Genomic DNA, 72,089 nt, shown 5'->3' with positions numbered 1-72,089 from the left:
ACCTCTGTTTTAATTTTCTCAATCAGGTTGTGCGTTACCATGGTGAGTACCATTGTGCAAGCATCCTTGGTATTCTCTGATGGCTCATTCTCTGATTTTCGAGATAGAGCATCGGCTACTTTGTTCACAGCTCCAGGGTAGTATTCTATGGTGTAGTCAAACCCAAGTAATTTGACTAAAAAGCATTGTTGTTCAGGGGTTTGGATAACCTGCCCCATCATATCCCTGAGACTCTTCTAATCAGTTTTAATAGTGAAAGGTCCCCCTAGTAGATACTGTCTCCACTTAGCAACCCCTTCGGTGATCGCGAACATCTCCCTCACGTAGGTAGAGGCCTGTTGCATCTTCGGATTGAGCTTCTTGCTGAAATAGGCTATAGTTCGGTTATCCTGACTTAACACTGCTCCTACTCCAATTCCTGAAGCATCTATAGTCAACACAAATCTTTTAGTGAAATCTGGTAGTGCTAAAATAGGTGGATTAGACAGTGCTATCTTTAGCTCTAACATAGGTTGTTTAGCTTTATCATTCCAGATAAAGGCATCCTTGTGCAGCAAAGCAGTTAAGGGGGCTGCAATTTGAGAAAATCTGCGAACAAACTTGCGGTAATACCCTGCCAATCCAAGAAACCCACGTAGCTGTTTCAAATTGGAAGGTTTATTCCAATCCTGTATTGCCTGAATTTTACTCACATCAGGTCTTGCCCCCTTTGCATCTACTATGTGGCCTAAGTACTCTACCTCCCCTTGGCCAAACGCACACTTTGATCTTTTGGCATACAATTGATTCTGTCTAAGATACTCCATAACCTTCCGTAGGTGATCCACATGTTCTAATAATGACTTACTATATACCAGTATGTCATCAAAGAACACTATGACAAATTTGCGCAGGAACTCCTTCAGAATTGAGTTTATAATACCTTGAAAGGTTGCTGGGGCATTGGTGAGCCCAAAGAGCATCACTACAAACTCATAGTGCCCTTGGTGAGTCCTAAAGGCTGTTTTATAGACATCCTCAGGAGCCATTCTGATTTGATGGTACCCTGAGCGTAAATCCATCTTGAAAAAAATAACTGATCCAGTTAATTCGTCTAACATCTCATCTACTGTAGGAATTGGAAACCGGTTTGGTATGGTGACTTGGTTTAGAGCTCTATAATCTACACAGACCCTCCAAGTCCCATCTTTCTTCTTGACCAACAGAGCTGGTGATGAGAAAGGGCTCAAGCTAGGCCTAATGACACCAGTATCTAGCATTTCCTTCACCATCTTTTCAATTTCAGACTTTTGAAAGTATGGATATATGTATGGTCTAACTTTTACTGCTTTGGTTTCAGGTTCAAGGTGAATTCGATGGTCCTCTAATCGTCTGGGTGGTAGCTGAATGGGAGTTGCAAAAGATGTCCTCATATTCCTGTAACACGGGTTGTATCAATGAATGACAACCTTCCTCCTTAAGTGGTTCCTTTGAATAATGGTGATCAATAGTTTGCATTTGGAAATAGGTAGCTACAACATCAGAATTGGTGAGTCTCTGAAGCCGATGTAGTTATATGGGTTCTACTTGCATCTGGCTCTCCCCTTGCAGCTCAACCATCTTCCTTTCCCTTTCAAACTTCAATATCAGTTGTTTGTAATTAGTAGTAACATCCCCAAACTCAGATAACCATTTCCCTCCTAGTACCACCTCGGCCCCTTGGATAGGAAGGACAAATAGATCCGTAAGGAACTTGTTCCATGTAAGTCCAGCCCTACCCTCTGACAAACTCCCTTACACCCCAAATTGACCCCATTTCCTACTAATACCTTGAACTGATTAATGGGTTTCACCTCCAACCCGAGAAACTTAACCACCCTTTCTTGCACAAAATTATGAGTGGACCCTCCATCCACCAGCACTTGAACTAGTTTCTTGTTGATGAACCCTTTCAACCGCAGTGTGCTAGAAGAGTATTGTCCATCCATAGCATGCAAGCTAACACCAGGTATTTCCTCCTCACCTCCAATCTTCTCATTTGTTACTTCGAATTCTTCATACTTCTCCTCCTCTTCACCTTCTTGAATTAGCATTAAAAACATCTTTCCTTTACATACATGATTCTTATTAAATTTTTTATCACAATAATAACAAAGGCCTTTCTCTCTTTTCTCCATCATTTCTGCAGCTAACAAGCGCTTAATTGATACGATTTCTTTTGAGGTTCCAGCATTGCTGACCACCCCTTTGGTTGGAGTTGGTAATAAGCCTGGCTGTTGTCTAACCGTATGGTTGTTGGTAAAATTCTTTTGGTATCCCAATCGTGCAGGGGCTCTATCATTCAATCTATCCTCCACCACCTTAGCCAATTCAATGACATTCTGCAATGACTCAGGGAGGTGCATTCGAACCTCTTTCCGGATTTCAGATCTGAGCCCATTCCCGAAGTAACTTTGCAAGGTAATGTCATCAATCCCTATGATTTGGTTGGACAATTGTTCAAACTCTTTCTGATAATCTGCTACTCTTGTATTCTGTGCCAACCTTCCCAATTCTCCCCTGAGATCTCTATATTTGGAAGGACCAAACCGTGAGCGTAATGCTACTACAAATGCATCCCAAGTTGTCAATCGCTGGCTTCTTTCCATCCAATGAAACCAGTCTTCAGCCGCTCCATCCATTTGGAAGGACGTCAGTGTAAGCTTGTCCCCATCGTTTAAGTTGTGAAACCCATAGAATTGTTGAATCTTGTGGATCCACGGTTCCGGGTTTCCTCCTGCAAATCTAGGCACTGAGAACTTCACTGATTTGTACGCATTGTTTCCAAAAAAGGTGTTCAATCCAGATTCACTGTTACTTCCCACTTTAACTTCTGATTTATTTTTTGATTCTGATCCAACTTGGCTTCCATTAATGTCAATTTCAGGTTCATACTCTGGAGTAGTTCTCCAAAGGCACCAAACTGCTCTTCGTGACGTGCAATCTTGGCAATACATTCTTCCATCATATTAGTCTTCACTGTGTAGTGAGTTCCTTCCGCCATTCCTTGAGGAAGTTTCTCTCAATGAAAAGAGCACCAAATGATAGGATTAATTATCTGAACAAAAGTCATTGAAGAAAAACGCAGTGAATTTGATATTATCAACGGCAGATTCGAGGTTGCCGGCAATCCATGAGGTTTTAGCAAGAGAGAAGAAGAAGTTTGTTATAACAAATTTGGCTAAACCCTTCCTTGGGGTCCCTACCATACTATATAGCAACAGAATACCAATTCAAAGGAAATTATACGATTGGGCCTAACAACATCCTAAGCCCTTTTATTATAAACCAAGAAATGCTGACTATTATCTAATGGGGCATTTCTCAGCCCAATAACCCTTGTCATCTGATTATTGCTCAGCCACTTGTCAACATCACAAAGTCCTTAAGCCATTGAGGTGTCTTCTTCTCTCTCTTCTCCTTCCATCGTAAGCCACGTCCGCCCTTATCCCCTTCAGGCTGTCTTCCTTGGTTCGCCTGATCCTCCATAACTATGGGCTATGTGGGTGGGTGCCTATCACGTTAGATCTTGTAAACTAAGGACAGACAATGAACCTAATCTCAACCAAAACTACCTTAATATCAGTATTTTATTGAGTCCTAAGTCATAACTCATAACCACACGTGGGAGTGGGACCAAACCGATATTTCAATATTTCCAAAGATATAAGGATTGATTGAGGAGGATTAGAATACCACGATACCAATTTTGACAGTTTCAGTTTCACGTGAAGTAACAGCTGTGTCGCCGTTTTGATGGCCGTGCCTTTTACCCTTTTTCATGGTTTTACGGGATTTGATTCTACTTTCTTCTTTCAAACCCTCAAACTCCAAATTCATGTGATTTTCAACCAAAAATTACATTACAGATTAAGGCCATTTGCCAAAAAAACCAATACGCACGCCCTTCATTGAAGAAAATTATGGATAAAAGTTAACTACACAATATACAAGTCAAATGGTCAAAAGGTCAGACATTTGAATTTTTTGTCAAAATAAGAAGATTATGGGGCATGCCAATACACAAATTGCATAGACAAAGAAAAACGTTTAATTCCCACAAATAATAAGGATTTTGTGTCTTTTAATTAGAGGTCTTGAATTTGAGTCTTCTGAATGAAAAAAAATGGCATTGAAAGAGTTATTCCCGCTTTAGAATTTGATACTTAAACCGGACTAATCCAAATGATGAAACCGATTAATAGAAATACTAAAAAAAAAAAAAAACGTTCTGAGAAGTTGAATTCCTTTTCTTTTCGGTTTCAAAGCCGTGGTCTTTGGACTTTGTTTACTTTGCATGAGATGGAGAGGCATCCTCCTTATTCATTATTAATTATCTTATGTCTCACTGTTTTATTTGCGTTGCGTTGTGTCACTTGGCTCTATTCTAGGCACTAATTAATTCCCATTTCTTAGAAACATTTATGGATTGATACTGGATATGGTTTTTGCAAGTAGGGGTGTTAATAGGTCGAGTCGAGTCGAGCTTTGGTCTTAAAAAGCTAAGCATGTGTTTAAATGTGTCAGTCTGACCAAGCCTATTACCTGTGATGAATATAATTACCGGCAGGTGGCCTGACTTATTTACAAAAAATAAAAGTCTAATTTAGTCCGTTGGTCTGTTTAAAAAAAACAATTTTTTTTTATCCAATCAGAATATATAATCAACAGCACTAGTAATTTCATAAGTATTCATAAATTCAATGTACATCTAAATAGCATAATATAGAATAAAATCATTCAAAAAGTCTGTTTAATCAATAAAATGGGGTGAAATGGATTGAGAAGAGAGAGGGCTACTAAAAATAGTATAAAAAATATAAAATATAAAATAAAAATAAAAATTAATATACTAGGTCAGCCTGAGAGGCTCTAAGGCCGAGCTTTTGAATTGGAGCCTGAAACTTTTTTATTAAACGAGTTTTTATACAAGTTCAAGCCTGATTCTAATAACAAATTTTAGACATGTAAGCTCAGACCTTCACGAGCCGAGCCAAAGGCCCCTGGTTCGTTTACCACCCTTATTTATAAGTTTTCAAAAGGTAAGTGAGATATTGTTTTGGGTATTGTTGAGGACAATATTCCGCTTTAATGTTGCTTTATTTATTAAATTTAGAGTAAATACTCTTTTTGGTTCTCAGCAAATTTCACGATGCCCGCTTTAGTTACTAGCAAATAAAAAGGTCTATCATGGTCCCTAAGAAATTCAAAATGGACCTATTTAGTTGAAATCGTGGTCCCTCACAAATTCAAAAAAGACCTATATTAGTCCTTACAAGGACTAAAATGGGTCCATTCTGAATTTCTTAGGGACCACGATGGACCTTTTTATTTGCTAGGGACTAAAGCGGGCATCGTAAGATTTACTGAGGACCAAAAAGAGTATTTACTCTTAAATTTATTATCTAACTAATCAATCATATTATAATTCCTATTTTAATTAAAGTTCGGGGTAACATGAATATTAACCTAAAAATGAAGTTTTTTCATTAAGATTATTTTCTTTTGAAAAGTGGTTATTCAAATAATACTTTTAAAAAGATAGTTAACACCTGAAATCATATGTCAAATTAAAATACATATCCTTTATTTTTATTATTATTATCTATTGAGTCCTTTACTATATTCTGATGCAATATAGTTGGAACTATAAATTAGTTGGTAAAGTTAATTGTACACGCAGCGCACTTAGAAAATTTGCCAAGATATCAATGGCTTAATTTTTTTTTTTTTTTTGATAACAATGGCTTAATTTTTTATTTATGAATGAAATGATAAATTAATTAAATATATATATATATATATATATATATATATATATATATGTGTGTATGTACGTGTATATGTGTATGTATTAATACTTTTTGTTATATATTTAATATTTTTTTTACTTATATGAATTTATCTTTTTTATATTATTAATTTTTTCTAATTATAATACATAGAATTAAATAAAAACCATTAAATATAAGATTTCAACCAACTCATCAAGTTAAAGCAATTTATGAATTCAAGGAAAGGTTGGAGAAAGATTATTTTAGAAAGTGATTCAACTTCTATTATTATCTTGCTCATTAAGGCTGGTGATGTATTCTGTGAGTCTCACATTGTGACTCAGATATGAAAATGGCTCTCAAAGAACTCAATTGTTTGATTGACTCACACTTATAAAGAGGGAAATATTTGCTTGCTAATTTGTACATACTAATTTACTGATCTCCATCTGGAAAATTTAGAATAGGAGGATTTTACTTTATTTCAGTCTCATTTCATAAGATTAAATGGTTTTACTTTTCTGATTTTAGCTTTGTGCATATAGCTAAATTCTCTCTCACATAGTTTCTTTTCTTGTTTGCTTGGAGTTTGGCCCCTCGCCAACAAAAAATAAAAACAATTCATGAATTATAATTGAATAATAACACAAAAAACATGTTAGTCTAAAGTAGTGAAATCAGGATGGGTTAGGCGCGTACGACCACGCGCGCGAAAAATATTCTCTCTGATAGGGTTTTGATTATTTTTGCGGGGTTTTCTGGATTTCGATGGATGAGATGTTGGATGCAAGTGATGAGGCTATTCTTATGGCAAGGAAGAGTATGAAGAGAACTAAGAGCGGCGAGGAGATTCCAATGGAGGCGCAGTTGAGGGAAACTGTTAGGGAATTCCGATCTGGGTCAGGCTTGACAGTGAAGCAACGATCGTTTGCGGATGTGACGGGAGCTGAGAACGGAGTAGCAGGGGAGACTTTCCCTTGGCTCGTTGAGGAAGAAGACCCTGATATGGAACCTCTGGACCCAAGCTTGGGCGAGATTTCAGAGTGGGGATTCCAAACTATTTACAGAGAGGATGGGCTGGTAGAAATCAGGAGCAATAGGGAGGCTAGGGCAAGGATGAGGCAGCGATGGAGGAATGCACTTATTGTTAAGTTGCTGGGTAAAAGGATTGGGGTGGGCTTCATGAAGAAAAAACTGGATTCATTATGGGCCAAAGCTGGAAGCATCACCGTGGCGGATCTAGGCAACGATTTCTTTTCGGTGAGGTTCAACTCTTTGGAGGATCTTAATCTGGCAATCACAGGAGGACCCTGGATCATCCTAGGTCAATACCTTGCAGCAAGGAAATGGGAATCGTGCTTCGATCCGGACAATGCAAACATCCACAAGGTGGCAGCCTGGGTTCGATTACCTGGGATCCCTCAGGAATACTGTGAGTTTCCCCTTCTTAACCAGCTGGGAACCATAGTTGGCAAAGTGTTGAAAGTGGACAGAACCACTTCGACAGGTGACAGGGCTCGTTTTGCTAGAGTATGCATTGAGGTAGACTTATCTCAGCCTCTGAGAGGAGAGTACATTCTTGATGGCTGTAGGAAAAAGGGTGGAGTATGAAGGCTTATTCCTGATATGCCTCAAGTGTGGAAGATATGGGCACAATTCAGAGTCTTGCCCAGACTTTGCTAGACCTGCTCCTACAGAAAAAGAGGCTCTTGCCCCTGTCCAGCCAGTGGGGGACCAATGCATGCAAGGAGTAGGTCCTTGGATGGTGGTTCAGCGCAGGAAGAGGGTCCAACAACAATACCAAGAGAAGGACATCTCTGGTGGAAGAAAATTTGGGGAAGATATATCCAACAAGAAAAATATGAAGGAGATGGAGACCAATTATAGGCAAACTAAGACTACCAGTGATTCGGTTAAGGAGTCTAAGGAAAATGAGGGAGGAAAGAGGACAGATAATTCCACTTCAAGTGGAATGAATTTCTCTGCTGAAGCAGTTAGTCATCCTAGGAAAAATACAGGACAAAACCCCCCTATGTCGTCAGTGAGAAAACAAGTAGCAAAAAAGCATAATGGTAAAGGCAAGGGAGTGGAGCAACACAACTCAATAGGAGCTGCCTCAACCAGTATCCTGGTTGAGCAGATAAGCAGTAGTGTGGAAGGCCTGTCAAAGGGTGGAAACTACAAAGGTGAACATTGGGGGGATCTGATGATGGCTGTTGAAGCCTCTATGGAGGAGAGTAGCCCTGTTTCTTCTACGGGACACACAGCTGCTGGATTGATGTCCAATGGGAGTGGAGTGGAAGAACCGGATCCACCTGATAAAGCCTTAATGCAGGAATCTATGAAAGGTGAGGGCCAGTCAGGTATGGAGGTTGATCTGTCTTTAGGAGATGCTTTAATTAATCCTATGAATGTTGATTGTAATACTGTTTGCAATACAGAATGTGATGTAGCTAGGGAGTCTGGTTCTGATATTCAGGTTCTAAGCAGCAAGTGCTTTGTTAACTTGCATCTAAATCAAAATTCATGATGAATATACTTACTTGGAATTGTAGGGGGGCTGCTAAAAAGCAGTTTAGAAGTACTTTTACTAGATTTTGTAAAAAACATAATGTAGGTTTGGCTGCCATTCTTGAACCTAGAGTGAGTGGGTCTAAAGCTAGTAGAATAATTCGTAATTTGGGGTTTACTAATCATTTTGCTGTTGATGCTCATGGTTTTTCTGGTGGAATTTGGATAGTTTGGAACAATAAGGATGTGGTAATTACTATTATCTCTCAACATGATCAGTTTGTTCATTGTTGGGTGGAATTCCCTGCTTCGAAAGGTTTCTACTGGACAGCCATCTATGCTAGCCCTCATGTAAATAATAGACAAGGGCTATGGGAGGAGTTAAAACATATTGGAAGGATTATAGATGAGTCCTGGTTACTAACTGGGGACTTCAATGAGATAGCTTTGGCTTCAGAGAAGAGAGGAGGAGGTCCAGTGGATGTCAACAGGTGCAATATGTTTGCTAATGTACTCAATGCGTGTGGGGTGATGGATTTAGGGGGTGGAGGAAACAGATTCACCTGGAAAGGCCCTAAGTTCCTCAATTTGGATAGGGTTTATAAGAGACTTGATAGAGCAGTGGGAAATGAGGGGTGGAGAACTGCTTTTGAGGATGCTGATGTCCTAGTTTTGCCTAGGTTGTTTTCTGACCACAGTCCAATTCTGGTTAGATTGAGAAAAGAAGACTCTTGTTGGAGGGATAGGCCTTTTAGATATTTGGCAGCTTGGCAGAATGATGACAGGTTCACTCCTTTTCTGCAAGCTAATTGGAAATCTGATGTTGGTTTGGTGGACAGTTTAAACTCTCTGGTGCCTCTTTTAAAGGAATGGAACAAAAATATTTTTGGATTCATTCAGATTAGGAAAAACAGGATCACAGCTAGAATATAGGGCATTCAAAGGCAGCTAAGTTCTTTTAACAGTCATAGACTTGAGAAGCTTGAGGCTAATTTGAAGAAAGAGTTGAACACCATACTTGATCAAGAGGAGCAGCTATGGTACCAAAAGTCCAGAGGGGTTTGGATTAGGGATGGAGACAGGAACACTAGCTTCTATCATGCTAGTACTGTTATTCGCAGGAAGCATAATAAAATCTTGAAGCTTCAGGATGATAGAGGTCATTGGGTGGCAAATGAGGAGGAGCTTATAAATTTAGCTAGGGGTTTCTTCATAAATTTGTTCAAGGATAACTATGAAGATCCTCACTGGTTTCGTACTAGTAATTCCTGCCCGAATATAAGGGAGGACCAAGTTAATAGTCTGGGTTTGGATTTGTCTTTTGAGGAAGTTAAGAGGGCATTTTTTCAAATGCCTCCTTTGAAGGCTCCTGGGGTAGATGGATACCCTGTTTGCTTCTATCAAGGAAATTGGGAGATGCTCAAATCCCAAATTTTTACTAGCATGCAGCATTATATGAAGAATCCAAGTCAGATAGGTGAGATTAATCATACTCTGATAGTGCTAATACCCAAAATTGATAGACCATGCTTGATGAAACAATTTCGTCCGATTGCTTTATGCAACTCTATCTATAAGGGTTTCAGCAAGATTCTGGTCAATAGAGTGAAACCTCTCCTGGAGGATTTGATATCTCCAAATCAATCCAGTTTTGTGCCTAGGAGACACATCCAAGACAACATAATTATTGTTCAGGAGCTTGTTCATTCTATACATAGGATGAATGGTAAAAAAGGTTTCTTCTCAATTAAGATTGATCTTGAAAAGGCCTATGACAAGTTGAGCTAGAAGTTTATCAGTTCTGTTTTGGAGGAGTTGAAGTTTCCTGGATCTTTGGTGGAAGCTATCATGGGATGTGTGTCTAGTCCTAACTTGGAGGTGCTCTGGAATGGGGTTAGAACTGGAAGCTTTCATTCCCAAAGGGGTATAAGACAAGGGGACCCCTTGTCCCCTTATATATTTGTCCTTTGTTTGGAGAAATCGACTCATTTGATCGTGGATGAAGTGGGAAGTAAATCATGGGTTCCCTTGAGAGTAGGCAGATCTGGCCCTTCTATATCCCATATTATGTTTGCTGACGATATCATCTTATTTGGGGAAGCATCCTTGGGCCAACTCAGCTGCATTACTTCTGTTTTGGACAGGTTCTCCAAGATGTCTGGGCAATGTGTGAGCTTTGAAAAGTCTTGCATTTTCTTCTCCAAAAATGTCAAACAGGAAGATGTGCAAACCATTACTGATGTCAGTGGATTCAAAAGGGTCAAGAATTTTGGTAGATACTTAGGATCTATGATGAGACATGGCAGGATTAGAAGGGACCATTATGCTGAGGTTATTTCTAGAGTTCAAGCTAGACTACAAGGGTGGAAAACTAAGTGCCTTTCTATGGCAGGCAGAATAACACTAGCAAAAAGTGTAATTTCTGCTATCCCTTGCTTCCATATGCAAAATAATATGCTGCCTGTGCATGTTTGCAATGACATTGAAAAGTTGCAAAGAAATTTTATATGGGGAGATGAGGAATTTAAAAGAAAGGCCCATTATATAGCCTGGGAGCAGTTGTGTCAACCAAAGGAGTGTGGAGGGCTTGGCATCATCAACTTAAGGTTGCAGAATGAAGCCTTTATGCAAAAGCTGGCTTGGCAAATTATAGAAAATCAAGACAGCTTGTGGGTGCAAGTCTTATTAGGGAAGTATGGGAGAAGAGCTGATCCTAATCGAAGCTTAATAGCAAAAAAGAGTGACTCAATTCTTTGGAAGAGTATTTGCTCAGCTAGAGGTAAGATCACTCAGCACCTGGAGTGGACTATTGGGAATGGCAATTCTGTTTGTTTCTGGACTGACATGTGGGGAGGGTGGTAGAAAACTTTGTTGGAGCTGGCTATAATCAAGCCTCCTATGGCTGACCTGAATCTCAAGATTAGTGCAGTAGGTGTTCCTATTTCAGGAGAGTGGAACTGGTGTTACTTGAATGAGTATTTAGATTCGGATATTTGCAGAAAGCTTAGTAAGATTTCTCCTCCTAAGCCCTCCAACTTGGAAGATAGATTATATTGGAAGAAGATAAGCTCTGGTAAATCTGTAGTGAGGAATGCATATGTCTCTCTTTTAAAACCCATTCGAGAAAAGGATAAAGTGTGGGAAGCTGTGTGGAAATGGAGGGGCCCATATCGAATAGCTGTTTTCCTATGGCTTGCTTGTCTTGATAAACTTCCTGTCAGGAGCATCACTTGCCTCTGGAGTGGAGGGGAAGTGGCTTGTCCTACTTGCCTAAGTGGTCATGAAGATTTGATGCATGTCCTTAGAGACTGCAAAATTGCTAGGAGCATTTGGGAGGCTTGGTTTGATGGTAAGGTTTCGGCCATGTTTTTTATTGTTGATGGCTTGGAGTGGTTTAGAATTAATCTGTATATGCCTATCTTTTCTCGTTTCTGGGAATCGTGGAAAGAAATATTTTTTGTAACTTGCTGGTTCTTGTGGAAGTGGAGGAATGCAACCATACATGAAGAAGCTTTCTCTAGACCTCTTGATCCTCTGCATATGATCCTTTGTTTTCTGAAGGACATGAAGAGAAGTTGCAATTCTGCACCCTTTTCTGTTGAACATAATCCTTCTGCTGTGTTTGGTGATCCAGGTCAAGTTAGTGGCCAGGAAGGGGTGAAGATTTTCGTAGATGGAGCAGTAAGTTTAGCTACTGGTGTTGGTGTTTGTGGTGGAGTTGTCTGCTCTTGTAAAGGGGAGTGGATAAGTGGGTTCTCATACAAAATAGGACCTTGTTCCCCATTGGAGGCTGAACTTTTTGGCATTCTCTATGGACTCAAGACAGCTATGCAACTCAACCTTGCTGATGTTTGGGTGGTTTGTGACAGTAAAGAAGCTATTGCTTGCTTGGAGTCACAGTCAGAAGCATACAAGTTCTCTGGTTTAGTTGATAATATAAGAAAGCTTGTTTTTGCTTGTGATCATTTTCACTTGGATTTTATACCCAGGGAGGCCAATACTGCTGCTGATTCCATGGCTAAGCTTGGGTTAGAGTACAAGGGGGAAGAGTTGAGGTTGTTTTCCTCTCCCCCTGAAAGAGTAGTCATTACTTGGTTGTCTTTTAAGCATAAACTGTTGTTGGAGCATGTGAATTTGAACATGCAGCAGCTGTTCCTGTAGTTTTTCTGGGCTAGGCCCTCCATATATATCAAAAAAAAAAACATGTTAGTCTAGTGGATGGAAACGTGAGTTCGACGTAACGAACTTCCACCCCTAAAAATGGAGTAGAATTGGTTGAATTGGTTCTTTACATGGTATCAGAGTTTCGTGTTCAGGGTTTGATCCTTGCCATCCCCCACTTTCTTTCAAGTGGAATTTTTTTGTTCGCATGGGTAGATGGGCATGTGCATTGTCCACCCTTCAAGCCCACTGAGCTCTCGTGTGAGGGGGCGTGTTGAGATATATAAAACTATTAATCATGTTGCCTCACCCAACAGCTTAAGCTTTTGGGTTGAATTGGTTATTTACAGGACTACTTTTGATTTGGTGGGGCAGAGGAGAAAGAAAGAAAGAAAATACTGGGGAGAGAGAAGAGAAAAATAAAAATTTAATACAAGTGTCATATTCTTATGGAGGACCACAAATCCCGGGACTATATTAAATTTTTGGAAAAAGTGTGTATCATTTCAAATGATGTAAAGTTGTATCATTTTAAGTGAGAGAAAAAGATAGATAAAGAAAGAAAAAGAGTGAACAAAAAATATAAAAGTATAAGTCTCAACTTTTTATGAGAGTAAAAAAATTTAAATTGTATCATTTAAAAAGATAAACATTTTTCTCTAAAAATGGAATGGAAAGGAGTAGGAGTAGGAGTAATAATTGCTTCAAAGAACATGATCCTTCAACACAAACGACAGAGATACGCTGAGATTTGCCTATAGGCCCCACCAACCAGTGCCCTGCACCCAATGGGTTTTCATTTTTTTTAAAGTAAATACTTTTTTTTTTGTAAATTGTAAATACTTTTTTTTGATCCTCAGGAAATTTCACGATACCCACCTTAGTTCCTAGCAAATAAAAAGGCTCATCGTGGTCCCTAAGAAATTCAAAATAGATCCATTTTAGTCCTTTTAGGGACTAATATGGGTCTTTTTTAAATTTGTAAGGGACCACAATTTCAACTAAATGGGTCCATTTTGAATTTTTTAGGAATCACGATGGGCCTTTTTATTTGCTAGGGACTAAAACGGGCAACGTGAAATTTGTTGATGACCAAAAAGGATATTTACTCTTTTTTTTATTTGTTTTTTCTCATACAAAACCAAACCCGGAAAAGAAAAATAAGATTGAGAAATTAATTCCATGATACAGCTGTACGGCTAGTATATATATAGGGCTTAACATTTCTGCATCAGCCGTAGATAGTGTTATCTACAACTGACACAGAAAAGTGAGCCCCACGGCTTCTTAAAAAAAAAAAAAAACTCAGGATCCGTTGTCGTATCCTAGGATTCGGACGTGTATCCTTACTTGCTGTAGGTACAGCAGCTGCAGAAATTATTTTGCCATATATATATATATATATATATATAATGGTAAAATTATTTTTGCAGGTAAAATTATTTCTGCAGCAGTTTTACGTACAGTAACAACAGGTGTACGGTTATGATTCCTCACATTTAATGATTTCATCCTTTGTATGGTTACGATTTCCTGCATTTAATGCTTTCAAATATATATATATGGCAAGTATTTGATTGTTGCACGTACAACAGCTACAGAAATGTAAATCTCATATATATATGGGGCATGATCATCTTACACCGGTGTAAGAATAATAAATCTTACACCAAATTTTAACCATTATTTTTCTGCATCTAACGGTTAAGATTTATTAGGTCTCACTCATTAATTAATTTTTAATTCCCAATAAATCTCAGCCGTTAGATACACGGAAATCAACGGTTAAGATTTGGTGTAAGATTTATTATTCTTACACCGGTGTAAGATGATCCTGCCCCTATATATATATATATATATATATATATATATATATATATATATATATATAAATGTTTTTTCCGTATAGGGGTAAATAATGTCTACAGCCACTTTAGATAAGTTTATCTACAGCTACCCAAAAACTATTTTGTTTTGATTAATGAAGGTTGATTCTGTAATTTTAGGTGAATTAATGAAGAGTGTTTCAGTAAAATGTATATGATAAAAAAATAGATAAAATTACAGAAACATCCTTCTTTAATTCACCTAAAATTACATAAACACCTTTCATTAATCAAAACGACATAGTTTTTTAGGGAGCTGTAGGTAACCTTATCTAAAGTGGCTGTAGAAATGTTTTTTTCCATATATATATATATAGGGAAAAACATTTCTGAAGCAGCTTGAGATAAGTTATCTTCGGCCACCCCAAAACTACGTCGTTTTATTTATTTATTTCCTTATATTAATTGATTCACCTTTGAATGGTTATCATTCCCTTTTTTTCTCTCTTCCTTTATCACCATTGATCCATCTTTGTACGGTTATGATTTAGTAGCCGAAGATAAAATTATCTCAAACAGCTTGAGAAATGATAAGCCTATATATATATGGGATAGGTTATTGTGCCTACTCTTATTTTACCTACCTTTGCCTACCCCTTCAATACCGTTAGATTACAACCTCATCCAACGGTAGATATTTATGAAATAAAATAAACATTTTTTTTCCTTTTCTTTCTCTTCACTTTCTCACGCATCCTTTCTCTCTTCTGCACTTTCTCTCTTCCTCATTATCGATGAAAAAATTACATCATCAATACAACATCAAAACAAAATACAAATAAACACAAAACATAATACAACAATCGAAAGATTCAAATAAACGAAACGACAAATAAACGAATCAGATCCCAACACATCCTTAATCAGTTCCTGTATGCTCAGTGAAATTAAGACCCGCTCTATGAACCCTAAGGAATAAGCACCTTTTGGAGATTTTTGTTTAGGGATACGCAATGAATATTGATTTTGGTTACCGGAGGTGTTTTTAAATCTATATTTTTATATTCTAATTAATTACATATATGTGTTTATCTTCCGCAAACAGCATCACGGTTTGCTTGCTGCTGGGAATGGTGCTGAGATTTTTCTGCTCAACAACATCATGTTTATGCTAAAACTCTTGTCTGCACTACAAATAAGCCCCTTCTCTGAAATCGTTTGTGTTTTTTGTTATGTGGATTTATGATTTTTTGAAACAATTACCATAAGGATGAAATCGTCGTTTTTGATCCACGCCCTGGATTTTGAAACAATTACTTTGGATCCACACCCTTTATGCTTTTTGAAACAATTTCTTTTGATCCACACCCTTAATGGTTTTTGAAATCGTCTTTATTCAACCTTTAGTAATTGTTATAAGGATGTTTCAATCGAAATCGTTTCTATTTTATTGTTGATGATTGGTTATTCATTATTTTGTTTTGTTTTATTTTTCAAAATATTGAAACGATGATTGAAAAATCACAAAAAATGTAAATCACGATCCATATTAGCGATGTTGGCATTCTCTGGAACCATCATACGATGATTTCAAATGCTGTGGTAATTGATTTCAAATGCTTCCGCGCCGTTCATCTGGGCAAAGATTAACGATAAAGGAAAAAAGAAGAAGGTATATGGCAGCAGAAGAGAGAAAGGGGAGGAAAAAGTAAGGGTACGGAAGAAAGTGAGAAGAAAGAGAGAGAGAAAAAGATTTATTTTATATCACAAATATGGATCGTTGGATGAGATGATAATCGAACGGTAACAAAAGGGGTAGGCAAAAGTAGGTAAAATGGGAGTAGGCACAATAACCTATCCCTATATATATATATAAAAGTATTTCTACAGCCACTTTAGATAAGGTTATCTACGGCTAACATTTTTAACTAAATATGACCGGTCATACTTAATTATAACAATAAAGCTCTTCTTTTTTACTCTTTTCTCATACACTGTCGGCTGACATGGCGGGGAGATAAAATACAATTTTAATGTATGACTGGTCATACTTAATTAGTTAAAAAGGATAGCTTTAGACAACCTTATCTAAAGTGGCTGTAGAAATATTTTTCTCGTATATATATATATATATATATATATATATATATATATATATATATATATATATATATATATATAAGAGAGGGTTATATTTACAAATTTTTTGTTTACAAACTATACTATGTTCTCCCGATAGTACATAGTGTAATTTGTAAAAAAAAATTGTAAACGGATCTTTCCCCATATATATATATATATATATATATATATATATATATATATTGGTAGAAATTCAACATATAATCTAATAAAAACTACCCAAATTCATGGTCCTTGCTATACAGCTACGTGGAAAAGTGTCCTTCGTATTCATAATGAAAGTTGAAATCACCACCTCGTCTTCCATCTTGCGAGAAGCTACAATGCTTTTCAATTGAAACTTTTCTTTCAACTTTCTTCTTTTTCTTTTCATTTGAAAATTTTTCCCTAAATTATTTTCTCAGTGTCCCATTATCTTTGATCTAACAAATTTACCATTAATGATGTTATGAATCTAAGATTGATTCATTGAAAGTAAGAAGGCTGTTTTAAAAGATAACATCAATTATGTATGTTTCATTACTAAATGAATTTATAACGAAAAAATATTTTCAAAGAATTTTTTTAGCAATTTGTCGTTTGTGGACAATTTTTTTTCTCTATAATCATCAGTTACTTTTTATACTAGAGAGCCATTATAATTAAATTTAATTGTCATTCTATCATAATAGACTTATGACAAGAATGAAATTCTTTTAATAAATTTTTTTTCTAGGTTTGAATTTTGATTCTAAACTTTGAGCATTGACTAAAGTGATAATATAAGTCCTAGGGACGACAACACTATAAAAAGGGGAGAGAATAGATTGAGGATAAATCTAAATAATTGTCATGACGTACAATTCGGATTAGTCTTTATATGTACGGGTTTCTTTTCCTGTCCGATTTATAAGATATTCATGTGACCAAATTCGCCAACAAAAAATAATTAGGGTCATCAAATTGAGGAAATAAAAATTTCATTCTCTAACGTGACTCCACTAGACTCATTCTTTGGTGGTGTGATAATTGTCTTCCGTAACAAAAATATTTCGTGGACGATATATGTTTGAGATGAAAGTAAAGAATTTCAACGCAATCCAGACACTATAATTCTTGGAGACATGTATCGTACTGCCGTTTTTTCAGAATAATATACCTGAAATTCATGGAATATAATTTTTTGAGATACTGTTGTAAATATTTGTTATTTTATTATTATTAGTATTTGTTGTATTGGGCCAAGCCTATTAGATCAAGTATTAGGGTTTTCATTCTCTATAAATAGAGACCTCTTTGTACAGATTATTTACACAATTTAATAATATTTCAAATACCTTTTTCTTTCAAGTTGATATCAGAGCTCTCGATCCTAAGGGCTCTGCTTCCGCAATTATCGCTTCTCCTTTCCTCCTCTCGCCGCCAATCAGCCGCCACTGGAAATTTTTTCCGGAGACCTTTTTTGGACCGAGAGGACCTGTTTTCAAACCTTTTTTCTCTGATCTATCAGTCTGTGGACCTTTTACAATCAATTGACGGCCGGATCTCTTAAGAACGACTCAAACCCACTACTGTTCATCACTGGAATAGTACTTTCTGGTGACCTTTTGGACTCCGCTCAGCCACAGAAGGGACCGCCACCTCCGGACGACCTCACGGTGAAAATCCCAGCTCCGGCGGCCTCCGCACGCGCTCCCACGCGCTGCCACACTCCCGGCGAGTGAGGCCCACTCGCAGACACCTCCACCGGCGCGTGACTGCTTCTTTCCAGCTCCGGTCAACAGCGTTCAGATCGTCTCTTCATCCCTTTTCTGGATCTGTGATTTTTTCTCAGATCGGACATCGTTTGGTATTTTTTTCTTATTTTTTGGATACTTGGTGCTATTCTTTGACAAGTTTTGTGCAGTGTGACCTCTTCTCAAAGGAGTTCCTTTACCAAGTTTTCTGATGGTGCATCTTCTAGAAGAGATGATCGATGGTGTTCTTATTGTAAAAGAATAGGTCATATCAAAGATCTATGCTTTCGCTTCCATGGAAAGCAAACTGTCTTAGAAAAGATGGCAAGGTTGCGTGGTCAAACGCATTTTACTTCCTCTGAAATAACTTCTGCACCTAATAAGACCCAACCTGCATTTCGTTCAGATGAGTTGGAACGGCTCCGAACCATTCTTGATTCTATGAGTAAACCATCTGATACTAGTGCTTTGACTATGACTGGTATGAGCTCCAAAACTTATTCTTTCCTTTCTTCATGTAATGATTTTAAACATTCTTGGATTGTTGATTCTGGTGCTACTGATCATATGGCTTGTTGTGCTGACTCCTTTACTTCTTATCATCCTACCATTGGAACTCATACAATAGCCGTAGCTGATGGCTCTCATACATCAGTTGCGGGTTCTGGTGACATAAACTTACAGCAGTCCTTACATCTTAAGGATGTTCTTCATGTTCCTAAACTCTCCACGAATCTTCTTTCTATTCATAAAATTACAAAAGATTTGAATTGTACTGTAACCTTCTATCCTACCCATTGTGTTTTTCAGAATCTCGCCACGGGGAAGACGATTGGAAGTGCTAAAGAGCAAGGTGGGCTGTACTATCTGGTGTCACAATCTCCTGCAAATAAAGTAACAGATCACATCTTGATGTCTCATGGTCAATCAACTGTTGATTCTTTGATTTGGCTTCATCATAAGCGCTTAGGTCATCCTCCATTTAGTTTACTCAAATCTTTATTTCCGTCATTGTTTTTGTATAAGTCTGTTGAGTCTTTTCATTGTGATGTTTGTGAATTTGCTAAGCATCATCGTGTGTCTTTTCCTTCTAGTATTACTAAGAGTGTTGAACCTTTTGATCTTATTCATTCTGATGTTTGGGGTCCCTCTAAAGTCCCTCATGCTTCTGGAAATAGATGATTTGTTTCTTTTATTGATGATTGCACTCGTGTAACTTGGGTGTATTTAATGCGTGAAAAGTCTGAGGTACCACAACTGTTCTTTCAATTTTATAAAATGGTTGAGACCCAGTTTGGTAAAAAAATCAAGAGACTAAGAACAGATAATGGTACTGAATATGTTAATCATAGTTTTTTCCAATTTATAAGAAATAACGGTATGATTCATGAACTTACTTGTGTTTACACCCCCCAACAGAATGGGGTTGCTGAAAGAAAAAATCGTCACCTTCTTGAAGTGGCTCGTGCATTAATGTTTCAGACACATGTACCCAAATACTATTGGGGAGATGTTATTCTTACTGCAGCATTCTTGATCAACCGTTTACCCACTCGGGTACTTAACCATGTAAGTCCTATTCACTCTATGACTTCTTTTTTCCCTTCTATTCCAACTATGAGTCTTCCTCCACGAGTGTTTGGGTGTGTTGCTTTTGTTCATGTTCATAAACATCATCGCAGTAAGTTGGACCCTAGGGCTATTAAATGTGTTTTTCTTGGTTATGTTCCTGATAAGAAGGGCTACAAGTGCTATCACCCTAGTAGTAGGAAATTTTTTGTTTCTATGGATGTTACATTTCAGGAATCTGAGTCCTTTTTCCAAGGTCCTCATCTTCAGGGGGAGAATCCTTCGCCAGAAATCTCATCACCTCCCTTCTTTGAGTTTGAATCTTCAGTGTCTACTCCTTTACTTGTGTCAGTGTATCCTCCTCTTGTTCCTGTTCCTCCTGTGTCTGTTCCTCCTGTGTCTGTTCCTCCTGTGTGTGATCTTCCTGTGAGTAATCCTCCTGTGACTGATTCTCCTGTGATTGATACATTAAGTACACCAGAGATACGGAAGATTATGACACCTGAAAGAAGGAAACAACCCACATTGTCTCAGCAGCAACCTCAATCGTCTGAACCACTGGTAAGTCCTGAATCTCATATTTTTTATCATGATACTTCTGATGACTTACCCATTACTACTGATTCTGATGATTTACCCATTGCTCTTAGAAAAGGAAAAAGAGTTTGTCCCAAGAAATGTCCCTCATGTCCCTCTTGTACTCAATACCCTATCTCCTATTTTGTTTCCTCTGCTAATCTTTCTGTGCAGCACAAAAGCTTTGTTTCAGCACTAGACTCTATTGCAATCCCAAAATCAGTACATGAAGCCTTGAAAGATAGGAATTGGGCTCAAGCCATGCAAGAGGAAATGAATGCGTTGGAGAAAAATAAAACATGGGAGGTTATTGATAGACCTAATGAAAAGAAAGCAGTAGGGTGTAGATGAGTTTATGCCCTGAAATATAATTCTGATGGAACTCTTGAGAGATACAAGGCTCGATTAGTTACCAAAGGTTACACTCAAACCTATGGCATTGATTATGAAGACACATTTGCTCCAGTTGCAAAGATGAATACGGTGACAGTCTTGTTATCCCTTGCTGCCTATTACAATTGGGATATAAATCAATTTGATGTGAAAAATGCTTTCCTCAATGGTGAGTTAGAAGAAGAAGTCTACATGGAAATCCCACCTGGTTTTGATTCTGTGAAGGGAGAAAATAAAGTTTGTAGATTAAAAAAGGCCTTGTATGGATTGAAGCAGTCACCTCGTGCCTGGTTAGGAAGGTTTACTAAGGTTATGATGACCTTAAGATACAGACAGAGTCAAGGAGATCACACTCTTTTCTTCAAGCACTCCCATAATGGGAAGCTTACTGTGCTCCTTGTATATGTTGATGATATTATTATCACAGGCGATGATTTTGTGGAGAAACAGATTCTGCAAACACGGCTTGCCTCTGAGTTTGAAGTCAGAGACCTTGGGAAACTGAGATATTTCCTAGGGATAGAAGTAGCTCATTCAAGGAAAGTAATTTCTATTAGCCAGAAGAAATATGTTTTTGATCTTCTCAAAGAAGGAGGAAAGCTCGGGTGTAAACCCTCTAATACTCCTATTGAGCAGAATCACAAGATAGGCTATGAAGAAGAGAGTCCTCCAGTTGATAAAGGACAATATCAACGGCTAGTTGGGAAATTGATATATCTGGCTCATACTAGACCAGACCTAGCTTATGTTGTTAGTGTTGTCAGTCAGTTTATGCACGATCCAAAGGAGAAACACATGCAGGCAGTAGAGAGAATTCTGCAGTATCTTAAAGCTACTCCTGGTAAAGGATTGTTATTCCGACGTGATGGCAATCTCTCTTTAGAAGTTTACACTGATGCTGATTATGCTGGATCCGTGACTGACCGTCGTTCTACCACTGGTTACTGCATGTTTCTTTGCGGTAACTTGGTGACATGGAGAAGTAAGAAACAAGATGTGGTCGCCAGATCAAGTGCAGAAGCTGAATTTCGAGCTATGGCTCAAGGCATTTGTGAGTTACTGTGGCTGAAAATTATACTTGATGATCTCAAAATAAAATGTGAGGGACCTATGAAACTGCTATGTGACAATAAGTCCGCTATTTGTATAGCTCATAATCCGGTTCAACATGATTGGACTAAACATATTGAGGTCGACCGCCATTTCATCAAAGAGAAACTTGATAGCGGGTTGATTACCACTCCATACATTCCCACTGGGCGTCAATTAGCTGATCTATTGACAAAGGGACTTCCTTCAGACAGATTTCAAGAACTTACTAGCAAGCCGGGAATGATAAATATATATTCCTCAGCTTGAGGGGAGTGTTGTAAATATTTGTTATTTTATTATTATTAGTATTTGTTGTATTGGGCCAAGCTCATTAGGTCAAGTATTAGGGTTTTCATTCTCTATAAATAGAGACCTCTTTGTACAGATTATTTACACAATTCAATAATATTTCAAATACCATTTTCTTTCAAGTGATACTGAGCTACTATGAATGGGACACGTGTCATTTTTCTAGTGGCTGGAAAAGCCTTGCAGCTAGAGGTGGCAAAGTGGGCGGCTCGGCCCACCCCGGCTGGACACGTGTCATTTTTGAAAGTGGGCTGAAAAACTCAGCCTGCCCTGCCCCGTTTGGCGGATTGGCCCGCCAGTCCGAGCCTATTTTACACTGACCCGCTTCGACCCGCCTATGCCCGCCATCAATCCGCCAAAAAATGAGACTGCCCCGCCCCGCTTTTGAGATGGGTTGAAAAACTCAGCTCGCCCCGTCCCGTTTGACGGAATGGGCGGGTTGACCCGCCAAACTGAGCCCGTTTTGCCGGCTCTACTTGCAGCCTTGTTAGTGTTGATTGCCCACGTGTCAATGAAATGGGCATAGTGGCATATGTTCCAGCGACTAAGGACACCAAAGTAGCTTCTCTCTTCAACGACTATACCCTAGTAAAGTTGTTGCTCCCTAGCTTGGTACAAAGAGGTTCTGAACGGCGCAGAGTGATAGGAAATAGTAGCTAGCAACTTAAGTTGCATCTTCCCCACCTCCCTCCACGCGTGCAGACAGCCATTCTTAACAGTCTCCTTCATCCACAGTCTTCTTACTCCATGCAGCTACCTTCCTCAACGGTGTACTTCCTCCACCACAACCAGGGATCGAGCTTGAAGCTGCCAAAGTCAAAGCTTTTGTCCCTTGGAAAGTTCAAGTTCACAGCTCGATCGCAGGTAAGTAAAAAAAAGCTCCTTTCATTCTTTCACTCTATTCTGTTATAAAGATGATGTAGTTATAGATATAAGTGCAAGTTTTTAGGAAAATACATGTGCTGTTAGAGGTTGTTTTCATTGTTGAAAACTAGATTTGGCTTGGCACCATCCCTTTCATGCATTTGTTGTTTTTGACAAAATGTCCTATAGAAATGCGTGTGTTTGTTGAGCTGAGAGGTTTCTTCAAAGTGAATTGTTGGTTGTTGTGTGTACTGTTGGGCTTCATCCTTCAATACTAAGCCCAAGCCCATTTGAGGGGTTTCCTAAAAACTCTAACCTTAATTTCCGCCTCCTCTATATATACTCATTAGTTGTGGGTGGAGGCTAGGTCAGATTTGAGAGAACAAATTTGAGAGAAAAATTGTTTGATTGTTTGAGTAAAGCTTTATGCTTTGCATTTGAGAGATCTCTAGAGAGAGTTTGAGTGAAACACCTCTAGGGTAGTTTGATCATCACCATTGTTGGAGAGGTTGAGTTAACCACCACATTGGTGTATTTGATTATTTGTAACCATTATTTTCATAGTGGATTTTTTTGATCTGGACTAGGTCCCGTGGGTTTTTACTTCTTCATTGGAGAAGGTTTTCCCACGTTAAATCTGGTTGTATTCTTCTTCTCTCTCTCTCCTGTTTTCGTTTTGATTTTCCGCTGCGCTACCCGACCTGGTGAAGTTCAGGCTGAGGTATTGCCGAGATCCGAGATCAGGATCTTTTTGATTGACTTCCGTACAAAGGCCCCTAAGCCGAGCTTGAGGGAACCGAGTTTTCCCAATAGTGGTATCAGAGCCCGAGTTCGACGAGTTCTGAGGGAGACGAGATGGAGACCAGTGGCGTAACTCATGATGGAGATATGCTCAAATTGACCGCAGACAACTTCACTTATTGGAGACCGATGATGGAAGATCATCTCTACTACAAAGATTTGCATGAGCCCATTATCCTTGATGAGAGACCAGCAGGAAAGACAGATAAGGAGTGGGAGATCCTGAGTCGGAAGGCGGTAGCCACGATCAGGAAATATATTGATAAAAGCCTCTTTGAGCACGTGTCCGAATTCACGAACGCGTATGAGTTGTGGACGAAATTAGAGTCCATGATTCAGAAGAAGACTCCCAGGAACAAAGCACACCTGGTTCGCCGACTTGTTAAGCTTGAATACAAGGACGACATGAGCATGATTGAACACCTGAACACCTACAAAGGTATTGTGAATCAGCTGTCAAAGGCTGCTATGAAAATTGATGAAGAGTTGCAGGCATTGCTGCTATTGAGCTCGCTGCCAGAAAGCTGGGATACTCTGGTGGTGACCCTGAATAACTCGACTCCAGATGGAAAATTGAAGATGGATGTCGTGACAGACAGCCTCCTGGGCGAAGAATCCAGGAGAAAAGAACGAGGTACTTCGAGTACGTCTGAGGCCAATGTTGCTGAGAACAAAGGGAAATCTGACTCCCGTGGTAGAAGTAAGAGCCGCGGTAGAGGTCGTGACAGACGAGACAAGTCCAGAGGTCGGTCAAAGTCGAAATATGAGTTGAAGTGCTTTTACTGTGGAAAGACAGGCCATAAGAAGCCAGACTGCTGGACCCTACAGAATGATGAGAAGAACGGCTCTGTGAAGCCGGATCAGATTATTCCCAAGAAGAGGGAAGACAATAGCACCACTGCGGTGGCTGCAAACCCTGATGCCGAGATATTCCTCCTTGGTGAGGATAATTATTTGAATGTTGCATATGATGACTGCACCTGGATTGTTGACTCCGGTGCCTCCTTCCACGTTACTCCACACAAAAGTTTTTTCTCCTCTTATCGAGGTGGTGATTTTGGAGTGGTGAAGATGGGAAATCAAGTGACCAGCAAGATTGTTGGTGTCGGTGATGTAACTCTGACCACAGATGTCGGATGCCGACTTGTGTTGAAAGATGTGAGGCATGTTCCTGACATGCGTTTGAACCTAATCTCGGTAGGCAAACTTGATGATGCCGGGTTATTGAACTACTTCGGTAGTGTGAGATGGAAGCCGGCCAAGGGAAACTTGGTCGTGGCCCGAGGTAAGAAAGAAAGCTCCTTGTACGTGATGCAAGGAAAGATCAATGGAGGAGAAGCCAACTCTGTCCGAGATGAACCTAGCTTGGAGCTATGGCACAAGCGGCTCGGCCACATGAGCGAGAAAGGGCTACAGATCCTGAACAAGAAAGGATTACTGACTGGGTTGAAAGGCCAAGCGTTAGAGAGTTGCACATATTTCCTAGCTGGAAAGCAGCACCAGATTTCTTTTGTGAGACCGGATCAACCTAGACGACGCAGGTATATTCTTGACCTCGTCCATACTGATGTCTGCTCCATGTCAGAAAGATCCCTTGGAGGAGCTCAGTACTTTGTTTCATTTATTGATGACCATTCCCGCAAAGTGTGGGTATATTTGTTGAAGACTAAAGACTAGGTACTCCAATCCTTTAAAGAATTCCATGCAATGGTTGAAAGGGAGACTGGCAAGAAATTGAAGGTGGTCCGATCTGATAATGGTGGTGAGTACTGCGGCCCATTTGATGCATATTGCAGAGCGGCCGGGATCCGACTTGAGAAGACGCCCCCCAAGACACCTCAGCTGAATGGACTGGCTGAGCGGATGAACAGAACAATTGAAGAGAAGGTACGAAGCATGTTATCCAATGCCGGGTTACCGAAATCATTCTGGGGAGAAGCCGTCAAAACTGTTGTTGACTTGATCAACCTCTCACCATCACGGCCACTTGAAGGAGAAATTCCAGAAGAAGTCTGGACAGGTCGGAAAGCGGCCTACAATCAATTAAAGGTGTTTGGATGCCGAGCTTTCGTGCATATCCCTAAAGATGAAAGGGCTAAACTTGATGCAAAGACCAAAGAATGCATTTATCTTGGTTCGCCAAGATATGAGTTCGGGTTCCAACTTTGGGATCCAATCAATAAGAAGATCGTGAGAAGCCGAGATGTTATCTTTCATGAGCATGAGAACATTCATGACATCTCGAAGCCTAAAGTTACTGTCAGACGTGAAGAACCCATCCCTCCTGTCCGAACTAAAGCAGGGGGAGAAAATCAAGAAAATGAAGAAGATGATTATCAGCAACAAGCTGAAGATGACCAAGACATTGAGGTCCGAGTTGATGATGAGATCCGGGATGAGAATGATGAACCGGGTTCTCAAGCTGAAGAACAGTCGAGATATCCAACTCGAGAAAGAAGACCCTCTACGAGATACCCATCTGATGAATACACCGTTGTTGCTGACGACGGTGAGCCTCAGAGTTATGATGAGGCTGTGATGAGCTCAGAGAAAGAAGAATGAGAAAAGGCAATGTGAGATGAGATGAAGTCTCTGCACGAGAATCAGACTTATGAGCTGACTGAGTTGCCAAAAGGAAGACGAGCTCTGAAAAATAAATGGGTCTACAAGATTAAGAATGAAGAGAACGGGCAAAAGCCGAGATACAAAGCCCGGATTGTAGTGAAAGGCTGCAATCAGAAGAAAGGAGTAGACTTTGAGGAGATTTTTTCTCCTGTTGTGAAAATGACCTCGGTCCGAACCGTGTTAGCCATGGCGGCTTCGATGGACCTCGAGGTAGAACAAATGGACGTGAAGACGGCATTTCTTCACGGTGATTTAGAAGAAGAAATATATATGGAGCAACCTGAAGGGTTCCAAGCTCCATACCAAGAAGACTTGGTGTGTCGGTTGAAGAAGAGCCTCTATGGCTTGAAGCAAGCACCTCGGCAGTGGTACAAGAAGTTTGAATCATTCATGACTGATCATAAGTTTGAGAAGACTGAAGCCGACCACTGCGTATTTATGAAGAGGTATGAGGTCATAGATTTTTTGATTTTGTTGTTATATGTTGACGACATGCTTATTATAGGGAAAGACAAATCGAGGATAGCCGCCCTGAAAAAGGCGTTGAGCTCGTCCTTCGCAATGAAGGACCTCAGCCCTGCAAAGCAGATTCTCGGAATCAAAATCATCCGAGATAGACAGAAGAAGCTACTGTGGCTGAGTCAAGAGAAATATATTGAGAAGATACTGAAGAGATTCAGCATGGACAAAGCCAAAACAGTGAGCACCCCCCTTGCCGGACACATAAAGCTGAACCAGAAGCAATGTCCGAGATCTGATGAAGATAAAGATGAGATGATGAAGGTCCCTTACCAATCCGCCGTCGGAAGCTTGATGTATGCAATGGTTTGCACCAGACCCGACTTGGCGTATGCTGTTGGAATGGTAAGCCGGTATTTTTCAAACCCCGGCAAAGAGCACTGGGAAGCAGTGAAGTGGATCTTCAAGTACCTCCGAGGTACGACCGACTTATGTCTCCGTTTTGGAGAAGGCAAAGCCGAGTTGCAAGGCTACTCGGATTCTGATTTAGGGGGAGACACCGACTCGAGAAAGTCGACTACAGGATATTTGATGAGATTTGCCGGAGGAGCTGTCTCTTGGCAATCAAGACTTCAGAAATGTGTTGCACTATCTACAACTGAGGCTGAGTACATTGCCGCTACTGAGGCAAGCAAAGAGATGTTGTGGATGAAGAAGTTCCTCATGGAACTCGGCCATGATCAAGACAAGTACGAGCTGGGTTGTGACAATCAAAGCGCAATCCATCTTGCGAAGAATTCAACCTATCACTCCCGCACTAAACATATTGATGTGAGGTATCACTGGATCCGGGATGTGGTGGAAGGTGGTGAGCTCGAACTCGTCAAGGTGCACACTGACCAAAATTGGTCCGACATGATGACGAAGCCAGTTCCAACAAGAAAATTTGAAGACTGCTGTGAAGGAGCCGGGTTGATGATGAAGCCGACGCATTGAAGTCGGAGGGGGAGATTTGTTGGGCTTCCTCCTTCAATACTAAGCCCAAGCCCATTTGAGGGGTTTCCTAAAAACCCTAACCCTAATTTCCACCTCCTCTATATATACTCATTAGTTGTGGGTGGAGGCTAGGTCAGATTTGAGAGAACAAATTTGAGAGAAAAATTGTTTGATTGTTTGAGTAAAGCTTTATGCTTTGCATTTGAGAGGTCTCTAGAGAGAGTTTGAGTGAAACACCTCTAGGGTAGTTTGATTATCACCATTGTTGGAGAGGTTGAGTTAACCACCACATTGGTGTATTTGATTATTTGTAACCATTATTTTCATAGTGGATTTTTTTGATCTGGACTAGGTCCCGTGGGTTTTTACTTCTTCATTGGAGAAGGTTTTCTCACGTTAAATCTGGTTGTATTCTTCTTCTCTCTCTCCTGTTTTCGTTTTGATTTTCCGCTGCGCTACCTGACCTGGTGAAGTTCAGGCTGAGGTATTGCCGAGATCCGAGATCAGGATCTTGTTGATTGACTTCCGCACAAAGGCCCCTAAGCCGAGCTTGAGGGAACCGAGTTTTCCCAACATGTACGTGGATATGGATATGGATAATGAATAGTGGGTTTTGATGTTTTGTGATGCGCATCATGTTATTTGGATTTATTGATAAAGTTAGACATATGTTATACTTGAGAAAATATACAATAAAAATATTAGTGTTATATATATTTAATTAATTCTAATTTATTTGGGGAATTGAAATATTAGAATAAAATGATATTTAAATTTTGGTTTATAAAAAAAATGATATTTTTCTTTTAGTATAGGATTAAACAATAGGTTAATTGATATGAATTATTTTTCTTAAATGAATTAGTTTAGGTAAAGTATAGGATACTTAATATTATATTTTTAATTTCAAATTATAATTATAAATGAATTTTATATTGCATTTATAATTATTTTTGGGGACTTGAAATATTAGGATAAATGATATGTAAATTTTTTATCTTTTAATTCTTTTTCTCTTAATATAGGATTATAATTATAAATGGATTATAATTACACTATGACTCTACTGGAAATTTTAATAACCAGAAAGAAGTTAAAATTTTCCACTTCAATTGAAGATACCGAAAATAAAAAATATTCTGATCAGAGAAGAAAATAACATCGAGAATAGTAACAAATTAGCTATCTATGTCATTACCGAAAATGGAAAGACTTTTTACGGACGAAAATAATACAGGTAGCACTGAACACTTTTGGTATGTTTGTAAGTCGCTTTATAATATCATAAGTGAGCCAAAGTCGCTACCTATGTTAGCTACTTTGGTCTTGTAAAATTTCTGTAAAACCTGCAACATGGACCAAATTCGTTGCCATTCCCAGCGACTTTGATCCCATAGGTCTGCCAATTTAAAAAAAGTAGTCCATAGTCACTGCACAACACGACTACTTTGGACAAATGAGTGACATGCATCACATTCAAACCAAAGTAGCTACTTTGGTGCAACCTGCCTTTTTCAGCCAGTGGGAGAACAACACATGTCCCATCCATAATAACTAAGTACCCTAACAAATATAGTGTCGTGGCAGTTTTGAAAAAATATTTGCACTCTATTTCAGTATATTATTCTAGAAAAAGGAAAGAGTACGTTCAATGTCCCTAATTCTTGCGCCTTGCAAATTGAATTTCTCCACGTTTGCAGTCTGACCAGTTAAAAAAGAATTAGTGATTGATCATTAAAGAAACCGATTCTTACCAATACGGATTGCAAGAAGAAAAGGGGGAAAGTATTTACAGATTTCTCGTATAAGGAATACAAGTCGTTGATATATATCCTTAAAAAGAGAATAAATTAAATTTAGATTGCGAAGTTTAAGTGTCATAAAGTTTAGTGCCAAAGAAAATGCCTTAATTCGATAAAAGAAGGGGTATTTGCCTTACAAAAAAAATATTGTGATATATTATAATTTTTTTTCTCATACTACAATTATATAAAATGTAAATGCACGTTTGTTTCTCAATAAATTTTTATTATGGGTATGTAATATTTACAACTTACATGTGTATATATTATATCCACCAATCAATTAGTATTTGTTTTGCACTAATAATTTGTATATACATAACTTATTACCATTTTTCGCGATTTGAGATTTTGATTCTCTCCACTATTATTAAAGGAGGATTAGATTAATTTAAAATTTATTAGTATTTTTTTTATGTAAAAAACAAGTATCATGTTGGAGGACAATCATCTTGTTATGCTATAGAGACAACCAATGTGAGGTCTATTATTTTTAAAAGAAAAAAGAAAATACAACATAAATATCGAGATATATATATAGAGAGAGAGGAAACTCAACTTTTATCACGCGACATGACAAATGCAAAACCTTTTTTTATACAAAAATAAACTTATTATTACTCATTTTCGCTGAATATAGGTTTTAATAAGTTATTTTCAATCACTATCCTAAGTGGATTTTTATTTTCACTGATTTATTTTTAAATGGCATTAATATATTGTATAATTATTTAATTTTTTAATGCAAATCAAATATACTTTTATTAATTTCATTTTTTTTTAATTTTTAGCAACTAAATTATGTATTTTTTTACAAAATTATATATTTTAATTATAAGAGACCTTATACGTACTTGGCTAATACAAAAGAAAATTAGTATATTAAGAATGAAAGAAGAATATGCTATGCGTGAAATATAGAACCTTTTTTTTTGGTAAACGAAATATAGAACCTTTAATATTATTATTACTTTAAAATATTATTTATTATTAATTGAGCTACCAGCTTTTATTATTCTTTTTCTTTCTCAAAAGTTGTGGTGATTTATTTATATTAGCCATCATTTTTTTGGTAAGTTAGCTATGGTTTTTAACGTGGCTAAAAATTATTTTGTTACCGTGGCTTGGTCAAACTTTGGTCAAACAAAAACATATTGATGAATAGTTTAAGAAGAGTGACATTGTCACATTGGTATATAATTTAAGAAAAGAAAAAAAATAATAAATTAATTTTGAAAGAGGGATAAAATGGTCAATCAAGAACAGGTTTGTAGTGCATGCCATATTAATAATGCAGACAAAGATGTAACAGGTGACGCCAGAAGTGATGGGAATTTGTTAGGTCAGAGAATAATATAAATCATTAAGAAGATCATTACCTAATAATTTAAGTTTTTAGTTTGAATTGATTCTTTATGTGGTATCAAAGTTTGAGTGACCACAAGGTCACAAATTCAATTCTCACAACCCCTCATTCTCTGGTGGAATTAAATAAGCGTAAGGTAAATTAAAATTTAGGTCTATACAATATTATGCTTCAAGCCTAAAAGGCTCTTGGGTGAGGGGATATGTTAGAGAATAATATAAGGGAAATGATATTGTGACAACCAAGTTGTGTTACTACTAAGTGACTACCAATCAATCTTATCGTTAGATCGATTATATTGATCAAACGGTTATATTTATTTTCATCTTTGTATGGTCATGATTCCCCAAATTTAATACTTTATATTTATTTTCACCTTTGTATGATTATGATTTCCTATATTTAATGCTTTTACTTTAAATATGGGGAATCATGACCATACAAAGATGGAAATAAATATAACCGTTGGATCAATATAATCGATCTAACGGTGAGATTGATTGGTAGTCACTTGGTTGTCACAATCTCCTTCCCCATAATATAAACCCTTAAAAAGAAGGTAATCACTCAATAGTTTACGCTTTTAAATTGAATTAATTTTTTACATATTAGGCAACACGACAGAGTAAGGCAACCTTAATTTTCAAAATCTTGACTATTGTTCCTAGAAATGTTCTATTGGATAGAACTGTTGATCGTGGTAAGGAATTCATTGGATAATTACAATTGATAACGATTTTCATAGAAATTTTACCACCGACAATAACTAAACCCCATACTTTGGCCTATCATTCAATCTCCAAATAGGAAGAAGAGGTATTGGATAGTTCTTACTAGCATATGAGTGCTCATCATAAGACAATTTTAGTTTAGTTATCTTACTTCTCCTCAGAACCCGTCATTTTATGGCATAGGCAACTAATTAAGAGAAGAAAATTTCCTCCCCTCTTATAAAGAATGACTAAGTCCTCACCTATGATAATTAATTCTGTGTTCTAAATAACATTATATATATTTGGATTACTATCTTTATATGCATAATCTTTTATCTATTTGCAATTACCACAATTCACAACTATTTCATACTTATATAATGTTGTAATACATATTTAAGATTGATGTGAAATATTAATATGAGACTCATATTGAAAGCCTTCACTATGAAGAAAAGACTCAAGTCAACAAAGGCTGCTACATCTCAGCAAGTCACTTTCCTCAAACTTCTTTCCATACTTCACCGCAAAAAAATTAGCATCTAAGCACAAGCTTATCTCAAAGTCACCCACAAGAACCAATAAAAAGAGATTGTTGCCTTCATAAAGAAAAGCATCTCCCAAGCTTATCATCTCTCCACTACAAATACATGCGTTAACCGAAGGTATACATCTTCTCCTAGATGAATGAACCTGCTTGAAACTTGAACTGACTTAAGCTTCAGAGTGTCTTACTGGTACATTCCACATCTTGTTCTAGTAAATACTCATGGATTAAAGTTGCATCAAATCAACAGACATAATTTCTTAATAGAGTACATCTTAAATAATTAATACACATCAGCCTAAGAACCGTTAGAACGTGCATAATTTCATTCTTTTATTTTTGGTCAAATTCATAAAATTTGATTGAGTGTTAGTTTAAAATCTTATTTTTGTTGTATTACCTTTCAACACATATTTTGTACGTGTATCCTTGATGAACCATCTGAGTTAAAAAATAAATAAATAAATAAATAATGCTGATACAAAGAAAATATAATTAAAATTTAAGTAATTAAATTGAATTTTCAAGTTAGAAAGGTGAAGAGCAACGCATAACATTAGAGGTGTGCATGGAACGGTTTATAACCGGTTTTGAAAAAAATCAAACCGAACTGATTTTAAACGGTTTGGTTTTCAAACCGAACCGGTTTTCTTTGTTTAAAATCAGTTTTTAATTTTCCAAACCGGTTTGAAACCAGTTTCAAAACCGGTTTGCAACCAGTTCCAAAACCGGTTTATGGTTCATAACCGGTTTTGATTTAAAACCGGTTTTAAACTGGTTTTAATTCAAAACCGGTTTTAAATCAAAACCGGTTATGAATCATAAACCGGTTATCAAGTTAAAAACCGATTTTATAACAAATTCAAAATCAATTTTTCATAAATTGTACTATTTTTATAAGTAGTTGTTTCTCCCGATTTGAGCCATTGAAGATCTATTTGGGATCTTGATCTGGTTGAGAAAATAGAGGTTTTTTTTTTCTTCAAATTTTGGGGAATTAAAAACAAACAGCACAAACAAAATAAAAACCATGTAACCAAAAAAAAAAACCAACAAAACTGCACCCAACAGCCTATCATTTAATGATGAGATGAGCACACCCGGAAGGAGGTTCTGTTAGAACATGGGTTCAAGCTTCCTTAAATCTTGCTTAATTGGCACAAAAGCCATAGCTCAAATTCCTTTTTACTGTAAGCGTCATGTTTATGGATCAAAATCTATCCGAAAGAAAATTGGCACGAGGTTTGGAAAAAGAAAAGGAAAATCTATCCTAAAATTGAGTGTGTTAATAATACATCATAAAATTTAGCATTAGGCAAGTGCTACTAATACAAAAAAAATAAAAAACAAAAAAACAAAAAACAAACCACAACGAAAATTGAAGTTTGGAAAAAGTAGAGCAGTTTGGTTATCGATAACTAATTATTTTTATGATTGGATAAATAACCAATTTATAAAATAAAATGCAGTTTTGTATGAAACCGGTTTAAAAAAAATCAATTTTTTAAATGTGAAACAGTTTGATTATAAATTGGTTTGATTCTTTTTGAACATTTTGAACATCCCTACGTAACATGACTCAAACGAACTTGAACACACCACTTGACATTTACATTATCCGTGACCGTGAGCTTGGCCCGAGGCACAACTGCAACTGTCCAGAGCATGCCGAGAAGGAGATTTTTAGGTTGCGTTTAATTTATTTTATTTTGTTATTATTTTTTATTGATGAATTTTCATTCATAATTATAAAAATATCGCATTATTTTAACAGTATTATTTCTTGTTTCTAAGATATTGTGAAAGAAATGAAAATAATATTTTTAAAGTTTTCATCTTCTTTACCGGTTTTAAAAATTATAATTGTTAATGAAACCATATAAATTAAAAATAAAAACAGAATATAAACCAAATAACACTGCAAATTATCAGTTTTAATTGACAAGTGCAATCTACTCCTAAACAAAAGAAAACGGCAGAAACCTTGTAAGCAGCTTTCGTCAACTTTCATCCATTAACATTGAAACGATACAAGCTATAAAAATAATAAATCTTGTAGATTATTGCAAATGACAATTCTAACAAATGTTGATCCTATTCTTGACACATTTCAACCAACACTCGTTATGTACAGACGATACAAAGATTCACCAACATGAAGCGTTTAATCCTCGCTGATGTAGAAAATTACACTCTGGCTAACTTATTAATGGGCAGCCGCATTAATAACGAATGCAAATAAAAATCAACATGAAGACCAGAATAAATGTTCAATAAATGTCAGAATTGCTTTATATCACTTTTAGGAAGGGGCAAAACTTCGAATTAATAAACAAGCTAAATATCTAATGAGCAGAAACAACAGAAAAAGAAAGAAATTGAAACAAAAATATACTGTACACTAATTTGTTGCATAACCTTGCGAACCGAGAATAAGGTCCACTGGTGTTAGCCCAATTTTTCATACAAACAATGAAACCAAGATTTATCACCGTGTTCATCACTCCCGAACAGCAACCTCTTGATCAACCCTCCAGTAATTTGCATCATTGAACTCCTTCATTCCAGGGCTGCCCTCTTCAGAATTTTCCTTTTCCGGCACTTCCGAGACTATGTTTTTTTTCAATGGTCCCGCTTCCCCAACTATCCCTTCGTTGAGAGCCTGATCCATTGCCTTCTCAGCACCTTCTAATTCTACACCTACAAATTCAACATCCTCTTCAAAGAGTGAGGGTACTGCTACGGATCTCTGACTCGAGTCACCACCGCCGTTGATTGAATCTCTATTGGTTGGTGACCCATTTGAAGGTACAGATTCCCCATTTGAAGAACTCAGACGAGGGCTGCCTACTTCAGGCTTTCTCGACATATTATTTCCAGACTCATCGTGATCCACAAAGGGGTTCATGCTTGAGCTGGCAACTTGCATATCTGATGGTTCACCCCATCCTACCCAATCAGGTAAATGCCTATCTCTAAACAAGTCCTGATTGTCCGATGCCTCAAACCTGAAGAATCCCATATCATGCGAAGCCCTTGCCTTCTCATTTTCAAAGTTTAAAACACCCTCATCCACGGAATCACAAGGAGTTAATCCGCTAAATAAGCTTGAGCTTGAGCTAGAAGTACCATTCGTGGTATTTTTGCTGTCAGCCAATTCTTCATCCTCATCAACCACTACCTCATCGTCACTACTGTTGCTACCACCATTTGCAGCTCCATTCAAGTTTATTTCATCCATCATCTCAGAGGATGATGTGGACCCAGGAGCGTCAACATTTCTGTCATCTTGGAATGCAAACCAGTTGGAGTTTGTAAACAGATTACTGCATAAAACAAATGACTGCATCAATATCTAATGATGAATGAAATAGAAAAATACCTTGGACATCCTAAGCTTGGCTGCCAATTTAAGCAACCATCCACCAAAAACCGTAAAGCAATGCACCTTAACCAGGTTTTTCAGAGGTTGAAGAGCCAGCAACTACAAGTTATGTCTAAATACCGTTAAACACTAAAAAAAAAAGAATTTAGCACAACCATGTAAATCCAGCAACAAGCAGGAACAGAACATATTTAAATAGGTGGATAAATGAAACTTTCAAATAAATTTACATGTACAAGGTGAAAGCAGAAACAAAATTGAAATATGACCCAATGGATAATTGTGCATAAAACTGTAACAAATATAAGATGATCATTCACATGTTTCCTTTGGTCAATCTTAATGAACAATAATTATAAATTGTGTACATCTACTAAATTCAAAAAGCGTACCTAATCATAATATTCAAATTATACTATGCTGCATTTATTTCCTATCCAAACTCCTAAATGCTACTTAACCTCCTTACTCTATCCACTTCTATCATTTAGCCTCCCCATGGTACTAGTTTCTGCGTACAATGGAGGTGAATAGCTGTGGGAGGCAGAGACAAGTAACATCATGAAGCAGAAAATTAAAACTGAGAAATATCTTCAGGGGTTAAGAAAATGAAAAAGCATATTTTATTTCTATCACAGGATGTGAACATTTGTATAAATTACAGCTTGAGATTGTTACAACAGCAAGAAAACGGGAAGGAAAGGACAAAATCCCCTAATAGAGGATCTATAGGTACTTCACAAAGTAAAGTATGCCAATAGAATCTGGTAATATGCTGTTTCTTCCATATCCATCCATATTTAATTCTTCCATTGTTGCATTAAAAGGATATGTCTCTCTCCAGTCTGTGACTGCAAACTACACTCCTCTGTCATATTTATTAAAAGTACATAAAAAATTAAGGAAATAACGGATAACACTTGAAAGAAGCTGAAGTATACAGGAAAACCTGAAAAAACACTTGCTGGGCAAAATAGAGGGACAAAAAACAACACATGCACACACGAATATTTGTACGCACATGGGGCATAACAAATGAGTTGATCATTGTATGCATGCATGTACGTATACATGTTATTTTGCATAAAACTAACATCACACTGCTTGATAAATCCATGAAATCAAATTCCTCTTAACATAGTGAATGGCTATAATATATGACAAAATAATACTCACCTCCCTTGATCATCACCAAGTCTTAGGGACGATATGACTACTTCAGCAGAATCATCGTCGAAGTAGGTATCCTGCATTTGATAAAACAGACAAACTATCAAATTAGTTAACAAAGAGATCAAGAACACTATATGTTAGGCACTGCTACGCTAGACGACCACGTGGGAATTATGAGTAAGGAGCAAAAGAGGGGGGCGGAAAGGTTTAGAAGTAAAGATAAAGAGGAAAAGGAAGGATATAACACATCCGGACATTGACTGATAGCTTGAAGAACAAGGAGTCAGTTACATATGGTTGTAACTGCTGCAACAGAAACTAAACTGATTACAATTACAGCTGGCAAATGTGCCACGTCACTACAAACCATAAACATAATTAGGATACAAAGCAAACTATTATGTAGCGATATACAAAGATTCAGAGGTAATGTGAAAGAAAAGAAAAGCGAGAGAATTTGAGAGAAAGTGAAAACTTCTGAACTGTTCTATCATTTTCATCATATCAGATCTGAACACTAGACTGATATATAGACAATGTAATACAAGACTTGTTCAACAAGCTTCTAGCTTAACAAGAAGGAGTCAGTTACATGTGGTTGTAACGGCTGCAACAGAAACTAAATAGATTATTGTTGAATATCATGACACGAAAGAAATATATAAAAATTCGTGTGTTTCAATTATGCAGCGGAGGCTCTATTATATAGAGTAAAATGAAATAAAAAGAAATAATACACAATGTGGGACTTTCTCCCTCAGGCATAACTACTCTATTTACCATATTCTTAACACGCACCCTCAAGTTAGAACATATAAATCATATGTTATAAGCTTGTTACATATGTACTCTATTCGAGAACCTCTCAATGATTAGTGAAGTCACCGGTCAATTGATCATTTAAGTTAACGAAATGAGTGACGATATCTCCTTAAGGACCTTTTCTCCGATGAAATGACAATTTATTTCAATGTTCTTAGTCTTTTCATTAAGCATTTGATTTGAAGCAATATGTAAAGCAGTTTGATTATCACAAATAAGAGTTTCTAGGTCTTCGTAAAGGAGACCTTTACTTGGAGCTGTCTTGATATACTTAAAAATGTGAATTACTGCATTCTAGTGTTTCTAACAAGAATTAAGGAACCAAATTACCACACTGACTACAAATGAGATCTCTGGTTGAGTGACTGTGATGCAATTTAATTTCCCAACTAATCTTATATATCTTTTAGGATTTGAGAATGGCTCCCTTTGATTTCACAAAAGCTTAACAGTCAGTATCAATTGACTTAGCATTCAACAGAGTTGTCTCTTCAAGATTGTTTACAGCATACTTCCTCTAGGATATCACAATACTATATTTGGATTGGGTCACCTCTATTCCTAAGAAATACCGAAGTTTTCCACGATCCTCTGTCTAAAAATACGGGCAGAGATGTTTCAAATAAGTTATGCCATAATGATCACTACCTGTGATGACAATATCATCAACAAACACCACCAAATAAATGGATCCTGAACTTGAATGGCGAGAGAATATTGAGTGGTCAACCTCACTTCACATCAAGTCAAACTATTGAACAACAAAGCCAAATCTTCCAAACCTAAATATATAGACTTGCAAAGACGCGAAACTAGACCAGACTCTCTCCGAGCAACGAACTTATGAGGTTGGTCCATATAAACTTCTTCAGCAAGATCATTATGTAAGAAAGCATTATTGATATCCAACTAATAAAGAGGCTAGTGACGGATGGCATCCGTAAAAAAGAAAAGGCGAACTGAGGTCATTTTCCCCACGGGGGAGAATGTATCCCCTTAATCTAGTCTAAACACCCAAGTGTATTCCTCTGCCACCAATCAGGCCTTTATACGGTCTACTTGACTATTAGGACCATCATTGATAGTGAATATCCACCTGCAACCACCAATAGATTTCCCAAAAAAAGAGGAACCAAATCCCAAGTATCACTGCTCTAAAGGGCACACACCTTGTCAATCATAGTTTGTTTCCATCATGAATGAGATAAAGTCTCACCTACAAGTCTTTGGAATAGTCATAGAAGACAAGAAAGACATACAAGCAAAATATGAATGTGAATTAAAGGTACAAGGTCCTATACTACACATCCGATCTCTCTATTTATCTCCTAGAAAGTTTTTGTGCCTACAACATCACATTGGATAGTACAAAAAATAACAAGAACTATCCTGGAAGCCCTTGATGATCCTAAATGCAGACAAGTTGTCTTTGAAGAAATGGATGTCTTACAAAAGAATGGAACTTGGGAGATTGTGGCATTGCCTCAAGGAAAATAACCAATGGGTTGAAAGCGGGTGTTCATGCTAAAATTCAATGTTGATGGCAGCATCAACAGATACAAGGCAAGATTGGTTGCTAAAAGGTTCACACAAACACACGAGACATATTATCGAGGGACATTCGCTCCAGTGGCAAAAATCAACACAATTAGAGTTCTCTTGTCTATTGTTGCTGATCTCGATTAGCCCTTACAACAATTGGACGTGAAAAGTTCCTTCTTAACTGGTGATTTAAATGAGGAAGTCTACATGGATACCCCACTTGGTTTCGAAAAAGGAAGTGGCTTGGTATGCAGAAGAGGCTTATACAGTCCCCTAGAGAATGATTTCATAAATTCACTCAAGTAGCTAAAGGGAAAAAGTTATTAATAGGCCCAAACCGACACACTCTTGCACAAACGTTTCGAGATGGTAAGATTGTTATTCTTACAGTTTATATGGATGACATAATTGTTACAGGTGATGATCATGAAGAGTTATATTCCCAAAAGAGATATCTAGCAGACCAATTTGAGTTAAAGGATCTTGGAGCCCATAAGCACTTCCTCGGCATGGAAGTAACTTAGAGCAAGATAGGGATCACAATTTCTCAAAAAAGTATATCCTAGATCTGCTTCAAGAAGCAAGCATGCTTGGATGCAAACTATCTGAGACGCCTATGGAACCTAATTTAAGGTTGAGCATTGAAGGTGGATAGGAGGTTGACAAGGAACAATATCAGCGAGCGGTTGGTAAACTAATTTATCTATCTCACACATGGGCTTATATTGCATTTGTTGTATGTATGTTCAGCCAATTCATGCACTACCCTAAGGAACAATACCATGACGTTATTTATAGGATCCTAAGGTATCTGAAAAATACACAAGACAAAGGATTGTTCTTCAGAAAAGGGGAAAAAAGGATGATTGAAATTTATACGGGTGCAGATGGGTTGATTCAGCAATTGACAAAAGATTGACCTCATCCTATTGCCCTTATGTATTGATTAATCTTGTGACTCTGAGAAGTAAGAAAAAGAAACAACCAATGATGGGCAAAGATAATGCAGAAGTCGAATTCCGATCTCTAGCCCATGATATTTGTGAGGGCATCTGGCTAAGAAGACTCCTTAGTGAGCTACATGTTTCCTACTTCTTACCAATAAGCTATATTGTGACAACAAGGCAGCAATTAGTTTTGCTCAATATCTTGTCCACCATGATAGGACCAAACACATGAAAGTTGGTCGCCACTTCATCCAGGAAAAATTAAATGACAGGAGTGTGTGTGTGTGTATGACATATGTTCCAACCAAGGTCAAACCACAAATATGCTCATTGTAAGCTTACATAGAGTGACCCTCGAAAACTTAATTAACAAGTAGAAGATGATCAACATATCCATCTCACCTTAAGGGGGTGTGGAAAATCCTGAAGATTCTCTTATACTTTAGGAAAGACTTTACAAATAAAATCAAATAGGATCTGTTTTAATCTATTTTAAGTAGAGCCGGCAAAACGGGCTCGGCTCGACGGGCCAACCCGCCCAACCCGCTAAACGGGACGGGGCGGGCTGAGTTTTTCAACTCATCTCAAAAGCGGGGCGGGGCGAGGCGGGCTCATTTTTTGGCGGGTTGATGGCGGGCCGAGGCGGGTCAGTGTAAAATAGGCTCGGGCTGGCCGGCCAACCCGCCAAACGGGGCGGGGCGGGCTGACTCATTTTTTGGCGGGTTGATGGCGGGGTGGGGCGGGCCGCCCACTTTGCCACCTCTAATTTTAAGTAGGACTAATTTGATTGATTTTTGTATATAATTTGTTTCCTTATTAGCGGTATATATTGTAACCACTCCTATGGGAGAAATCAAGTCAATACACGATTTTCACAACAAAAAAAACAAAAAACAAAAAAAAAGAGGAGGAAAAGGAAGGAAATAAGACATCCTAACATTGAGTGAGTATTTGAGGCCTTTGGGCAGGAAGGTTTGCAGACCCTGATAGTTCTACAATATTCTGTTTTTTGTTTTCTTATCTGGTGGAGCGTGAGATTGATGAATCTGTGATTCTAATCTTTGTAATTGGGGTTTATCCCAATTTTCTGTAATAAAATACCTAGTTTCATATCACCATATATTTTGATTGATTGCAGCATCACTTCGAGACAGGCTACAAAAGTAAATCAACTTAAGCTTAATATAGTAAAACTACAAAATTACAGGCTACGGAACACGTCAAATTGTTAATCTGTATGCTTGGCAGAGCTGTAATAAGCATGAGATAGTCAACTAATTCCCAAATGAACAGACATTTTAAAGAGCCAAGTGGTTCTCAAAATCCCTGAAATCAATCAAATAAAACTACTTTAGATACCACAAATAAACAAAACTATTACCTCATCATCTCGATCATGACCACCACGTTCCTGCAACAAAGATCATCACCTCGTTAGTCCAGCATTTAGGACATTGCCCAACCCATAAGGCAAATATGGGAAACTAAAGGGGGGGACATGATTCAATAATGAACAGGCATGCAGAGAGAGGATAAGAAGAGGCAAACAACAACTACAAACCTCTTCATTATCCTCCTTTCCATAAATTTTGTATATAAATGCCTGGCTCAAATTATTTGCTAAAGCTGCAACATCATAGTCTCTGTCATGAAGGTCATCATCATCACTATCCCTCATCCTATCTTGTAATGCAGTTGGACGTCTGCACATAACAAGGAAAGATAAGAGATCAATCAAAAGGATAAAGGACTCACAACATCCACTGCCTTATATTTTTAATGTCTATGTCATACACATTTTGAAATCAAGCCCAACCAATCCTTATTGCTCGAGATAACCTCAGTTCACATTTTAGACTACCCATTCAAGGCACGGCCTTGCCCACTTGTAATTATATCACTAAAACCAAAATTTACACCATCAAGACAGACATTATGCAAAATAAAAACATCTCGATACTCCCACTAACACTTATGCTGGTAGATAACTGAAATTAGAGCTTACCCACAAGCCCAACGGTGAACATTCTCAACCACATTACGCTCCTGAAGAACTGTAGCTTGCCACTCATTCCATTTACTGTTCTCCTACAGATGTTGAAGAAATCAAGTTGTAGTATTTAAAGAAAGTTTATCCCAACAATAATTCAACATGTAGGTTAAACCTCATGGTTTAAGGCAGAGGAGAACTATTCATCTGAGAGGTCAAGGAAGTCCAAGAGGAACACATACAAAACAATTCAGTGCTTTAGAAGAAAAAACCTTGCTCTGGGATCTAAAACCTAAACACTGTTGATGCCAATGTTACTGAAAGTGAACTAGGCACAACAAGGACTTGTGTCCTCCATGCAAAACAAAATGAACTTTTGGGGAAGACTGTTAATAAACGACACCAAAGCTTCTGTCATATGAAGCTTAAGCAAATTTGTCAAGGATGTAATTCAAGGCATGTATGATGTATCAAATATCTTTCAGATATTTATACGAGCAGGAAGAGTTTCATATACTACTTACTATGAAAACCATGAACCACGTACCTGGAAGTAGGTTATACAAAACTAACCTGAAGACATGCTAGAATGTTGCTTCGGTTGTGTGCCAAGTGAACAAGTTTATTAGCTATTCGAGTAATATGTCCAATGTTTCCTACCCGTGTTGCCAGGTTTCCAGCAGCAGGGACTGTTCGCTGCGAGATCACAAGAGTTCAGCTAAAAGATGTTCACATAGACTTAACCGTGGAGTGGAGATTAAGTGTTCAGTGCATACAGAAGAAATCACTTGAGTTCATGTATGATATATCTTTCTTTTCTTTGCATTTAATTCAACAAAACATGAAGAAAATCAAGTTAACTGAATTCTCACATCCTATAATAAGTTTTCCAAGCGAAAATTATGTTGTTAGTGATTCAACAATAAACATGTAAAGAACCAGTTCAACCCAAAAGCTTAAGCTATTAGGTGAGGCTACATTAATGATTTTATATATCTTATTGAAAAGAAGTTTTTGTATATTGATATTGAATAAATTACATGAGTGAGTATTTATACAAGAAAGAATCGCTAAGAATGACTAAGCGATGACTAATCAATCCTATCACAATCCTAATCACAATCAATTCTAATCAATCACAATTAATCCTAATCAATCATAATCAATCCTAATCAATCATAATCAATCCTAATTAATAGGAAATAAAAACGGAAACATGTTTGAATTCTAATTTTCTACACTCCCCCTCAAGTTGGGAGGTAAATATTGATCATTCCCAACTTGCCAATCAAGTCTTCGAATGCTGGACGGTGTAGGCCCTTGGTAAGGACATCTGCCGTTTGCTCTTTGGTTGGAACATATATCAAATGCACACTTCCATCATCTAATTTTTCTTTGATGAAGTGACGATCAACTTCCACGTGCTTTGTTCGATCATGATGCACAGGATTTTGAGCAATGCTAACAGCTGCCTTGTTGTCACAATATAGTTTTATTGGTAGGGAATATGAAATCTTCAACTCTTGAAGAAGTCTTCTTAACCAGATTCCTTCACAAACTCCATGAGCTAAAGCTCGAAATTCTGCTTCAGCACTACTTCTTGCAACCACTGTTTGCTTTTTGCTTCTCCAAGTAACAAGATTTCCCCACACATAGGTGCAATAGCCTGAGGTAGATCTTCTGTCTACTGATGAGCCTGCCCAATCTGCATCAGTGTAGATTTCAATTGTCCTTTTATACCCCTTTTTAAAGAATAATCCTCTTCCTGGAGTATTCTTGAGGTATCTAAGCACCCTATAGACTGCACTAAGATGCTTCTCCTTGGGTGAGTGCATGAATTGACTAATCATACTCACCGCAAAGGCAATGTCAGGACGCGTATGAGATAAGTAGATTAGTTTACCAACCAATCGTTGATATTGTTCTTTATCCACCTCATTCCCATCTTCAATACCTAACTTGGTATTAGGTTCCACAGGTGTCTCAGCAGGTTTACACCCTAACATTCCTGTTTCCAACAAAAGATCTAGAACATATTTCTTTTGTGTTAGAGTGATGCCTGTTTTGCTCCTAGCAACTTCCATACCAAGGAAAATTTGAGAGTGCCAAGGTCTTTGAGTTCAAATTGAGCTGCTAGAAATTTCTTCAAGGTGTTCAATTCCTCAATATCATCACCTGTAAGAATTATATCATCTACATATACAATAAGAATAGCAATTTTACCATCCTTAGAGTGTTTGTGGAAGAGAGTATGATCAGTCTGTGCTTGAATGAAGCCTCTTCTTTTGACTGCTTGTGTGAATTTGTCGAACCATTCTCTGGGAGACTGTTTCAATCCATATAGAGACTTTTTTAGTTTACACACTGATTCATTTCCCCTTTCAAAACCAGGTGGAGGATCCATATAGACTTCTTCATGTAAGTCACCATTTAGGAATGCATTCTTCACATCTAACTGTTGCAGAGGCCAATCTAGATTGGCAGCAAGAGATAAGAGAACTCGGATGGTATTGACTTTAGCAACCGGAGCAAAAGTCTCATGATAATCTATCCCATGAGTCTGAGTGAAACCCTTTGCAACCAATCTTGCCTTGTATCTGTTGATGCTATTATCTGCATTGAATTTTATTGTAAACACCCATTTGCATCCTACTGCCTTTTTTCCTTTGGGTAGGGTCACTATCTCCCAAGTTCCATTTCTTTCTAAAGCATTCATTTCTTCAAAGACAGCATCCCTCCATTTTTTATCATTGAGAGCCTCATGTATATTTCTCGGTATCTTTGTACTATCCAACATAGTATTGAAAGCACGAAACCCTGGGGACAACTTTCCATATGAAATATGATTAGAAATAGGATGAGTAGTACAAGATCGAGTACCTTTTCTGAGAGCAATGGGCAAGTGTAGATCATTTTCACCATGACACTCAAGTATTGGGGTGCTGGAACTAGAACATGGTTCAGAATCCTGGCAGTGTAGAGGCTCTGGGTTATTCACACTTTGAGGAGGCTTTCGCCTGCTATAAACTTGTCCCCATGTTGAGGAGACTCCTGATGGTGAGGATTCTGTAGCTCCCCCTGTTTCCAAAAGTAGAGGTAATACTGTGGCATTAATAGGTTCCCATGACTGATCTTCATCTACTCCTATAGACTCCCCCTGAAGAGAAGTCGAGGGGAAGAAAGGGTCATTCTCAGAAAAAGTGACATCCATAGAGACAAAGACCTTACGAAGAGAGGGTGAATAACACTTATAGCCACGTTGAGTAGGAGAATAACCAATAAAGACACACTGGAGAGACTTAGGATCAAGCTTAGACCGTTGATGGGAGGGAATATGGACAAATACAACACAACCAAATAACTTGAGAGGTAAGGAGGAGACACATCGGAAGGAAGGGAAGATACGAACAAGACTAGAAAGAGGAGACTGAAATTTCAGAATGCGAGATGGCATTCGATTTATCAGATACGAGGCAGTGAGAACTGCCTCTCCCCAAAGATATTTAGGAACACTCGTGGTAAACATAAGAGCCCGAGCAACTTCAAGGAGATGTCGGTTTTTTCTTTCCGCAACTCCGTTTTGTTGGGGTGTGTCAGGACACGAGCTTTGGTGAAGGATGCCATGTTGGGAAAGATATTCTCCAAGAATAGAGTTAAAATACTCTTTGCCATTATCTGTACGAAGAATTTGTATAGCAACTTGGAATTGGGTTTGAACCATGGCATGAAATTTTTTAAACACGGATGCAGCATCGGACTTATCCTTTAGAAGATACACCCAACAAACTCGAGAATGGTCATCAATGAAGGTAATGAACCATCGAGTACCTGAAATATTTTTAACACGGGCTGGACCCCATATGTCGCTATGAATTAAGGAAAATGGGGAAGAGTCATGGTGAACTTTAGAAGGATAATGAGCACGAGTATGCTTGGCAAGTTGACAAATATCACAAGAAAACAAACTTGGACTTTTATTAATAAATAAGTTTGGCAACAACTTCTGAAGATAAATAAAATTTGGATGGCCTAGCCTACGATGCCACAGCATAACATCATTACATGAATCAAAAGGAAACATAGAGTTTTTTTCTACGAAAACAGCTTCATGAGTCACATCCTCCTCAAAGTAGTAAAGTCCACCATCCTCTCTAGCACTGCCAATCATCCTCTCCGAGTCCTGTTCCTGAAAAACACAACCATGTGGAAAGAATTTAGCAAAGCAATGCAACTCAGAGGTGAGCTTGCTAATGGAAATGAGATTACAAGTCAGAGAAGGAACATAAAGAACTGATGTCAAAGTAATCAGCTCAGAAAGTTTAATGGTTCCGTGTCCCGCAATCTGGGAAAAACTGCCATCGGCGATCTTGACCCGAGAAGGTTCAGAATATGGAGTGTATGAACAAAACAAGCCAAGATTACCTGTCATATGATCAGAGGCTCCAGAATCAAGGATCCAATGATTTTGACTATCAACATGGAAAGTTGTACCTTGCTGGACCACATGACTAGTGGCCTTAGGAGGTTGCTCGTGGTAATAAAAAGAGTGTTTTGAGGAAGCCATGAATAAAAAGAGAAGGGTTGACCGTTGATGAAAAATCAAGTTTTGTAAACTTTTGATCTGACCTCTGGAACAGGAAGGGGAGAAGCCGGGGAGAAGGTCTGTGCAAGTCGCGACGGAAAAAAAACGTCTGGAAGGCGGCGCGTGGTGGCGCGTGCAGCGGCTGACGGCGATGGGTCCAGCGACGGTCGACTCGTCGGATCCTTCTGAGTCGAATGGTCACCTCACTTTTTTGATCGGAGGTCAGTAAACTAGGTTTCTGTGTTGGACAGATTCAAGGCGGTGTTTAGGAGGTGTTTGACGGTGATGGAAGTGTTTGGATGGTTATTTCAGATTTGAATTAGGGTAGGAACGAACCCGCTCTGATACCATATTGAAAAGAAGTTTTTGTATATTGATATTGAATAAATTACATGAGTGAGTATTTATACAAGAAAGAATCGCTAAGAATGACTAAGCGATGACTAATCAATCCTATCACAATCCTAATCACAATCAATTCTAATCAATCACAATTAATCCTAATCAATCATAATCAATCCTAATCAATCATAATCAATCCTAATTAATAGGAAATAAAAACGGAAACATGTTTGAATTCTAATTTTCTACATATCTCAACACGCCCCCTCACACAAGAGCCCACTGGGCTTGAAGGGTAATGCACAGGCCCACCTACCTGTGCGAACAAAGAAATTCCACTAGAAAGAAAGTGGGGGCAGTGAGGATCGAACCCGGGACACGAGGCTCTGATACCATGTAAAGAACCAATGCAACCCAAAAACTTAAGCTATTGGGTGAGGCTACATTAATGATTTTATATATCTCAACAAAACACAACTGAAGAAGTAATGGCCAATGCACGAGCTCCCATCTATCAGTTTGAAGCATTCAATTACCTGATTGCTTTCAGCAGAAAGAATACAATGTTTATCTGCTTCGAGAAACCTTCCAACTAAATCACACTCTCGAAGAAGATGATCAACAATGGCGTCTATTTTGCTCTCCAAACATGACAATATGATACTTTCTATGTGATGGTGTAATGAGTTATTGTATGGATACCTGAATTAGTAGAGATTGCGTCAACAGAAGAGATGGGAAATATATATGCAGAATACATCAAGGTTTTTCCCAACATCTACTACAACTCTGCAAAATTGAAAATTAAAAGTTGCTTACTCAAAGAAAAGATCGATGACGCGTCGGATGGTCCCAGAGTTGACCAATTCTTTTTCCGCCACTTCATTTCCAGTTTTTAAAAGTACTGCAATGAATTCCACAATCTGAAATAAATTGCACATTTGTCAGAGAAAGAAAACGTATTCAAAGATGACGTTATGAATGTCGGAAGTACACAATAAAGCTTATACGAGGAATAAAATTCAACCTTAACTGACCGTGACATAGTTTTCAGGGGCCAGCCATATATAGCAAATTTATGATACACAAATATAAAACTAACCTTTAATCGATGCTTGCCAAGTGGAGGTTTCAATTCACCATATGTTGTAGGCAATACCTTTTCATCGGATGACACATCCAAAAGCACAAGCAATTCACCTGCAGACAAGATATGCAATCTTACTGGTGATGTGATTAAGCTGCTTAAATAAAATGTGCCAGATTTTATACCAAACAGAACGAAAAAGTTTCTATATCATTCTTCAAGCCTCTAATTCAGGAAAAATATAAAAAACATGGCCTCTGAGGATTAAAGTGCACAACATCTTGACCAATAGTACTTCGATAGCTATTGATGACTAGATGAATTAGGAAGAGAAGACTAGAAAGAAAAGGGAATAGGGGATAGCAACTAGAACATCAACAAATTAATTATTCATCAAAAATCAGTACTTAAACCAAATTAAAATCCATTTTATTGGCAAGCCTATAGGGATCTTTCTTCTAGGAGAAGTATTGGCCCTTTTGAATAGGCAAACTCCAGATGGCACTGTTTCCAGTGATCTTAATTTTACCATGACAAAGAAATGATAACTAAATATAATCTACTGCAGCAAATGAAAACCATAAATTAAAAGTCTCAAACCAAAAAAAAAAAACACGTACAAAGCCCACATTACAGCAGAGAAATAACCCCGCCACCCCCACCACAAAAAAAAAAAAAAAACACAAACTGTACTTACATATTTCCCCTTTCTTGAGGACTCATCTTTATATACCTCCTGTAGACTAGGGATCACCCTTTTAGTAGTTTTCTTAGAAATCTCTTATTATTCTCCAAAATTCTACATCTCATAACTTAACATAATTAAAAAAGCCTATAACCTTTTCTAGATAACTATAATTTCCTCCAGTCATATTGTGTTTCATATCATCATTATAAACAAGTATAATATAACTAATGTCAAATCCTAATATTGAGCATATAAACTCTTGCCCATATGAGGATAACAAACTATACTTACCAAGTTTAGGGAGCATTGCACCAACAGTATCTGGGTTTACAGGAATTTGTGGCTCATACATGTTTTGACTTCGGAATGAGAGAAAAAGTGAAGATGAAACAGCTGATTTTTTGGGATCCAACAAAGAAATACACACTGAAAGTGAGTTGACAAGGCTAGACTTTGATTGTGAATCTTCCAATGCATAACCTAAAATTTTTGCAACAAAACTGCAAAGTAACAAAACTTCACTAATCAAGTCACAGGTATGCTTAAAAAAAAAAAAACAAGTAAAGCCTTCCAATAAAAACCTTGGACTTGAAAGTTTAATTGCCAGAGTAGATGATGCAATTCGAGTTATTGCACATAATGTTTCAGCTACATTGGCATGAACTTCAGGAGGACTCTGGTTCAAACAGAAAAGAAACAGTTCTCAGATAATTTCTAACAAAAGACAACAAGGCAGCAAAGAGCCTATAAAATTCAAACGCTAAAGAATAACCAAATTGGGATCTTTCTGTTTCCCAGAAAGATTAATTTTCTTTCATGTATCTCTCCATGTATAGCTCCAATATTTATTTTATGAGAACCTATGACGACAAACCCAAAACACCACAACCCAGAATTAGTTGTGACAGTGTCCCTGACAAGTGACAAAATGTGATGTCAAGTAGTCAAATTCCTTGATCAGGCCGATATTACGCACTCATGCTTGTAGAACAAGCCTATGGCTTCATGTAAGCTCAATGAACAAGACTCAAATCACTTAATACTGGGCAAGAGCAGAATGGCTAGGTGAGGTAGGCTAAAGAACATCCCATTCCCATGGATTATCTACCAATAAATAAATAAACTAGCCCTCCTACAAAATATAGTGAATATCATGATGTTTAGGTGCATACACAACATACAGCTAATCAGAAAAATTTGGCTAAAGCACATATAAACCCAGAATATAGATGCTACACTTACAGATGGGCTTAGTTTATCAACAATCATCTCTAGCAGGTTGCTCTCAGCCAACCATTGCATCACATCTATAAAATTGGGATATGCATGGTCATCAGCACCTACTAATCGAACCAAAACCTGAGCAAAGAACTTATCTCAGAACCCATTGTAACACATTAGCAAGATTCTCAATAATGTCATAACTACTAGATAGAAGTTTACCTCCATAATGGATGTAATTCCTATTAAATCAACCAGTTGGCGAAAAACATGCTGATGGGTCTGCAGAGAGTATGCGGAAGCATGAATGAAAGATGATTTCACAAGAAAACCATATACCATACAGCTTAATAATAAAATAGACTACAAACTGATCCACATAGAAGTGCTAAGAACGAAAGGAAGAAGTTTTTTGCCCGGTAGTTCTTTGTTGTCTCCTTAAAAATTTTCATTATAACATAAAAATAAAATTCTACAACAAAAGCACATTGCTTTACTTACTTGAACATAATTCATAAGTGGCACTGTCTTTCGAATCATTAGACAAATAACAACCTGCAAAATGGCATAAAAATTAGCATAGAGCAAGAAGTTTTAATATAACCATATAGCTAATGCTGACAAAATGTCAAAAAACTAAATGTTCCAACATTAACAAGCATATACCTTGCTAAAGTAACCAGCCAGTAAGGTACTATGAGAACGATCGGGCTCCAAGAAGGAGAATAATAAGTTCATGAGCTGCAATAACAAGAATGGTAAGTGGAAATAAATACAAGCAAAGCACTACTATATGACATCAAATCTATATATGTGTGTGTGTGTGTGTGTTATGAAAATTAAGTATAAACCTCTTCTTCATCCACCAAGGTCTTCAAAATGACATCAATTTCACATGTAAAGATCTCACAGGCAATGAATGGAAACCTAAATTATAGAACAACGATCAGATGTTAAAATGGGGGAAACAAGAAAGTTGAAACATTTAAATATAAAGCTCCTTTGCAACAAATTTTCAGTTGTGACTGCATACTTGAAGAGCCGTTTGTTTTCAGCATCTTCCGGTGGTTCTTCGATAATGTAGCATAGCAATTGCTCAACCTGAGCTCTATCTCTGAGACTGAAAGTAAAGAACAAGACAATGGCAAATAATTATTAATTACCTTGCATTGAATCATCATTGCATATCCTGCCTGTGCTTTATGTAATTAAACTTACTTCCACTTAACACTGGACGTAAAAATAGGTAGATACAGAAAAAGTAAAATAACAACAATAACCAAGCTTTAGTTCCTACTAGGTGGGGAAAGCTACATGGATCAATCATAGCCATTGGACTCTATCAAAAACCAAAATAAGCACAATAGTGGGGGGGGGGGGGGGGGGGGGAATTGTTATGGAAGGAAGAACTCTATTATTTCGAACTGATCAGAAACATACAAGTTGATGAGACGGCTATTTAAAGCCTTGCATTCTTGTATTATTTCCTCTTCATCCAGAAGCTCTTCCAAAGTGAAGTTCTCCTTGTCCAATAGTGCCTCCACCTGCAGAGAACCGGTGACACAAAATGATACATTGAGGAAGTAAATAAGCCAGGCAAGCTTTGAGCCACTTGAGGCTTTGATCATAAGATCAAGACACCATCATAATATTCTTCTCCATCAATTATGAGACCTTCAGTTACGAAATTTCACTCTAAAGATCTATCATTACAGAGATAGTAAAGAAATATGATAATCTTGAAGAAGTAAAGCAAGATTTTGGCCAAGTGCCTTCGAATTTAAATCTATAGAATACATAAAGTGAAAACTCTTGAAGACTCATTTATGGTATTATTTCTTTCTTTCTTTTTCATAAATTTGCAATAATTTGAGTGTATTTGCTTTAAGTAAATTTCATTGCTCGGTAAGTATGCCCAAATTAACACCCTAAGACGGAGGAAGGACATTCTACAGAGAAGGTAGTAAAATTTACGGACAAAACATTAATTGAATAATTCGCTAAAGATCCTCAAATATGTGTAATCGATACTCCTCCTTCCTAACATAGCATGCCACTAAAGCAGAGATTCGTTAAAAAGAAACAGCAGACTGAGAAAAAGAGCACACATATTGCAGTAATTAGAATTCAAAAGGAATTAAAGCAAGGAAAAACACGCTAGATAAGCTAAGGTCGGCCTGCAAATGGAAATTACGCTAATAAGACACAGCTGGGTAACTATCAGCTAAGCACAGTGGAAGAACAATTCATTGATTGGTAATTAGAAAACTTAACTAATGTTAAATAATTGAGCGCGTTTGAAAAAGGAAACCAGAACTAATTGATGCTACAACTAACGAGCAAAACAGAAAAAGAAAATAAAGAATCGAATAGGAATTCAAATGCAGCAAAATTCAGCTATTCGAGTTAATTAGCAGAAGAGAACCAGAAAGAAAGAGAGAGAGAGAGAGGAAAAACTCACAGGAGAGGAGGCAGAGATAGAGGGGAGTTTCCAAAACATGCTGAAAAAGAATATGGAAGAGTGAGAAAGGGTAGAAGGAGGACGTGGTTGGATCCGTTAACCGGCGGCGATTGTAGGCGGAGTTAGCCGGGGAACATCGCATCGGAGAGGTTGAAATAGGAAGCCGTAAACCCTAATTTCGAGGGAGAAAGATCGAAAAGATGCGAGGACGTGAATATCAAACAGAGAGAGAGAGAGAGTAATCGTATGTGGTGGTAGCTACGGTGATTGAAAATTGAAGGAGAAGGGCGCTCTAGTGATACAAAAAGGATGTACTTCGGAATTGCCACACAACAGCACCACCCCCGCTACATAACATGGAAATGTATGTATGTATATATGTACGTATACGTACATACGTGTATACATTCTACTCTAATCTCTAACACAATACATACTAAATAGCAAAGTTTTTTAAGATTTTCGCTCTTTGTTTTTAATTTTATTTTTTCAAGATCGAGTGAGGAATTCCTGGAGTGTTATGTTTCTAAGCGTTAAGCATTGAGAAGAGATAAATAAATCAAAGAGAAATAGTGGGATATTATTTTCGTTTGTTTATTTCATTTAAGTATAAAAACGAAAAGGTAAATATTCTCTTTAATTTTGAATATAAGTTAAAATGTATGAAATTTATTTTATTTTTTAATTCTCTTTCGAATTAAAATATACATTTTCGAATTCAGTTTTGAATTTTGTTACGACCACTCAAATTTTATAACATTTCTTTAAGAAATAATACATTTATTTACATAAAAAGAAAAAAAAAATACTAATACATTGGCAACTAGACTACTAGAGAAATGCACATACGTCCATAAATCACTCACAACACAGGTGTCATGTGATGCACCGAAAGACCCTTTTTATTATGCTTGGTGACACTGACCTGCCGGTAGTTTATACCACTATACACATGACTAATTGGCCGTTTCAATTTAATTAATGGTTTCAAAATTTAATTTTGGATATATAAAATTAGAGTGAAAATATTCTAACTACTAAAAATTTTTACTACTAGCTTCTTACCCATCACATACCATTGGATCAAAGAGAGAAAATAAAAAGTTTTTGAAGAGAAAATATTAAAAAGTTTTTGAAGAAAGATAAAATGTTAATCTAATGATGATTAGATAGGTAGTAAATTGATAGTGAAAAATTTTGGCAGTGAAAATATTCTTCCTTGTAAAATTATTAGAGAGAATCTTTTCATTTTTATAATTTTGCTCAGTTCGATCAAATTAATAATGTAGATAAATTAAAAAAAAAAAAACATAACGTTATTATTATATAATATTTCGCACATTCCCATATAATACAAAATAAAAAAGCGGCAATCCACATAAAAAAAAAAAAAAAAAAAAAAACACAGAAGGGGCTGGGAGGGCACGTGTCTTCCGCTTTGGCGACTTTTTAAATCCGATAAAAAGGAGGGGGGTTGGTTTCCTTTTTTATGACTAATTTTCTTCAGCTGTCTTTCTTTCTTTTGGGTTGTTGGCTTGCTAAAATTCTAAGGCTTAGCGGGAAATGTGATTTAACTTGATTTAGAGAAGCAAAGTTCAGGACATAGGTATATAATGGCAATGGTCCACGAAAACTTTATGCAGATTAATCATCTTCATATTATAAGAGATAATTTTATCTCCTACAAACACATAAAAATTTATGTGGAACCATGTAAAAAAAAAAAGAAAAAAAATATAAGTCGCACACACTTTTATATATATATATAAGAGATAAAAGTATCTCTTATAACACGAGAAACATTAACTTTTCTATAAATAGATCAAGCATTTACAAATAATCGATTGTGCTAACTTTCATATCATCTTTTCTATTTCTTTAATTTATTTTGAGTATTCCACCACCTTAAATATCATATATCTTGTGAATTTAAATAAATCTATTTACTATACTTTTATATTTATCTTACTCTCTTTTTATGATATGTTCCTATTGTCGTTCCAGTAACTACGAATAAATAGAACAAAATTAGGGTGCCTTATAATTTTAAAATTTTATTTTCGCCCTCTATTACAAAAATATCTAGGTCTGCCACTACGTGGCATCCTCGGATAATCTACACATTCTTCTTATCAATGTGTTTCTGAAAGGGGATAAGGCTATTTAAAATTCCTTTAGGGCCAAAAACAAGCTTAGCTTTATGGACGACTGCATGGGTCTATCAAGAATCCAGACAAGGCTTACTCTAATAAAGGTTTTGCCTGAATACACATGCATATATCTGAATACTACATCATCATATAACATGCCTGAATACACAAATGTTCATGCATCAAAACAGAAGACATAAACAAAATATATACAGACTATATATAGTATAATGGATCAGACATTATGATCCCAAAATGAATAGAATGCTATAAGCAATAAAAACATGTCCTCCAAAATAATAGCAGCATAATGCTACCCAAAGATCCGATCTCTAACAGTGGTGACGAATCACCCCAAAATCCACACAAGTCCACTACGGCACCTCTAGCCATGGGTCGTATCCTTGCTCCGTGAGGGCTTACCGACTATCTGTACACCTGAAATGATGTCCTCAAACGGGGTGAGATAATAACTCTCAGTAAGCTTTAGCTTTATAGACAAATCCTCATACCATGGGCCAACTCCTGCATGAGAGTCAGATACAGAGTATATAAAGCATCATATAAACAAATATCATAACAGAACTGAGCATATTCACATGTCGTGTCAAAGATATACGCAGTCATTCTAAAGGGAGGACCCTAAGCGAAAATCAATGCACGTGCTCCCAAGGGTGGACCCCAAGCGGAACTCAACAAATAACAAAGGTGTACACAGTCAATTCCAAGGGAGGACCCCGAGCGAAAATCAGTGCGCATAAATTCATTGGCCAAGAATCATCACGGTAATCACATTAGAACAAAACATATCATATTTCCATATAGCTCTATATGAATGCATCTATACTAAGTATCAGAAGACAATCATATAATATCAACCATAGTCCACTAACATGGTGGAGCACATAGATAGGAAAGAACTCTTTAAACATAGAGCTTACCTCTCACGCAAGTTACTTAGCTTTCTCCAAAATAATCCACAAATCCAAAATCCCTAGGCAAACCTAGAAAAGGAATCCAAAACAAAACTCAATAAAATGATACAATGTCATGCAATTCTACAAGACTAGGGTTGTGCATGGGTCAGGTCGGGTCCGGTTTTTGTCCGACTCGACCCAACTTAGTTTTTATAGGTCAGGTATTTTGACCCGACCCGCTTTAATTTGATCCAAGTCAGGTCTGACTTGGATTGGATTTTGTTGAACTAGTTCAGAACCGGTTTGGATCTGACCTGACTTGGTTTCTGAAGTGGGTCAAATCTGACCTGACCCATTTTTGACTTGGTTTTCTCACAAAATTTTGTCGCAATTTTTATGTTGCAAAAGACGAAAATTTCGTGTCAAAATTATTTTTTCGTCGAAATTTTTACAAAAAAAAAAAATTCTATTGAAATTTAGTTTTCGTCAACAGTTTTGACGAAAATGATTTCTTCCATCAAATGTTTTAAACGAAAAAATAATTTTGTCAAAAAATTTGACGGAATGTTTTTCGTTCAAAATTTCGATGGGAATGTGTTCTGACGAAAATTTTGACGGAAATTATTTCGAGGGAAATGTTTCATCTGAAACTTTCGACGAAATTTAGATTCTCTAAAGAATTTTGACAGAATATTTTTTTCGTCAAAATATTTTTTTTGTCAAAAAAAATTATGTAATTTTTTTATAGAAATGTGCATCGTTGAAAATTTTGATGGAAATTTTTTATCAAAAAACTTGACGAAAATATTTAGTTGAAAATTTTCAATGGAAATGTGTTTCGCTAAAAATTTCGACGAAAATTTTTTTTTTCAAAAAGTTTAACGAAAATTTTTTCGTCGAAAACTTTCGCCGAAATTTGAAATCTGTAAAGAATTTTGATGAAATTTTTTGCCGTCAAAACTTTTTGATGACGAAAATATTTCCGTCGAAAATTTTCGCCGAAATTTGAAATCTGTAAAGAATTTTAATAAAATTTTTTGCCGACGAAATTTTTTGATGGAAATGTGTTTCGTCGAAATTTTCAATGAAAATTGTTTTGAGGAAAATGTTTCATTTGAAACTTTCGACGAAATTTAGATTCTCTAAAGAATATAGACAAAATATTTTTTTCTGTCAATATTTCTTATCGAAATATTTTTGTCAAAAAATTTTACGAATTCTTTTTAAAGAAATGTGTTCCGTTGAAAATTTTGATGGATATATTCTTTATCAAAAAATTTGACGAAAATATTTAGTCGAATTTTTTTTATAGAAATGTGTTTCGTAAAAATTTCGACGAAATTTTTTTTTGTCAAAAAGTTTAACGAAAATGTTTCTGTCGAAAACTTGCGCCGAAATTTGAAATCTGTAAAGAATTTTGATGAAATTTTTTTCCGTCAAAGAATTTCGATGAAAATGTGTTTCGTCGAAAGTTTTTATGAATATATTTTTTTGTAAAATATTTTGACGAAATTTAGATTCCGTAAAAAAATTTGACAAAAAAAATATTCCGTCAAATTTTTTTACCGATATGTTTTTAGTCACAAATTTTGATGAAAATATTTTTCGTCAAAAAATTTTGCGAAAACTTTTATGAAAATATTTTCCATAAAAAATTTTGACGTAATTGTTTTACGTTAAAACTTTTCTTTTAATGTAATTGTGATTTTTTTTCACATAATGGGTATGGGTCAAGTTTTGGGTCAGTGGTCAATATTAAAACGAGTCAGGTCTAAAACTGACCCAAATAAAAGTAGGTCAGTATTTAAACCAGTTCAAAAAATATGGGTATTTATGGGTCGGGTCAAGGTCGGATCAAGGGCAGGGCAAGTGAACCAGTTTTTTTGCACACCCCTATACAAGACACACAAACTTTGTTGCTTACTTTCTTTTAGACAATTATGACACACCCCTAGATTTTTATGCCATTTAGTCTTATCGCATTTCACTTTTCAATCCTTTATGCCAATCATATGCCAATACACTAGTCATTTTACTAAGTCATTGCTTCTTATATATTTAGGACCCTTAACAATATTTACAACACTTATCTAATATACCATAGTGGTTTCCGTAACCCATAAGGCCCAATTTAGTGTGTTCATATTTTTCCAGCTTGAGTTACCTTTGTTCAAACAGGAACTGGGAATAAACTATATATCAAAAAAATTCCATATTTTAGTATGTTATTTTAGACTTCCTGCATTTTCCAACTAGGTATTATACACCTCAATCAGAGTTGTATAGCTCAAGTTATGCTTTTTGGAAGTTCATCTCACAAAATTGTTTTCAAAAGGATCCCAACCTCCCTCACTACTTTTTCCATTGTGGGAGTTACACAAGTCATATGGCTCTCAAATTGTAATATGTTGTAGTAGACACCTAGGGCTTTAATTAAAGGTATTATAATCTTAATTTGGGTAAGAAATGACGGAGATATGAATTTTTGGAGTTAGAAGTCAAAGAGCAAACTGCACTTCGCGATTTTGGGCAATCTGTACTCAAAATGACTTTGGGAACAAATCACAACACTTAATCTTCTCAAATTTTAGGGCAATAAATATGACATCTCAAGCTTTAAAATGAGGTATTGAGCCTCATTTGACCAACTGATGAGGGAGATATTGCTCTCCAAAGTCAGAGGCAATATTCCCACAATTTTCAAGTCTTTGAATCTTACAACTTATGTTCATTATAGGGTTTTTCACAAGTTTCAATCCAAAAAATCTAATTTCATGACTCCAATTGAATCTCACATCATTCCACATGCCTTTGTTATCAAACATATGAATTTAACTAACAAACCCTCATAAATTCCAATATGGCTGAAATTCAAAGGGGGACGATCATGAACATTTTTCAATTTTCAAACTCCACAATCATGTACTAATACTCCTACAACCATCATCAGTCATAATCAAAGTATTTTAACCTCCAATTTCAAACCAATTGATTTCCTACCAAAATGCTCATAAAACTCAAATCATGAAACCAAGAGTTCAAGTCATAGAAAATTATGTATCTTACCTCAAATGACTTTTAGGAACTCAAGGGAACAAGCTCCAAGCTTGGAATCACTCAAAACCATTGATTTTTGCTTCTTAGGTGAATAGTAATAGCCACACAAATGGAAGAAGATCTCTTCATATAATGAATCCCAAGTAGAAATGAGCTATAGGTTTTACTCTTAAGGGCCCAGAGAACATTTTTCATGTTGGAACTTTTGTGTTTTGATGAGTGGAAATGGTTGGAAAATGAAGAAGAAAGAAAGCACAAGTTCTTGTTCTAAGAGAGGGGCTAGCCATGGGTTTCCACGAGGAAAGAGAAGAAGATGGAGTCTCGTGTTGTGTTTTTCTCTATCATCAATTATCACTTAAATGGATTTAATTATTTACTAACTTAAACTTTACTAATTTAACCCTCTTAAAACTTAATACCAAAAACATAACTTAATAAATATAATATTTTTAGTCATAAATAAAATGACTTGTTTGGCATAAATTGAATTTTCTCAATTTTTGAGTTCTATCGGTATATTTCACAACAGTACAAAATATCCGGCAGAAAATAACTATTCACAAAATTTTCGTGAAAGGTCTCAAAACGCTCGAAATCAAATTCTAAACTAATATTTGACATTTATATTCTCAAAATAAATCTCTAATTAAAGATTTACTAGTTAGGGTCATTATAGTTCCATTACCGACTTTTTCATTACTCTTAGTTGCCATCCAATTTCGCGAGAATGCAAAAACAAGTTATTGTCTCCATTAACAAACCGAAGTTGAATACAAATCCATGACAACTACTTTAGAGGTTATATGGTTAAAGTCATTTCCGAGTTCCCTTAGTATTTCGCATCCTTAACCTGTCAAGTTTTATTGTGATAACCAAACTGCTTTTCACATAGCAGCAAATTCGATTTTTCACGAGCGCATGAAACACATAGTGCTCACATTATGTCAAGAACTCTTGAAACTGCTTACATCAAGTCATAAAATCAACTCGCTAATATCTTTACGTAGAGCCTTGTCAAATAGGCATTTAACTAATTTGGTTTCAGATTTATGCTTTTCCACCCTCCCCAGAAATTATGACTCTTGAGGTTCGAACCCATTACTCTTTGGGCAGGTCAGATCTTATAATCTAACTGAACTTACACTAAACCAACAACTCTAAAGTGTATATTACTATTTTTCAGTTAGGACAATATGTAAATAGGTTCATTAAGTTTAGTTGTATTTTATCCTATTTCAAATTTTATATTTAAATTTCATATCTATCTTATTTGCTGTAAGTTTGGAACCTTTTTAGCATATTTTAAGGCAATTTGTTCATTAAATGAAACTCATCAAATTCTACTATATCATTTTTGCAAATTGTCCCACCATATATAAGTCATATAAAATTACGAGAGCAAACATGCTCAAATGTAAAATATTGCAACTACATTTAATGGATGTAGTTTAGTTGGCAAAACAGATTGAGAAGATGAGGAGAGAACTTATGTTCGATTCCCATCAAATACATATTTGGAAAGGGGCAAAGAGTTTTAATTGTGACTAAGCCCCAACTCATAATTAGTTTTATGGCCGACTCAAAAAGTTGAAGCTTGTGAGGATATTGGGTGTGACTCACCTCAAAGAGGTAATTAGGGTCACTATAAATAAAAAAAATATTGCAACTCTGTAAAACATAATATTTCTAGAGTAAATACCCTTTCTGGGTCCCTAACAAATTTCACGAAGCCTTTTTTGGTCCCTAGCAATAAAAATGCTATTCGCGGTCCTTGTAATTTGAAGAAGAAAAAAAAGTCATGTTAGTCTTTCTGTTAATTGGCCTTCAACGGCGTTTGTAACGGTGCACACGTGGAACGTTAGTTTGCTGAGTCATAATGTGATAATCTACGCTGGACAAAGGACAATGTCGTTTTGAATATAACTTGCATCTCCATGGAGGTTGGACGTAGACTTGACGTTGCAAGAAGGGTAAATACAGAACCTTAACTCAGTTGACACTTAAAAATTTTCCCAAATCAATTTCACGTTCATTTCTGCAAAATACAACAGTATAACTTAAATTGGGGCACAGTGCAGTAGGAGAAGATGGGTGTTTCTTCTGGCATGGAGGGCTCAAGTGAAAGTACTTCAATTTGTGGTCGAACCTTTACAAGGACTGCTGGTCGAAGCTGTAAACGTGGGAGGCAAACTATTGTGTATACCTCCAAAACTGACAGAAATTCAAATAGAGCATTCTTTGGGTGCCCCAATTTCAAGGTGTAAATCTGTAATCTATTTTGATTCAAGTTGAAACTTATTCTGACCTTGGTTTCTTTTGCTGGCAAGAGAAGAAGCCATATTGTGATTTTTTCAGATGGGTGGATGATATTTATAATGAAAGGATAAAGCTGGAAGAAGAAAGAATAAACAAGGTGGAGTTGGATGCAGCTGAAATGGAATTCAAGTTGAAGTATGTGGACATGAAGCTGAGTGACCAATTGCAAGTTAAGCTGAACGAGCAAGAATTGAAGATTAATGAGCAGGAAAGAAAACTGAAAGAGCTATCACTGAAGATGGTTTTAGAGTTAGATGGGATGGAGAAGGAAATTAGACATGTTGGTAGGTCAGCTAGGGTCTTAGTTGTTACCATTATTGGTCTGGTTAGGATATGTATTTTTGTTGGAGGTAGGCTAACAATAAAGGAAAGTGTATCCAGTGTATTTTTGCTAAAATGAATTGTGATGAGTACTCTTTTGAATGAATAAGAAAGAAAACTTGATTTACATTGGTACTTTTTTCGGTTTCTATCTTTATTCTCAATAGGTGCTGAAATAAGGGTGGTTATTGTGTTAATCCCAAGGCCTACTCCCATTCTCTGTAGGCATGTGATGCCAGAAGGTGTTGTTGTGTGCTGATGATGTTCCAAGCAATATGGTGCATACCCAAATGGGAAACACTCTAATCTTGATGCAAGGATGATACTTTTCAATTTTCATTTGCAATTTTGAGATGTTAGTGGGAAGGTGTATATAAATAAGGGATCCTCATGTTACATTTTATGCAGAAGATTGTAGCTTCCAACATTAACATTTAACATCACACACAATAATAACTACTGAAGCACTTTAATCTTAGTAGCTTAGGTTTGTTTGAATTGATATACCAGCTTATGGACATCAGCTTTTACAATTATGAATGAGAAAACTACTAAAGCAGTTATTAAATTGATGAGATAAAATTGAGGGAGAGAAGTTCATAGAAAAGGGAACCAACAGTGATGATTGCTGCACCAGGTTCGAATAATAACCATAGGTTGCAAATCTATTATATACTTCATTTGTTGCACCACCATATATTATGACATTATAGTGAATTCCTAATTTTTGTGTAAGAGACTTTGACCAGAGGGGAAATTATGCAAAGAGGATTGAAACTGACACAAAACAAAGAAATGAGCTCAGACAAACTCAACGCCAATGGGAGGATATGGTCACCACATTAATCATGAACACATTTTAAAACATACACATCATTAAGTTATATATGTCCTCAAGTTTTGAATACATCAGATTGAATAAAGTGCCTGTAATACAAAATATAGGCTATATGCAATCAGTACCCATTTACAAAATATAGTCAAATGACTTGTCAAACCATACACATCATTAATTTATATATGTCCACAACAATCAGTAGCCATTTACAAAATACAGCCAAATAACTTGTCAATAATTCTGAGTTAAAAAAAAGGGCCTGTAATACCCTGATGAACAAAAAAAAAAGAGCCCGATGAATAGAACCATATTGGCCTGTAATACAAAAAGGCATGTAATAAATAATGTCCTGTAATTAAAAAAAGGGCCTGTAATACATAATGGCCTGTAATCTGTTTGTTATACAAAAACCACTGTGGATAAAACCAGGTGCTCATTTTCTTGAAGTTGGCCTTAGTGGCTTAAAACCAGGTGTGGACATGAAGGCCATTAATCTGTTCCATGTGCCACTGATAGTTGCATTTATAGTTTCATTGGACACAACTTCTGTAAGAACCCGCACCGTTAATTAAGGTATTTAATTAATTAATTATGCGAAATTAGGAAATGATTCCATAATTGACTTTAATAATTATTATGAGGCTTTAATAATTATAGTAAGTGAGTAATAATGCTGAAAGTCGCTTTTCGGAAGAAAAGTGCAGATACCGGTTCTGCTAGTCGGTATAAATGCGTACCGAAAAAGTATCCCGAAAAATAAATGTAAGTGCATGATAATTACTAGAATAATATGTAGGACTTGTAAAGCGAGTTTCAAGTCCAAATAATGAGAACTGGTGCTAGAAACCGGTACTGGCTTGGAAAAGCGCGTACCGGAAAGGTACTCGGAAAATTATAAGAAAAATAAGTAAATTCTTGGAAAAATGTGTAGTTTCAGAATCCAAAGTTTGGGATTAAAATGCTAAGTGTAGCAATTAAAGTTAATACTGTGTGTTTAAATGTTAAGTGGCTATATATAGGCTTGTTAGCACAAAACCCTAGGCCATAACACATTCTCTACGTGAGTCTTAGGGCTGGCCAACTGCTGAGTACTGTTCCATTGTGTTCCTCTTCCATTTCTTGAGCTTTGAGGCAACTTCCTTCACAAATCCTTCTCCTAAACACTTGGTGTGGGGTGAGAGTAGCTTTGGGGCTGTGTTGTTGACCCTGTTCTGTGTTGGGGTTGCTGTTTGTGAGTGTTGGAGGGGCTGTCCTCTTGAGTTGAGGTGGTGAGAGTATTTCTCTTGGCTTGTGAAGCTCCAAGGAGCTTCCTTTGTGTGGAAAGGGCCAAGCTTTGGTAGCATTTTCGTGTACCCTTCAAGTCAGACTTGGAGAGGCAGAGTGTGGAGCTCCAAGAGCCTTTACTTCTGAGTTTTGAGCCTTGGTATGTTGTACCAACCTTTAACTTGAGTTCTAAGGCTTAAAAATGATACCTTGATGCATCTAATGGCTAAAAGATGATAACTTGTTGTTGGGTAATGTTGAACACACCTAGAAATGCATGTTTAGGTGTTTAAAATCGATAAAAACCCAACCTTGGAAGGATATCTTCACGAAATGCAGTTTCTGCATTCTGTCGTGAAATATCCGGATATCTGCCCGAACAATATCCGGATATGTGATATCCGGATATGGGTTTTGAGTATCCGGATATTAGATATCCGGATATGGGATTCTGGATATCCGGATATTGCATATCTGGATATGTCCAGTTAGATATCCGGATATGGTCCCGAGGAATATCCAGATATTCTGGGATTTCGAAGAACAGTAGCTGTGCTGTGAGGACAGTAGGCTATTGGGGGTTTGTGGACCCTAGATTGATGAAGTTGAACTTCTGTAATTAATGAACTAAGTCAGAATCGTTGTGATTAAGGACTTATGGCTTGGTATGGAGCCTTAAGACGTAAAACGTAAGGAAAGGCGTTGTCTTTAAGTTTTATGCTTGTGTTGCATTATTATTGATATAGTATTGGTCCATAACAGATTGTGAATCTGTTGTGTTTGGACTTTGAACTGTGGACTCTTGGCTTTTGGAGTTAGCTTGCAAGGTAAGCTTTCGTGTCCTCGGTTTAGCCATGTTGTGGTTCCACCATGTCCCATGGGGGTATGGTTTATGCATGCTGTGTACATGCTTTTGGATATTTGATATGTTGATTGAACTTTACATGTAACGGATTTTAATATGCATGTGCTGTTTCATCTTGACGGGAAGCCTGAGTATGTAGCGCCATACAAGACGATGTACCGGGGTGAATGCAAGTGGTACTTGCACGGTGTGTAGGTGATAGACGTATACCTGCACTGTCTCTGGCCAGTAGATTAGTATTGACACACATGGCATGATTATCTGCTGCATTGCATCGTTTTAGAAATGATAAATGATAAACTGTTTTTAAACTTATATTGCACATGTAAGTGAGCTTGGGGTGGAAGATCCTTGAGGACTCACTGACTTACTGAGATTTCTAGATTAGAGATCTTACCCCACGTTTGGGGAATGCTTATTTCAGGATCAGGTAGTATGAGTACTGATGCCTCAGGCGGCAGGAGGCCAGAGTTTAGCTGATTATGTTTTACTGCTTATGTTAGCATGACTGAATTTGGATGTTGTTTATGTTTTTCGCTATTTATGATATGTTGTTGTTGAGACTGATGTTGGGCATCTTGCCTTATTTGAGTGAGCATGGGGATTGTCCATGACACTTTCTGTTAGTACTTGTAGTTTGGAGTTGTATAAACTGTTAGATGGTCCGGTCTACGTTGTTGTAGTTCTGTGACTAGAGCCACCCTTATATTATCTATATTATGAGGTATTTCAGTTAGCTGTTTTATTGCAATTACATACAGGCGATGTTTTATTAATTGATTATTAAGCAAGATTGGTAATGTTAATGGCATCATAATTGAAAAGAAAAAGTAATTCCGCATTTTAATTAAGCGCAGCTTAATACGATATTATGATAACATTACCGGATATATACGGGGTGTTACAACTTCAGTTGCCTGTGGTGGGTTTGAAAGAGGTGGGCTGCGACCTCTAAAGTTTCCTTCATCTGGCTGAGTATTGCCTACTGGTGCAGGGTCTCCTTGGCTTAGAGGTATTTCTTCCTCTGGTCTTGATGATATACTGACATTGACTGGATTTGCTGGACTTGCAGGTCTCTTCCCTTTCTTACAAGGTGTGGGTCCCTTGCATGTCTTTGCATAGTGACCAAACTTACCACATTTAGGACATTTAGTTGCATATGTCCTTTTTACTTTCTTAGCAGTACTACCTTGTTCTTCACTTGGATCCTTTCTCATGTGTTTCTTGGGACGTCCAATTGGCCTTTTTAATGGTGGAGGAATAAGTTTAGGTTCAACAGAGGAAGGCCAATACTGGTAAGAATTTACTGGGTTTAATGTGTGTTTATAAGTGGCATGCAAAGCATCCATTGTAAGCCATTGATGCACATAAATCTCAACAGGTTCATTCTTATGACATATTGCTGCAATTGCATGCTCACATGGCAGTCCAGTCAGCTGCCAGACATTGCACGCACATGTTTGAGTTGTTAAATTCACTCTAACCTTCTCACATTTGCCACTGACTTCATATATATCTTGTTGTAAATTTCATGTCCATGTAGGTGTCCATGAATTGCTTAATACCTTTAATTGATCAAGCTTCTTCTGTTATGCAAGAGCAATTTTAACCCTAACTGTTCCCAGAACCCTTTGATGTGATTCCATCCTCCTCATGATGTAACACCTCAATTCCTCACAAAGACTAATTATTGGCTTAGACCTATAACCTACAATTTTCGCATTCTAAACCTCTGCCATGTTGTTTGTTATATTGTAACAATTAGGCCAATGACTAAAATAGGCCTTCACCTAACAAGAGGGTTCAATGTTGTCTAGATACTTCCAAGCACCTTCATTTAACCCTTTTAATCGTTGCATGGCTTTCTGGAATTGTGGAATAGTGTTGCATCTTGCACACTTCCAAACAATGCCCTTGATGGCCTTATCCTTTCACTGCTTTATGAAATTTTTCCACATATGTTGCACACAAAATCTATGATGTGCACCAGGCATTACCTCTTTCATAGCTGGTATCAAAACCTGCATACAGAAACCAAACAACAAAAACTTAAATAAAAAACATACTATAAAATAAGTTCATAAAACAGTTAAAACCATATTATCACACTTCCTCAAACATACCTTCCGTTGATCTGAAATAAAGTTCCAACAATAGACTCCATGGTTCCCAATGTCTTATAACAGAGTCAAAAACCATTTCTAGTTTTCCTTTGTCTCATTTTCCACAACTGCATAAGCAATTACATAAAAGCTCTTGTTTGCATCCTCTTCCACTGCACTCAACAATTGTCCTCCATAGTAGCCTTTTAAAAAACAACCATCCAGGCCAATTAATGGCCTGCAACCAGCTTTGAACCCTTTTATAAATGCATCAAGACATATATACAATTTGGAAAAAAATGGTAGGGCTTGTGGGTTAGGTTGGGGAATCACTTGCATCTGGAAAGTGGAGCCAGGATTTCTTCTAAGAAGCTCCGCTAGATAGTCCCTTAACTTTGCATATTGTTCCTTCTCACAACCTTCAATTCTACTTTTGGCTTTATGATGTGCCTTGCTAACTTTCTTCAAATGTACATGGATTTTGTATTCTTCTTTCAAATGTTCATATGCTTCAACCCTTGTCATGTTAGGTTGTGTCACTAGCCTTTTCTCTAATTTATTGGTCATCCAATCTTTACTGGCCCTTTTATTTTGGAATAGTGTGCAACAAGAATGTGAATCATTATATGTTTTGACTTGGAAAGGGTCAGTTTGTTATTCTAGGCACAATATATCATCCAATTACAGTCTTCAATACTACATTTCGCCCGTGCTTTGATCTTGTCATTTTTACCCATTTAAATTGTCTCCCAAGACTAATATTGTAGTCTTTCACAACATTTGTAAATTGGTCTAAACTCACAAACTACATTCTAAGCTCTAATTGTAATGACCAAATGTATTCTCTTCATTAAACTTTGAAAAGACAGGCCTCTCAACCTCCTTATCACCACTTAAAGGAGAAGTCTTCAGCTCTTCAGAATTATATACATACCTATCATCTTCAATGACATTTGGTGGTCCTCCTCTTCCATAATTTTTTCCCAATCCTGCTGCCTAACATCCTTTTTTTTCTTTTTTTTGTCAGACTTGTTTTTTCTAGTCTTCTGAGAGATACAATCACACTCATATTCATCTTCTATTTGGTCCTCAAAACCTGGGGGAGGAGGCTTATATGGCTCATACTTTACACTATCATATGAATCACAAGACAATCCTTATGTGGATGTTCTTGGATTTGTGCCTAGTTGTTTGTGATTTTGTATGTTATGCATTTTAAATTATGTTATTGTTGCACATTGAGTGAGCCATGGGGTGGAGTGATCCTCCAGTACCCTTGGTTTACTGAGATATATTTGTCTATCCCACCCCACGTTTGGGGACATCATTTCAGGCTATAGCGAGCATGGAGGAGCTTCGGGCAAGAGGCCCGCTTAGTGGAGGAGTTAGATCATGATGTGCATATGGATAACATGACATTTTGGAGGAGTTTATTTGATGCAAATAGTATGACATTTAGCATATTGGACTTAGATCATGAACATATTATGACATTTAGCATATGGGGAAACTAAAGCAGGCGCAGAACCGCCAGAAGAGTTACTACGATATCAAGCATCGTCCACTGGAGTTCAGTGAGAGTGGGCACGTGTTTGTGAGGCTTTCATCTGTCAAAGGTGTTGGTCGGGCCCTCAGAGTGAGGAAGCTGAGCCCGTGATTCATTAGGCCCTACCAGATTCTTGGTAGAGTAGGACCTGTTGCCTACCGCTTGCCTTGCCTCCGAATTTGGCCAACATCCACGATGTGTTTCACGTGTCTCAGCTTCGGAAGTACATAGCGGATCCTTCGCACGTGGTGCAACCGGACGATGTGGAAGTTCGGGAGAACTTGAAAACTCCCGTCGGGCCACTCAAAATCTCGATCGTGGCGAGAAGAAGTTGAGGAACAAGATCATTCCGATGGTCAAAGTGCAGTGGACAGGAAGAACTCTTGAGGAGTGTACTTAGGAGCGAGAGGACGAACTTCTCCGGCAGTATCCCGACTTCCGAGACAGATATGTTTCTGATTTTGATGACAAAATCCTTAAAAGGTGGGGTGAATGTAAATGACGTCATAATTGAAAAGTAAAAAGTTATTCCTCATATTTTAATTAAGCGTGGCTTAATACGATGACATGTTAACAAACTGGGTTAACACGGGGAGTTACATTTGTGATTTTGTATGTTATGCATTTTAAATGATGTTATTGTTGCACATTGAGTGAGCCATGGGGTGGAGTGATCCTCTAGTACCATTAGTTTACTGAGATATATTTGCATATCCCACCCCACGTTTGGGGACATCATTTCAGGCTATAGCGAGCATAGAGGAGCTTCGGGCAAGAGGCCCGCTTAGTGGAGGAGTTAGATCATGATGTGCATATGGATAACATGACATTTTGGAGGAGTTTATTTTATGCACATAGTATGGCATTTAGCATATTGGACTTAGATCATGAACATATTGCATGTGGAGGTTTCTATGCTTTTGTAGTGTTCATGACTAGATTCTAAGTCTATGTAGTTGATGTACATTTATGCCACTTGTTTATATTTGTATTTTAGATGAGCATGAGACTTGTCCATGGCCACATATTTTGTATTTTTAGGCATTTTGAGTCTTATAATGTAAAGTGACCATTTTATGTTTAAATGGCTTTGGAATTGGGAAATATTGTAATTGATTCATTACATAATGAATATGCATGATAGAAGGGCCTAGAGCCTACATTAGAAATGCTACATAGGTTATAGTAAGGATTAAAGTGATATGAATGGAATCATGGATCCCTTTTGAAGTGAAAAAGCTGTCAAAAACTGGTTTTTCACAGTAGGGAATCGATTCCCTGGAACAGAGCACGTAAATTTCAGCCACTATGAAGGCTGAGAATCGATTCCTTATGATGGGAATCGATTCCTAAAAATAGGGGAGCCAAATTGTAGCTTCTGTTTGCTACAGTAGCTGCTGGGAATCGATTCCTACTGTGCAATTTTTGAAAATGTGTCATTTTATAACTTAGATTAAATGGTATTGCTTAGTGGAGTTATGATAAATAAGTTTAATGCTTCTGCGAGTTTTGCATTTACAATTACAATGTTGTTTTAATTGATTACGGAAATGGTTGATATTTAAAGTTAAGGATTTAATAAAAGAAAAAAATTACCCGTAATTTAATTAACTCAATTACTGTGATTGTAACTGCGCTTAATACCATATACAATGATAACATTATCGGTACGTAACGGGCTGTTACATATTACTTCCACGCTGGACTACTTAACGGTGACTCAGCAAACTAACATTCCACGTGTGCTCTGTTAGTTGGTCGTTGGATGCCAACTAACAGAAGGACAAACGTGGCACTATTTTTGTAAAATTAAGGACTACAATGAGCCTTTTTATTGTTGGGGACCAAAATGGGCTTCACGAAAATTGTCAGGGATGAAAAAAGGTATTTACTCATAAAATAATAATAAACAAAAAGAAGAGGTTTTTGGATACTGCATGAAAGAAGATGTGGCGAAAGTGATGGGAACATGGCATAAGTATGCAACCTTAGCTAATTGGAAAAATGGCAAGAGCCAATGGCAGATTAGGCAGAGATGATGGATTTTGACAAAAATGGCAGTTGTGCAGTCTCCATGGTGATCAATATCCTTTCAGCCCACTAACCTAACTTTTGTTTTTTTCATTTTTTTCTTAATATGAAAATAAAAAGGAAGACTACATGGCTTGAACTTGGTGAATGCTACACCTATGTAAAATAAAAATTACATACACCTAAACAAACCTCTATTTTCAAGATACATCATCATCGCTTGAAAACACCACCAAGATGGTTTCAACAACAACCTTTAATCCTATTAAAATAGTCACACACACAAAAAGAGATCTGGACAACATACCTATCAATTAATTAATGTTCTTTAACTAGGTTCAGTCATTTCTTCATTTGTCACTAGTGAGACTCATCTTGTGGTTGTTATATGTCTGTTCCTAAGCACTCCACTACCTTCATCTAGGGATGTGCAAAATAACCATAAAATTGAATCGAACCATGAACCAAACCGAACCGCACTTAAAATAGCCAATTTTTAAAAACTAGTTCATGAACTGAACTGGTTTTGAAAACCAGTTCAAGAACCTGAACCATATTGAGAACCGACCCATTTGTGTTGTTCTTGCACTTGTTTGAACTGATTTTAAAATAACCAGTAATTCCTTTATTCTGCATTTTTTAAGCTTTCTTAAATGTTGTTCCTGAACTTGTATTCTTTTTTTCTCCTTTTTCTTAAGGCTCAAAGAGGTTTATCTTGTTTAAAGTATTATTCATATAGATGATGACAACCTCCATGAAATTGCAAAAACAACAAAGTGGCAATTAGAAGATTAATCAGTAATCAGTGTAAACTTTAGAATGGTTCATTTGCATATCCTTACGACAAATAATAGGAAGAAAAATTATACCCAGTTAAATGACACATGGGTATCGAGTACTAATAATATCAATTACTTAAACAAATGAAGCAACAGAGCAGGTGAAACAACCCTCAAAATCAAACTAGAATCAAGCAAATGAACAACCCCACATAATAAACAACAAACAAACCAAAAACAAAGATTCAAACTAAAAGCAGAAGTTTTAAGTGAATAACTTAGAAAAATGCATATTGTATCGCCAAAAAGGTAGAACCCAGATTTGACAATCAACTAGGGAAGGAAGAAAAAGGAAGAAATATACCCAATAAATGGCACAATATTACAATCTCAAACAAAAAATTACCAGAATGAGTGACTTGGTTGAGACGCCTTTGCCTGCAATTCAAATTGTCAGTTTTGGATCCAAAGAAGGAGGAGAAAGCATTGTCACCGAAGAAACCCAAATTTTCGACAGGTTCGAAAGAGTTAATGAGACCCTGAATGTCGGATCCATAGAGAGAGAAAATCAAGCCCTTGTTACTTATTTTCGAAATGGTTCGAAATTGATTTCCTATTCCGAGCCGGTTTCAAACCAGTTCATAATCGGTTCGGGTCAAACCGGTTCGAACCAGTTTTAAACCTAACCGAACCGAATTGATTTTAAAAAAATAATTCGGTTCAATTTTTCAAAAAAAATCGGTTCAGCTCAACCCATGCCTATCCCTACGACTTCACCTGATTAGGAGTCAAGAAAATGTGAAAAGGACCAATAGAAAAGAAAAATGGCAGTGATAGTTCAGATTCATTTAGGATAATAGAAAAGGGATGGAGAGATGAAGATAAGTTGGACAATTTTGTAATGGTGGTGAAGTATTTTCTCGGCCTAGCTAAGAGAAATGAAAGAGGAGTTCGTGCATGCACAAAAGGCAGAAGAAGAATATATGTACGGTAAACTAAGAAGAAGGTAAAAAGAGATGGGTGTTTATGATAGAAGAGTCTTCGATCTCCTTTTTCTTTTCACTAATCGACACCCCTCATGAGTCTTGTGAAGATTTTGTTACTTTTCTCAACCTCTTCCAAGAACTCTCTCTTCTAGGTGCATTCCCCTCTCCAAAAAAATCTCCTCCCCTTGTTCTTATCTTCTACCAAGGCTTTATAGAAGAAGCCATAAAATCCCATCTTCTCTTGCTCAACGGACTAATGAGAGATTTTTGCATTGGTCGTTTCCAATTTCTTCTTCTGGCCATTGCTCCCAACTCTTAACTCTGCTTCGTTGCTATTTTTGCTCTTTGTCATTACTTTGGCCAAGTGAATCTACCAACTGGGCGGTATTTTATGGAGGTGGAAGAGCCCTTTTTGCAGT

General features: G+C 37.0%; 1 protein-coding gene across 2 annotated transcripts; it reads right to left on the bottom strand.

Moving 5' to 3' along the window:
• Nucleotides 1–34,378: 34,378 nt before the first annotated feature.
• On the bottom strand, nt 34,379–52,801 carry LOC133298577 (uncharacterized). Of its 2 annotated transcripts, XM_061497901.1 has the most exons (20): nt 52,500–52,801; nt 51,479–51,582; nt 51,072–51,158; nt 50,890–50,965; nt 50,705–50,779; nt 50,540–50,593; nt 50,261–50,320; nt 50,060–50,176; nt 49,399–49,493; nt 49,109–49,317; nt 48,145–48,242; nt 47,862–47,965; nt 47,579–47,744; nt 42,692–42,814; nt 42,134–42,216; nt 41,690–41,831; nt 41,510–41,539; nt 36,821–36,891; nt 35,058–35,585; nt 34,379–35,012 (listed from the first exon to the last, which is right to left on the bottom strand). In XM_061497901.1, the coding sequence occupies exons 1-20, from the start codon at nt 52,536–52,538 to the stop codon at nt 34,760–34,762; spliced, it is 2,514 nt and encodes an 837-aa protein (XP_061353885.1). In that variant the 5' UTR covers nt 52,539–52,801; the 3' UTR covers nt 34,379–34,759. The 2 variants fall into 2 exon arrangements, with proteins under 2 accessions (XP_061353885.1, XP_061353884.1); XM_061497900.1 differs by having other exon boundaries at nt 34,380–35,585.
• Nucleotides 52,802–72,089: the final 19,288 nt, after the last annotated feature.

This window comes from Gastrolobium bilobum, unplaced genomic scaffold (genome assembly GCF_033153095.1).
Source record: "Gastrolobium bilobum isolate Gb01-03AN ecotype WA unplaced genomic scaffold, APGP_CSIRO_Gbil_v1 utg13847, whole genome shotgun sequence".
Lineage (NCBI taxonomy): Eukaryota > Viridiplantae > Streptophyta > Magnoliopsida > Fabales > Fabaceae > Gastrolobium > Gastrolobium bilobum.
The sequence above is the reverse complement of the archived record's forward strand: the minus strand, read 5'-3'. Positions and strand labels throughout refer to the sequence as shown.

Coding starts and splice junctions, on each gene's coding strand:
- LOC133298577 (XM_061497900.1), bottom strand. CDS start 52,538: ATGTTTTGGAAACTCCCCTCTATCTCTGCCTCCTCTCCT. Junction 49,318..49,398: donor ATTAAACTTTCAAGTCCAAG/GTTTTTATTGGA, acceptor GTTACTTTGCAG/TTTTGTTGCAAAAATTTTAG. Junction 47,966..48,144: donor TTGGCAAGCATCGATTAAAG/GTTAGTTTTATA, acceptor AATTTATTTCAG/ATTGTGGAATTCATTGCAGT.